General features: G+C 35.0%; 2 protein-coding genes across 2 annotated transcripts; both read left to right on the top strand.

The window, feature by feature from the left end:
- The first annotated feature begins 42,694 nt into the window (after nucleotides 1-42,694).
- Nucleotides 42,695-59,030, top strand: LOC143585909 (protein HOTHEAD-like). Its single transcript, XM_077067583.1, has 6 exons — nucleotides 42,695-43,294; nucleotides 43,794-44,175; nucleotides 56,270-56,580; nucleotides 56,883-57,268; nucleotides 57,452-58,020; nucleotides 58,635-59,030. The coding sequence occupies exons 1-6, from the start codon at nucleotides 43,210-43,212 to the stop codon at nucleotides 58,693-58,695; spliced, it is 1,794 nt and encodes a 597-aa protein (XP_076923698.1). The 5' UTR covers nucleotides 42,695-43,209; the 3' UTR covers nucleotides 58,696-59,030.
- Nucleotides 59,031-63,354: 4,324 nt separating this feature from the next.
- LOC143585912 (NDR1/HIN1-like protein 13) lies at nucleotides 63,355-64,177 on the top strand. The gene has a single exon (XM_077067587.1). The coding sequence runs from the start codon at nucleotides 63,355-63,357 to the stop codon at nucleotides 64,072-64,074; it is 720 nt and encodes a 239-aa protein (XP_076923702.1). The 3' UTR covers nucleotides 64,075-64,177.
- Nucleotides 64,178-72,089: the final 7,912 nt, after the last annotated feature.

The raw sequence follows: 72,089 nt of genomic DNA on the forward strand, positions 1-72,089 counted from the left end.
AATAAACTTTTCTATCTAAAATAACTTAGTCTAACACATACAAATTTTATGAATTATGATGTATACATAAAAAAATGTATAATGGTTTTTATTAATCATAACAATTATCTTTTGGTCGCTGCCGATCCCAACTAACGAATTGGCTCCTGACGGTTCCAAATTTTAACGTATTTATTCCCAACGGTCCGCGAAATCATAATGCCGTTAGGTACGGTCGTCGGAAAAACGTTTTTGGCTGGAAAACTCGCCGAAAACTCAACATTTTCGTCCCAAACATCTTTGTAACTTTGTATTGAACCTTTAGGAAACTTCTTTTAGGAAAAGCCCAAATCATTGAGGTCGCCGGAACCCTATAACCATCGTCATAATCGGTTGGTGGTGCTCAAGTGATGGTGTTTGGTTGGTGGTGCGTCAATTGGTGGTGGTGGCGGTGTTCAGTTGTTGTTTTCCGGAAAAAAAATTGTGACTTTTCCGGCCAAAAACGTTTTTTCCGGCAACCTGCAACTAACGGTGTTAGGATTCTGTTACTTTCAGACCGTTGGGAACAAATACTTTAAAAGTTGAGACCGCAAGCAGCCAATTCGTTAGTTAGAACCGGCCGCGACCAAAAGGTGATAGTTGGTATTAATAAAAACAATATACAAAAAAAGCTATTACTTTTTTTTCATTATTTTATTTTTACTAATGTTTACCTACATATGTGTAGGAACTAGGTAACCTACACATGACATGCATAACCAACACATGTTTAGGATCTACAAATAAATAAGTTTTGTTTGTGTTTTTTTTTTCTTGTAATGTTAAAATAGATGAATAAACATTGTATTTTAATTATTTTTTATATTTTAAACTTTTTTAAAATTGGGAAAACAAATAACTATTCTTCCTTCAATCTATTCTAGCACAACTTATATCTGATCCTATGTTGATCTTATAATGCCGATCATATGACCTCTCGATGAGCAATATGCCCAAGAAAATTCTACCTCGACCTGGATAAGTTTTTGAGACCGATATGGTAAAATCACATGACATGGATTTTGATATAATAAAACAAAAAAGTTCAAAGAGATTGTTTCCTTGTTAAAGTTATTGCTTATTCCAATTACATAAATTGGATATGGCTCAATAGTAGAGCACTTACTTCACTAATGAGAGGTAGGGGGTTCAAACCTCACTATCACCAATTTATATGGGAAATATGCGGGATGACCCTTGCTTGCCAAGGTTCAATTCCTGATCTCACCCGGTTTTCTCCTCATTGTCGTGCCGTTTGGCGGGCTTGAGGGTCGGGCCGAGGAATCCCTCAACAGGTGGACCGCTGGGGGATCCGTCTGTCCGGACTCGTGGCCAGTTAGCGCTACCTTTAACCAATGAGAGACGCGTACAAAGTATCTGACATTACTTAGTTGGTCGTTCCATAAAAAAATTGCCTATTCCAATTAAATAAAAAGATTATGTGTGACATATTAAATGCAACATTTAGACAGAGAGAAAAAAAAAGTCAAATATGACATAAGAAGGAAATATATATTCGCTCAGAATATATATTAAAACAAAAAACAAAAACAAACATAGCTCATCACTTTTTATGGCTTTTTGACCATCACCACTAACGAAACACAAAAATAACTGAAAACAACCACTAAGGAAACACAAAAATAACCGAAAACATTTAAAAACATGTCTAGTCAACTACCACACTCATTCTTCAAAATCTCTAAAAAAACTCTTCCCAAAAACACTCAAAAATATCTCAACATCATCACCGTATATTTTACATTAATTTTAATTACCAATATTTAATTTAAAATCTAAAATATTTACTGTTCACAATTTATAAAGTATTTTTTTATTTTATAGTATTATTACTTAAGTGTGTGTATATATGTGTGTGTTTGGATCAAATAAAAATGAAATTAATGTGCTAATTGTGAGAATCAAGTAGAGTAATTATGTAATTACATCTATGATGTAATTACATAATTACTCTACTTGTGTATATATTTACTCTACTTGACTCTCACGTTTAGCACGTTAATTTCATTTGTACGTTAACTTTTCCCTATAGGGTTTGGATCAAATACAAATGAAATTTAGCGCTAAACGTGAGAGTCAAGTAGAGTAATTATATATACAAGTATAGTAATTACTGTAATTACATAATTACTCTACTTGTATATATAATTACTGTACTTGACTCTCACGTTTAGCACGTTAACTTCATTTATATGTTAACATTCCCCTATACATACATACATACATACATAAATTGTTTTGTAAATAAGAAATTGATTTTGATTAACCTAAATATCAGGATCATAACCGTTTATACGCAAATTACCAAATTTAAATGACGAATCAAAAAGACAATCATACCCTTCTCGCTTAAAATACACGGGATCTTCTCAACCGTTTTCAACTGAATGATAAGTGTAGATCGACGCTTGCTGTTGTCGCATACGGTTTTGTACGATAAGGATTAGCGTATTCCATCTTTTCTATATATATATATGGGATTGATCATGCGAGAAGTGATTTTAAAACAAGAAATGCGAGAAATTGATCTTGACCATTGATCATTCTAATCTATGGCATATAAAATAATTGATAATTTTGTAATAAATAACAACTAATTAATACATGTTTTTAATAGAAAAGGGCGTTTGTGACTTTTGTGCATTAAACTAGTTAATTCAATAAACGGTTTCCCCTTTTTATTGCCAAATCATAATTATCAAATTCTGGTCACCATTAAACACAATAAATATGATATCAATATATTCAAATAATTTAGTATAATGTATTTATGTAATATACCTATATGACACGGTACACAATTAAATAATTGTGATGGTTGATTTTAAATTTTAGGCACAATAAAAACTATTAAGTTTAAGAAATAGAGATACGTGACAAAGATTATACAAAAAAATTATTTGAACTAGTAGGATGATATATTATTCGGGCATATATTTTTAATTTATTTAAATGTAATAGTTTTAATAAAATAAAATTTTTTATTTAATCGGTGTAGTTTGATACAATGTTGTGTACGTATATTTAATATGTTTCTTCAAATACATATAAACTGTGTAGGTTGTTAAATTTTTGTGTAGCTGTATGCCAACCTGGTTATCCAAATGCATATAATCTGTGTAGGTACTTAAAAGTTAGTATATGTATATGCTAATCTCATTCTCCAAGTACATATAAAATGTGTAGGCTGTTAAAAACTTATATAGATATATGCTGGTTGTGTAATGAGATGTTTTTAATCGTTCTCCAAGCATGTTGGTTGTGTATGAGTATGATTGTGTAGGGATACACTGATTGTGTAGGGAGATGTAATTTAATAATCAACAAAATGTACATTTCCCAAATACATATAAACTTTGTAGGTTGTTAAAACTTTGCATAGGTATATATGTCAATCCGGTTATCTAGATGCATATAACCTGTGTAGGCACTTACAGTTTGTGTATGTATATCTAAAATTTCATTCTCCAAGTATATATAAATTGTGTAGGCTGTTAAAAAATTATATAGATGTATGTTGGTTTGTGTAGTGATATGTTTTTAATTGTTTTGTAAGCATTTTGGTTGTGTATGAGTATGATTGTGTAGGGACACACTGGTTCTGTGGGCACATGTAATTTAAAAATCCACCTTCCTAAATACATATAAAACGTGTAGGCTGTTAAAATTTTATGTAAGTACATGTAAATCCGGTTATCTAGATGCCTTTGTAGTCACTTATAGTTTGTGTAGGTATATCAAAATTTTATTCTACAAGTATATATAAACTGTGTAGGCTGTTTAAAATTTTATATATAGATGTTGGTTGTGTAGTGATATGTTTTTAACCCAAAATGACCATCATAATATTTTTTAATCGATTGTGGAGTAAACATGTCAAAATCAATGAATAAAAAATAAGTGAAAAACAAGTAAAATTTAAACATGAAAGCAAGTAACAAGAAGAGGATAAAACGAACGTTTATTTCACATTATGGTGTTTTAATATATTACTAGATTTGTTTAAAAATGTTAGCAATTATGTTATGTTAATATAATTAAAAATAAATAATAAAAGTTAATTATTAAAAATCATTTGATTGTAACTTAAGTTGAATTGAATGACTTTAATAACCAAAAATAAATTTTGTCATTTTACTATTGCACCCTTGTAATTAAATAATTAAAAATAAATAAGAAATAATATAATTGGTTAAAACCTCTTCTCGCACTTCTCAAATTAAGAATCACTTCTGAAATGAACCTAATCATATATATATATATATATATATATATATATATATATATATATAGTAGGGATATTGGTTTTTAATACTCTAAACTTTCCTTCATTGGTAGATAACACTCCCAACTTTCGATTTGTCATCCACCACTCCCAACTTTCACCCTATTTTCTTGTACCACTCCCCGTCTAAATGAACACTAACCTCGTTAATGTTTTGGACTAAAAATGTCATTCAAATTAGTTGAGGGGGTAAAATAGAAATTTTATTTTTAACACACAACCTCCATTTTCGGTGACCTCGTTTTTCCGGCGACCTCTTTTTTCCAGCGAATTTGAGTTTTCCGACTATCTCGTCTTTCAGAAAATGGAAATGGTTCAGAGGTGTAAAAGGTGATGGAGATCATGAAGATTGTGCACCGGTGGAGATATGATGGAGATGGTGCTCGCCGGAAACCTGCAACTCGGTTTTTCGGCACGCAGGCGATCCCGGAAGATGGCTGGGTGAGACACTAGTGGTGGCGGGGGGCGGGGGTTGCGGTTTTGGGGCGGTGGGCGGTGAAATGATGGATATGGTGTTCGCCGAAAACCTGCAACTCGTCGGAAAAATCAAATTCATATGTGAAGCTCAGTGAAATTATGGATGTGGTGTTCTGAAAGACGAGATAGCTGGAAAACTCAAATTCTCCGGAAAAAATGAGGTCGCAGGAAAAACGAGGTCACCGGAAATGAAGGTTGTGTGTTAAAAACAAAATTTCTGTTTTACCCCCCTCAACTAATTTGAATGACGTTTTTAGTCCAAAACATTAACGAGGTTAGTGTTCATTTAGATGGGAAGTAGTACAGAAAATATGGTGAAAGTTGGGAGTGGTGGGTGACAAATCAAAAATTGGAAGTGTTATCTACCAATGAGTGAAAGTTGAGAGTATTAAAAATAAATATCCCTTTATAGTATCTACATATTTTGAACTAAAAATTACTTTTTTTACATGCAAATAAAACCCAACCCACGCATGGCTCACCCCATTTGCTTTTTCCTGCGCAACACGTTCTTGAGGAAGAATTTCTTCTCCATAAACTTCTAAAAAACTTTTCACTCAAATGGTGAATTTCTTCTCAATAAGACTTAAAGGTACATTTTAAATGAGTTTTTTTTTCTTTTATCAAAAGAGAGCTATGGAGAAAAGTATTTATTAAAATTGGTGTTAGTTTTAAAGTATTTACCAAAAAAGTGTTTATTAAATAACTTGTTTTTTCTCACTTTTTTTGAACGTCCAACAAACATAGAATGTCTAGGTACTTCGTATGAGGTGATCTAATGGCAAAAGACCATCGCCAGCTGGCCCAACCCAGTCGTACGGAGTCTTTAAGCACCTCCAAATTATCTTCAACTTTAGAAAAACCCACCTGTCTGAAGGCCCACTAGTGGTAAACCCTGGCGCCCTCAGGATCAAACTAGAGATCACGAAGATCATAGTCTTCCTTCATTGAGCCACCTATCCCCCCCCCCCCAAACCAAAAGTGTTGTATGTGGGATTAAACTTGGTGCTCCATTGATAAACCCAAACTTCCTATCAATACACCACATTGAAAATGGCGTCTCACTCTTAATCTAAATTGGATGACTTATATTTTTAATAAAAGAAACTTGCTTTTTTATTTTTTGAAATATGCTTAGTTTTTTATTAATATATATATATATATATATATATATATATATATATACATACATATATGTATTGGATCATTTCAGAAGTTTTTTTACAGCGAGAAGTGACGGTGTAACTCCATTAATCCCTAATTTCACTCCCTTTCTTATGTGTAGGTGCTTAGTGTAGGTGCATATGTATGCGTGTAGGTACGTATGTTTGCATATGTGTACGTATGTTTGTATATGTGTACGTATGTTTGTATGTGTGTAGGTACATAGGTTTGAATGTGGCTCGGTACATTTATATGTTTGTAGGTAGGTTTGAATGTGTAATTAAGACATAAATACAACCAACCTACATATATGTATGTAGCATCATATGAAAGAGAGTGAAACTAGGGATTAATGGAGTTATACCTTCACTTCTCACACTTCTCGCTGTAATATCACTTCTCGCAAGATCCATCCCCATATATATATATATATATATATATATATATATATATATATGCTTTCAATTTAATACTAAATACAATTATGTATAAGTGTTTATTAATTTTGCGTCTCACAATGTGATATCTATACTACTAAATGATAGATATTTAAGAGAGGAAACTAGGATGTTGAAAAATAAGAGTTGTATGTGTGTTCTTGCACATGTTACAACCTATATTACATAGGAGATGTTGAAACCGAATCATAGATTGAATCTTTTGAACTAATTTGAAGAGTAAAATGTTATTTTCGTCCTTGTGGTTTGACAAATAATGCGAATTTAGTTTAAAAAGTTTATTTTTTTCAAATGGACCCTCCATGTATCCCAATTCTTGCCAATTACATCCAACTCACTAATCTCGTTAAATTTAATCTTCAAGTTAGGGGTAAATATGTCTTTTCACTATTTTTTTACTATAATACTTTTTAGTGAACTGCGGTTTTCGTCCATATGGTTTGTCCAAATCTGCGGTTTTAGTCATGTAGTTTCAAATTTGCAATTTTCATATCTATATATGGTTTCATTTCACTTGCAATTAAACCCGAATTCACTAATCTCGTTAAGTCTGGTCGTTAAACCCATCAGCGTACCTTTCACGTAAGGGGCAACTTTGTCCTTTTTTCCCCAAATACACCCCAACCTCTCACGTGGGGGGGGGGGGGGGCTTGCGAATTAGGATTGAGGTTTATTTTGGGAGAAAAATGACAAATATGGTCGTCACGTGAGGGGCACGCAGATGAGTTAACGACCAAACTTCACGAGGTTAATAAATTCGGGTTTAAATGCAAGTGAATTGAAACTACAAGGACGAAAATCGCAAATTTGATAGGGATGAAAATTGCAAACTTGAAACTATTGAACTAAAACCGCACATTTGGACAAACCATAGTTCACTGAAATAAGTATTATAATAAAGAAAAAGTGAAAATACATGTCTACCCCTGAGTTAACGATTAAATTTAATAGGGTTAGTGATTTGGATGTAATTGGCAAGAATTGAAAAACGTGGAGGGTCCATTTATAAAAAAAAAAACTTTTTGGACTAAATTCACATTATTTGCTAAACCACAAGGACGAAAATGGCACGATTTGGATGTATAGGCTTATACAGACCGTATAAGCTACGAATTATTGACAAGTGTACGGAGGGGACAAAAAACAATTTTTTGAAGCCTATACGAGGCACTACAAACAATGACCGACAACGTCCGACACAAACTGACACGACTCCGGTGGATACGACCTATATAGCCGTATACGAGTCGTATAGGGAAAAAATGGTGTGTGAGAATCTAAATGGTGTATATGTCTCTCTCTATATACCTCTGATGCCTGACCGATTCATATCATTTAGGTTTAAAATCTCATACTTGACTTGATCGGTGGCTTGCGATCACCACTCTTACACCGCTAAAACAGGTACATAATTACTTCAAACAACTAGATTTTAGGTGTTCGTTCATCCGAAGTCCCCTACTACCAGATCTTATTCATGATTCTTTCACCCTAAATTAAAAAAATTAGTCTAATCTTGGAGATCGTTTGTAGGTGCTACATTCGTTTCTAATCTCGGAGGTTCCCGTTATTGGTGGTTTTCCGACTAATTAGGGCTCTGATGACTGCCTTATTGTTAAGGAAGATGTGTTTAGAAGCAGCAATCGGTACACCTAATCCCTTCTTAATATTCTATTGTAGGTTGGGTGTATTCTTCCGGTAGTATTGCTAAATCAATCATACATACATATATATATATATATATATATCATTTATATTGAAATGCAAGCATTTGTTTTGAACTTATTAGTGCAATGCACCAGTTTAGGGCCACTCATTTATATATATATATATATATATATATATATATATATATATATATATATATATATATATATATATATATATCATTTATATTGAAATGCAAGCATTTGTTTTGAACTTATTGGTGCAATGTACCAGTTTAAGGCCACTCATTTTGTCATTGCCAGTTTGCTAATTATATTTCTTGCGAAATTAACCATATATACAATAACAACTGATTTAATTTGTTTATATAATTAATAGGGTAACAATTCAACATCACCATTTGCTCTTCATTAGGGGCATTTTGGTAGTGGGTAAAAAGTCTGCAAAAAATATCGTTTGGCAATAGATGTGTTTTGGTCAATTTTTAGCTAGGTATTTTCTATTACAAGGGTCCCATTTAATATTGATACATTATTAATTTCTACATCAGAAGCAATGTCAACCTGCATATAAAACCTAAAAAATTCGATACATGTCACGGTTTGAAAAATTGTAAAATAAAGTGCATAATTGAAATTTTGAGAATTATATGGTAACAATAATGATATTTTGAAGATTTATGCATTTAATTGGTTGTTTCAGGTCGAATTAATAACTTGGGTATCACACCCTCATTTTAGGCCTAGGCGTGTGACCACAAGTTGGTACCTGTTTTGTAAATACATCAGAGTTGCGGTTTAGTTTTAGCGGAAGTCTTTAATAAAATATTATTATATTGAAAACTTATTAAACTCTCGGGTTAAAATACCCGTTTGATATTTCAAATACATTTCTTTGAAAAGAACATAATTCTTTATAATACATTGAAATAAAATATCTGAGCTACTAGATAGCATCTAATGACTATAACTCCAATATTATATTCCTTCTTGCTTGTATGTTCTAACCTTTCTTGTTTTTGTAAAATGGGTTGTAAAATACATCAGCACACAGCTGGTGAATGACGCTGACTCTAAAAATATATTTTCAATATAAAATGTTTGGGGCGTATTCACCTTTTTCTGTTTATAATCAGTTTCTGATACTGATTCCTGTTTTCTGATTCTGCTTCTTGTTTTGTTACCTCGGACCTATAGTACAAGAATAACCTTTTGTATAAATAACTAGATCATCGATCTAGCTTCATACCTTTAGTCCATTTTGTTTAGCTTTAACCTTGATAAAAACATTTGTTCATATAAAACATTTGGACCTTTAGTCCCTTTCTTTATTTACCAATTATACGCTACGTTTCTTTTTCAAGAAGAATTGTTTATACCGAGTTTCTTATTCAAGAAGAAACATTAATTTCTTAACTATAATCTCTTGTATAATTATTATATTTCTTAGTCATAAATGTCACACCCCAATCTACGGCGGAAATGCAGGGGTGCGAACTGATTGTCACAGCTCTCAAGGTACTATCATGCAATATTTAAATGACAATATCTATTAATTGAACTCAATTATCAAATAAATCAAATTACAAACAAGTACATAATTTATACAACAATACAAATTTTATACTTCTTGATTAAAATATTCTTCTAACTAAAGTCTTCACTAAGTCTTCACCAACCTTCATATGCGTATAAAATAGAATTTTGTCAACAACACATGTTGAGTGAGCAACACACCAGTTTAGTTGTACATATAGTATATATAATAAAATACGTAGCTGCAACAAGTCATATGAGAATAACAAACTAACCAAATAAGCAAGTATAACTGAGATGTCGAGAAGCACAAAGGCTAACGACTGGCGTATGATCATACTAGACTGAGATTATGTTGGACATCTCCGAATGCGAAAGCATACAAAGCAAAACAAGTAAGGTATAAGCTGTTAACGCATAAGACAAAGTTGCAGTTTTGAGTATAAGTATGTATAAGAAATATTATTTACGCATATGTCCCCAAAACATTGAAAGCGGTAAATTAGGGGAATGTGGTACTCACCTCAAAGACGAACAAAAATGATTAAGCTAATGAGAAGGCGGGAAAAATCACACGCGAATGTTAAAGCCTAAAAGAAACGAGATTAACGGAAACGCTTAAGTAAAGTACAAGATTTATTACGACGACTAGATAAACAATGTTAAGTTAATATTATAATAATATAATATTATATTAGATTTATAAAATAAAATAATTAATTAAATTAACAAAACACATCTTGAAAAATAGTACTTTTATTCTTATAAATATAAATATATAGATAGTACTTGATTTTTATATATAAATATTAGATTTTAAGTTTATATATATATATATATATATATATATATATATATATATATACATACATGATTATGTACGTATATACACGAACGAAAACGTGGGTTAAACGAGTATTATAAAGTCGGTTTTCATAAATATGGTTTTATGTAGATATTATTATTAATAATATAATTATTAATGATTTAAAAAGAATTAAATAAAAAAATTATCTAAAAACACGGGGTGCAGGGGGTCGAACCTGCGACCTGCCCACGTAACACTTGTGTCTAACCTGCTGGGCTAACCAACATCTTGCATCAAAACTAGTTTCGAATTTTAATATACACGAGCAGAAAGACAACCAATTGACATAAACCCTAGCCAAATCAATTTGGTTAAATCCCGAAATAATTAAACAAACCATGATAGGGCTTTTGCTAAGCATCAAATCGTGATTCTAATTGTGCATTCAATTACCTTGTATGACGAACGGAGGTAGGGTAAACGAGGGTAACAGTGGCCGGCGATGATGAAGAGAAGAACGAGATATAAACCAGTATGTTAATCAAATTAAATAAGGGGCACACGTCGGCTACAATGTAAGGAATGAATCATGTAAATTAATTGCATTATAACAAACGATTTCGTGTTCAACAAGTTAATACGAGTGTCGGTTTGAATAAAAAAGGAAATATGGATCATTAACCATATAATTATCTCGTTTAGGGTGTCGGTTAGGCCGCTATAGAAATATCTAAACGATTTCTTAGATCATAACTTGATTATAAAAGGATTTTGTTAGCTAAATTTGATGATTATTAGCTTCGGGTACAAGAAAATGTAAACGAATACGAGTATGGGTAAACGGGTGGATATGGGTAAATGGATTATGATAAGAACTTTGCACTTTAGCCCTTGGATTAAGAAGGTGTAAACAGTTTTTGCAAAAGTTTAGTTTTAAGGTTAAAAATTGTAATATTAAGAAAGTTATATTTTATAATAATCATAATATATTAATAATTAATCTCCCCGATAAACGAAACATTTAGATAAATAATCCGAACATCGAAACAAGTCGGGTATTTAATAAAAATATAAAGTCCGGAAAACCCGTGTTGTTACAGTCTCCCCTACTTTAGGGAATTTCGTCCCGAAATTAAGGAATACCATAACAACAACCTTAACTAAAAATACATCAGATTTAAAATTAAAATCATTATACAGAACTTTGGATAGTTGAAGTAACGCTCCAAATGGAAATCCGATAGGGGCACTTATATATTGGATGTACCAGCGGCGTATCCACCATGTCCTTTTTATCTTTACATTTGTACCGTTATCTCAATTACTTCCAGTTCTTATTATGTCACACAACTTTTCGGATCATGATTTCCATGCGAGGACTTTGGTAATTATGTATGCATCCATAATTACTTTGATCGTCGGATGGTCCACATGACTCGTCCCATTGTGTGGGTTACAAAACGTTTAAGTAAAACATGATTTTTGAGGGAACAAAATTTTAAAGAAGTTTTAAATTAGAAAATATAAATATCAATGTATAAAATGATTCTAGAAGTTGTAGTGGAATAAGACATCTCAAAAATAGAAATATTAGAAAAAGTCATCTCTTATGAAGGTAAGTAATAAGATAAGAGTAAATTTTAATAAACAATCTATTCAAACAAAAGAGACTTTATTTATAAGATAAAAGATAAATAGTTCAAATGGCCATAAGAGGCATAAAATATGCAATTAAGAAAAAGACAAAAGAAATTAAGATAGGTAAAGGGCGCGACAAAGGTCTTCAATATCGTTGAGTAGCTTAATTGACGTGACTTGAGGCACCATGAGAAGTTGCAGGAGTAGGAGCAGTTAAGGTAGATTGATTTGGCATTGCCTGGAAAACTGGAGATTGAACGGTTTGTAAGATAGTTGTTTGGTGGAAATATGTTTGGTAAACTTGAGCTTGCGGTTGCGGGGATTGGTAGTGTTGGTTTAAGTAAAGGTTGACCTTGATTGATGGGAGGAGTTTGAGGGACATGAGGTTGATGAGTTTCCACAATGGTAGCAAGCACGGGTATTAGGAACATAGGGTTGAGCATGAGAGGTAGGTTGTTGAGGAACATCTTGTGCAGTAGGTGGGACATGGCAGGTGTTAGCAAGATGGCCATAACGATTACAGTGGGTGCAGCAACGGCATAGGGATTCAACCGAGTGATGTTAGTTACAAATGGAGCATGACGGAAAAAGGACCAAGGTAAGGTTTCTTGTTTGAGGAGACTTGCGGGTGGGTAGGATTTGTTGCAGCAAGGTTCTTACGTTTCTTGTTTGTGAGGATGAGTGGATGTAGATGGTTTGTAGTCACCAGCAGAGGAATTAGTGGGAAAAGTTGAATCGGTTGCATTGATGTTTTGAATTTGCGTCACTATCCTAGGGATCGCATCAGTTATCTCTTTGGCGATACAGGCAGCCATACGGTGATCATGAGAATCAAATGATTGATGTCGAGGATAACGTTGGTTTCTTGAATGAGATATTCTGTAGGGACCAAAAATGAGGATTTATAAAATGAAGGATAAATTGAGGAAATCATAAGAATAGTAAAATGTTTAATTATGTGAAAATAATAATGTTGTCTTAATAAGTGAGGAATTGCATCATGAGGATTAAAAGTAAAAGTTTATAAGATGAGGGGGCATATAGCGTAAATAGTTGTTAAGTGATGTAGTCAATAAGATTAATGTATGATGACTACACGAGGAGTTAAGTCAATTTAAAATTTAGATTTTTATTAAGTTTACAATAAACTAACGAAATATAAATTGTGGGTGTTGGCCTCCCATGAGCTTTCCATGGCAATTTGAATGGCCCAACGAACTAACGAAAAACAACTGAGTTGGACAGCCCATGAGCGTTACATGGCAATTTGATTGTCCCAACTAATTAACGAATTAACAATGCAGTGAAGTTTGTCGGCCCAGTGAGCGTTACACGGCGTTTTAATCGACCAAACTAAATAACGAACTATCGAAATAAATATGGGTAGTCGGAGTATCTTGTGAACCACCACGTTTGATTACTCCAACAAAAATACGAAAACAAGTTGAGAAATGGATAGTAGGAGTGCCCATGGGTTCCATGAATTTTTCACCCAACTAACCATTTATATAACAGAACACAATAATTGGGAAAACCAAGTTTAACCACGAACCACCGTGAATTCGGTTTAAGTTAACCTAAGGTGTTGGTCATATGGCATTTATGGGTCTCGCTAGGGTCTATAGGGTTGAGTATTTTGGTCAGGTTATCAACCAGGTAAGGAATAGCGTCTTACCTTTGGTTCTTGGAACCGTTTTGCCAGTGCCCAACTCACAGTTTCTGATCCCTTTTCATTTATCATAGGGACATGCCATATAACCTAGTCTTAAGGTGTACGAGTGAAAACAATATGTGGGAATTCTTAAGGAATTTCCCGAAAATAAAAGCAATCTACTTTTTGAAAAGTTTTCTTTAAATGTTGAGGCATAGCCTCGGATTTTGTGTGTGTGAATAACAGTACAATAGATAATAAATAATGATATCTAAGAAAGCTGTAAACAATTTAATTTGAACACATAAAGGTAAATAGATAGGCACGTATAAGGCTCCTAAACATTTGTTTAAGGCAATTTCTAACGACCTATCTTAAATCTTCGGCTCTGATACCAATCTGTCACACCCTAACCTACGGCGGAAATGCCGGGGCGCGAACTGATTGTCACAGCTCTCAAGGTACTATCATGCAATATTTAAATGACAATATCTATTAATTGAATTCAATTATCAAATAAATCAAATTACAAATAAGTACATAATTTATACAACAATACAAATTTTACACTTCTTGATTAAAATATTCTTCTAACTAAAGTCTTCACTAAGTCTTCACCAACCTGCATATGCGTATAAAATAGAATTTTGTCAACAACACATATTGTGTGAGCAACACACCAGTTTAGTTGTACATATAATATATATAATAAAATACGTAGCTGCAACAAGTCATATGAGAATAACAAATTAACCAAATAAGCAAGTATAACTGAGATGTCGAGAAGCTAAGGACTGGCGTATGATCATACTAGACTGAGATTATGTTGGACCTCTCCGAATGCGAAAGCATACAAAGAAAATAAGCACATAAACAAGTAAGGTATAAGTTGTTAACACATAAGACAAAGTTGCAGTTTTGAGTATAAGTATGTATAAGAAATATTATTTACGCATATGTCCCCAAAACATTGAAAACGGTAAAATAGGGGAATGTGGTACAAACCTCAAAGACGAACAAAAGTGATTAAGCTAATGAGAAGGCGGGAAAAATCACACGCGAATGTTAAAGCCTAAAAGAAACGAGATTAACGGAAAAACTTAAGTAAAGTACAAGATTTATTACGACGACTAGATAAACAATGTTAAGTTAATATTATAATAATATAATATTATATTAGATTTATAAAATAAAATAATTAATTAAATTAACAAAACACATCTTGAAAAATATTACTTTTATTCTTATAAATATAAATATATAGATAGTTTACTTGATTTTTATATATAAATATTATATTTTAAGTTAATATATATTTATATATGTATATATATATACACATACATGATTATGTACGTAGATACACGAACGAAAACGTGGGTTAAACGAGTATTATAAAGTCGGTTTTCATAAAAATGGTTTTACGTAGATATTATTATTAATAATATAATTATTAATGATTTTAAAAAGAATTAAATAAAAAAATTATCTAAAAACACGGGGTGCAGGGGGTCGAACCTGCGATCTGCCCCCCATAACACTTGTGTCTAACCTGCTGGGTTAACCAGTATCTTGCATCAAAACCAGTTTCGAATTTTAATATACACGAGCAGAAAGACAACCAATTGACATAAACCCTAGCCAAATCAATTTGGTTAAATCCCGAAATAATTAAACAAACCATGATAGGGCTTTTGCTAAGCATCAAATCGCGATTCTAATTGTGCATTCAATTACCTTGTATGCCGAACGGAGGTAGGGTAATCGAGGGTAACAGTGGCCGGCGATGATGAAGAGAAGAACGAGATATAAACCAGTATGTTAATCAAATTAAATAAGGGGAAAACGTCGGCTACAATGTAAGGAATGAATCATGTAAATTAATTGCATTATAACAAACGATTTCGTGTTCAACAAGTTAATACGAGTGTTGGTTTGAATAAAAAAGGAAATACGGATCATTAACCATATAATTAGCTCGTTTAGGGTGTCGTTTAGGCCGCTATAGAAATATGTAAACAATTTCCTAGATCATAACTTGATTATAAAAGGATTTTGTTAGCTACATTTGATGATTACTAGCTTCGGGTACAAGAAAATGTAAACGAATACGGGTATGGGTAAACGGGTGGATATAGGTAAATGGATTATGATAAGAACTTTGCACTTTAGCCGTGGATTAAGAAGGTGTAAACAGTTTTTGCAAAAGTTTAGTTTTAAGGTTAAAAATTGTAATATTAAGAAAGTTATATTTTATAATAATCATAATATATTAATAATTAATCTCCCCGATAAACGAAACATTTAGATAAATAATCCGAACATCAAAACAAGTCGGGTATTTAATAAAAATATAAAGTCCGAAAAACCCGTGTTGTTACAATAAAGAAATACTATTTTAACTATAACCTTTGGTTAAGAAAAGTTATATTATTCTTAATCGTAATCAAGGTTTGGGCTATACCCCCGACTATGGTCTAAGCCATTTATAATGATAAAATAATAACTTAGGCAGAACCCCTACCTCGCACGGGTATTCGGAGTAAGATATTCATAAGTTTATACGGGCATCACTTCTACTCTATATCACGTATCGCGACGCTGTTGAAAGAAGAGCCCACCGCGTATCGCAATGGGACTCAATTTAAAGTATAAAAGGGGAGGGCTACGGCTCATTCTCACACACCCACATCCACACTCTCTCTAACTACTTTCTCTCTCTCTCTCTCTCTAACCCACCATTATGAAATCTTGCCACGTGTCGCCACGTGGCCTGACACGTCTTTCACGTGTCGCCACGTGGTCTGCCACGTGTCCTGCCCCTACAGCCACGTGTCACCTGGGTGTGACACGTGTCTCTAAGTCATCACGGGTCATCGCGATACCCGATGGCCGTGTTCTTGGACTCATCGTGTATCGCGATGGGTCCCTGAATATTATTTTTCATTTTTGGTCCTTTGTTTTATTAGCTTGTCATATCTGGGTCTAACTGTTGTTGTCCAAAAATACTAAGGCGGCTCGAGGCGATGCGAGCGTGCGAAGTGCGCCATCAAAGCGCCACATTGCGCCCAACGCCCTTCGCCGTCGCCATCGCCATTGTCCTCGCCCGAGCCCGAGGGCGTGCGCGTGCGCGTCGGGTGCTACTCACCCTCCGCTAGGACCACTTGGTGCATGATATCCATAAAAGAATATTACTATGGAAAATTCTTTCTTATAAAGAACTTCCATTTCTTTACCACTTTCCATGTGGGATGGGATTTATATTCCTTATTTATACCCAAATAAAGTGCTTCCACCTTCTTACATCCTTCCATTTGGGATGGAGTCTCCTTATTTCTTTCTTATGGAAATACTTAACTTAGAAAATATTTTTATTTTCTTATTTTTCTTATATTTCCTTATTTAATATTTTCTCATGACTTGTCTTGATATTATTTTTGATCCCTCAACTTTCCTAGGTTGTCAAATTTGGATCGAAATTTTGGGGATGTTACATCCTCCCCACCTTGAAATGAATCTCGTCCTCGAGATTCGTTGTCTTAAGAGTGAATGGTTCTTACTTTTCAATTGTTTATTAATTTCTATCTAATCTGGTTCTTGTTGTTATAATCTGTATGCAGGATGACTATGGTGTTTATTTTGTTGCTAACTTACATCCTTGAATGATGTAAACAGTCAATAGTTCAGAATATCATTTAGTAAATATAAATTGATAAACAACACAGTGATCAGTTGTGTTTAACTATTTACCTTACCGTTAATATTCTAAACATTTACCGATGTTAACTACATTGTTGTTTGGACTCAGTCTGTCGAATCTATTCCACTGAGTTGTTGTTTTAGATTCAGTCTATCGAATCCATTCTATCCTTGATCTTGATAAATGATGTTCTTTATATTCTAACAGTACTCTTTTACTTTGGCTTAATTTCATTTGCTATACTTAGCGATTGTATTTCTTGAATATCTTCGAGCTCTTTTTCTTTGATTTTTTGATCAACCTTACTAGGTAGGTCCATCAGTTGTATTTCGTAAATGTCATGTGGTAAATCATGAATTCCTTTCAATAATATATTGTCCTTGTCTATTTAGATATTTTCTAACGTTTGATATATCATCCTCCTAGATAATAGGTTTAGGCGTTTTTCATTCTAAGTTTTGAATAAAAACTTTTCGGTGTTCGGATCTCTTATTGTCTTTTCGAGGTAATGAATATAAGAATTTTTGTGTATTAACACGATCTGTATGATAATATTTCATTTATAACTTAGGGAATTAAATACCCTTTGATTACAAAACTTCTCGTTTAAGAACGAGTTACAATTAATATACAAAAGTTAGCTAATCTATCTTGACATTTCTTTGATATGATCTTGTCATTCACTAGTCTTTGACTAGCTTTTCTTTTCGGGCATTCAGTATTAAAGTGACTCGTTTCTCCACATATAAAACATACTCCTAGCTTCTTACGACATTCATCTATTGTGTGTCCTGCTCTATTGCAGTATGCACAATTGTTTGTACTTTCTAGTCGACACTTTCTAGTATGTTTTCTTTCACAAGTCTTACATGCTGTCTTGGAAGTACTTTCTTCTTTTCCTAACTTCTCGGAATCTTTTGGTTTCTTAATTTCTTTGTTATTCTTCTTTTCTTCTTCTTGATTCCTTATCATACTGTTGATTAAGTATTCGACCAATTCCATAGCCGAATCAACTGTTTCTGGCATATTGGATCGTACCATGTCTCGTATTTCTCTTGGTAGTCCATATATGTAACGAGTTACTTTGTTAAATTCCGGAGTTACTAAATGTGGAACCAGTCGGCAGTATTCTAGGAATTTAGTGTTATATTCCCTAAGATTTGTGCCAACAACCTTGCGATTCCGTAACTCAGTTTGAATCCGATCCATTTCATGAGTTAAGCAAAATTTCTTTAATATAAGACCTTTGAATGTTTCCCAACTTAAGTTATACATTGTTTCTCGACCATTGGTTTGAATCAGGGTGTTCCACCATTCAAGAGCTTCTCCCTTGAACATTTGTGAGGAATACTGGATAGATTCCTCACCGGTGCATTTGCTTATGGTGACGATTGATTCTTGCTCTTCTAGCCATCTCATAGCTGCTATACTATCCGAGTCTCCATGAAATTCTTTAGGATCGTAAACTTTAAAGTTCTTAAAGTTACATCCTTTTTGGATCTTTCGTTTCTTGTTCCTTGAATTATTAACAGATGTGGAACTATCATGAGGTTCTTCCTTTCTTGAATGAACGGACTTACTTCGACTTCTCTTGTTAGATTTTGGTTGACTTTGACTTGTAGAAATGTCCTTGATTGCATCAAGAACTGGATTCATTTCTTAATGATCTTTTGAATTCTATCTATATATTGGGCGGGAATTTTATTATCATTATCTTTATTATTAATGTTTTCTTCGTTTCCCGATTTCTTGGGAGGACTGTTGTGAGATTTTGCACTTTCTTCTCTTGACATACTACAATAAAAATTTTAAAAGATAAGTCCAATATTTGAAGAATTAAAAACATATCTCTTATTCATCTTATTATAGTTACAAGAGTGCATTTTATTTGTTACAATTATACTCTCTACAATCACTAAGGTTTTAATTCTTCAAGTGAATGACTAATTTCTTGATCTTTCTATCTTTCTTGATATTTTCGCTAGCCTCATTTTCTTTTTCTTCCACTTCCATTTCTTTCATTGTTTTTTTTATTTTGAGTGCAAGAGAAGTAAGAATCTTGAGTTGTCGGAAAATTAAAGTATTCTTGTTCGTGTGGATATTCTTCCAGATAAGTCATTACTTCTTTTTCCCTTGACATCATTGGTTTCTTGGATCTACTTGATCCTGCTCCATATGTGTTTTGATTTGGAATTATCTGAGCTAGCGGAATGTCAGAATCATATGAATTTGAATCTTCCTCCATTTTTGTTTGGCATGTACTTTCATCGCTAGATATAGGAATTGGGAGAAAAGACGTTCCCATAAATCCTTTTCCTTTACCAGATCGAGGCTGACATGATCCTTGACTAGATTAAGAATCGGACATCTACGTGAGGTTAATTTTTAGGGATAGGTAGACGCTCCTATCTTATTTGTGTTCTTATATCTTATTCGTATATATTTTGATAATTTCTTGGTACTTTTCAATTAAGTATCTAGTCTATTTAAATCAATGTTTGTATAATAAGTTTTTAAAACTTATCCTTAATCAAAGCCTAGGTATAATTAAATACCTAATTCGTTAAGATTGATGGCTCTGATAACAACCTGTCACACCCCCATCTTAGGCCTAGGCGTGTAACCACAAGTTGTACATGTTTTGTAAATACATCAGAGTTGCGGTTTAGTTTTAGCGGAAGTCTTTAATAAAATATTATTATATTGAAAACTTATTAAACACTCGGGTTAAAACCCGTTTGATATTTCAAATACATTTCTTTGAAAAGAACATAATTCTTTATAATACATTGAAATAAAATATCTGAGCCACCAGATAGCATCTAATGACTATAACTCCAATCTTCTATTCCTTCTTGCTTGTATGTTTTAACCTTTCTTGTTTTTCTGTAAAATGGGTTGGAAAATACGTAAGCACACAACTGGTGAATGACGCTGACTCTAAAAATATCTTTTCAATACCTTTGTGAAACCAACAATTATACCTTTGTGACTACTCATTAGGCACCCAACTAAATTGGGATCAAATTACCCTAAGTACTTTGTACAATTAATTATATACACAATATCATTTCTTTGAACAGTCCCGTAGACCTTCAGAGGCAGGTTGATGATATGCATGGCCTCGAGGAAATGCCGAGTCACCATGTATGAATGGATCCAGACACATGTATACTCTTATCAGAGTGTCCGTTTCTTATTATTGTCACACAAAGTTGTAAGGATTCGTAAATCCTATGCAAATATTCTGACTCAATATAAAAGGTTTGGGGCGTATTCACCTATCCGTTTATAATCAGTTTCTGATACTGATTCCTATTTTCTGATTCTGCTTCTTGTTTTGTTACCTCGGACCTATAGTACGAGAATAACCTTTTGTATAGATAACTAGATCATCGATCTAGCTTCAGAACTTTAGTCCATTTTGTATAGCTTTAACCTTGATGAAAACATTTGTTCATATAAAACATTTCGACCTTTAGTCTCTTTCTTTATTTACCAATTATATGCTACGTTTCTTTTTCAAGAAGAAACGTTTATACTGAGTTTCTTCTTCAAGAAGAAACATTAATTTCTTAACTATAATCTCTTGTATAATTATTATATTTCTTAGTCATAAAGAAATACTATTTTAACTATAACCTTTGCTTAAGAAAAGTTATATTATTCTTAATCGTAATCAAGGTTTGGGCTATACCCCCGACTATGGTCTAAGCCATTTATAATGAAAAAATAATAACTTAGGCAGAACCCCTACCTCGCACGGGTATTCGGATTTAGATATTCCTAAGTTTATACGGACAACAATTCTACTCTATATCACGTATTAAGCATAAACCGTATGAACTTCGGAGCTTGGCACGTACTACGAGACTGGCACGAAAATCAAGGCGACATCCGGGGTTGCCGGGTCATGCACGTACTTCGGGGAAACATCGGGTTTTGGCATGGATTACGAGGTAATATTTGTCGGGCCTGTGGCACGCAAAATGGTGTTCGTCACTTAAAAAGAGGTAGAGAGAGGGAGAAAGTAGTTAGAGAGAGAGTGGATGTGGGTGTGTGAGAATGAGCCGTAGCCCTCCCCTTTTATACTTGAAATTGAGTCCCATCGCGATACGCGTGGGCTCTTCTTTCAACAGCGTCGCGTATCGCGACGCCCACCATTCTGAGATCTCGCCACGTGTCGCCACGTGGCCTGACACGTGTCCTGCTTTGCTTCCACGCGTCACCTGGGTGTCACACGTGTCTCTAAGTCATCACGGGCCAACGCGATACGCGATGGCCGTGTTCTTGGACTCATCGCGTATCGCGATGGGTCCCTGAATATTATTTTCATTTTTGGTCCTTTGTCTTTAGTAGCTTGTCATATCTGGGTCTAACTGTTGTTGTCCAAAAATACTAAGGCGGCTCTCAAAGCGGCTCGCGACGATGCTAACGTGCGAAGTACAAAATGCGTCATCAAAGCGACACATTGCGCCCAACGCCCTTCTCCGTCGCCGTCGCCTTCGCCTTCGCCATCGCCAACGTCCTCGTCCTCACCAGAGCCCGTGCGCGTCGGGTGCTACGCACCCTCCTCTAGGACCACTTGGTGCATGATATCCATAAAAAAATATTACTATGGAAAATCTCTTCCTTATAAAGAGCTTCCATTTTTTTACCACTTTCCATGTGGGATGAGATTTATATTCCTTATTTATACCCAAGTAAAGTGTTTCCACTTTCTTACATCCTTCCATGTGGGATGGAGTTTCCTTATTTCTTTCTTATGGAAATACTTAACTTAAGAAATATTTTTATATCCTTATTTTTCTTATATTTCCTTATTTAATATTTTCTAATGATTTGTCTTGATATTATTTTTCATCCCTCAACATTCCTAAGTTGTCAAATTTGGATCGAAATTTTGGGTATGTTACATTGGGACTTGTGTAATGTGTCATTTTAGAATTTATTTTCGGTCACAATACTGGAATTACATGTCTACGGTTAGAAATGTATGATTTAGACCGTTTTAGCTTGCAGTCAGTCATGTCCCTCTTCACTAACCAATTTCCTGCTGTTTCCGTGTTGATTTTACTTGCTAATGTTTGATTTTTTTTATTCGAATACTACTGGAGCAAATAAGGTGCTCAAGAAAAAGAAGCAAACGAGCTGCATCTTTGGTTGCTGGAATTGAGTGGCGAAGTGATGAATCTCCTTTAAGTAACGATTTGTTTATATTTAGTGATTTTTCTAAGTGTTATAAATTGTGTTTTGCTTGCATCAGCTTCTTCGACATTTGAAGTATATGCATACAAGTCTCTCAAACGAAGTGATCAAATCTGATGGTGAGATGGACGTCTAAGATGTTATTTATTTCATTTGTCAACAGGGCAATGCCAATGTTATTTATTTTTATTTCGGTTGTTATACGTTTCAAGTTTGTATATCCGTAGTAAATAGATAAAAATATTCATGCCTTTCATGAAGATCGTTTGTGGATCATATTTCTTGAAATCAAGATGATGCCTACATGAACATCCGTGGACCTCAACTTAGGATCATTCTAAAGTTTCAAAAGTCTTGAAAAGTTCATGTTTTTGTAATTTTTGTAATGATGTCGGTAATTGTGGATCTTTCAAGGCTAATTCGAGCCTCTAGGGTTTATGATTGTTTAATTAGAGATGTAAACAACAACCGCTCTTCGATCTTCAATTTTGTGAGCTAACATGTTTATTTTTTTTATAAATTGTAGGATCGATGTAAACATAATTGAACTTAAACAAACATAATTGAATAAAGGTAAATGGACATCAATTAACACATATGAACAAACGTAAACGAACATAGACAAACATAAATGAATATAAATAAACACACTTAAACGAACACAAATGAACAAATATAAAACATTAAGTAGATTCATTTAATGTTTCATCCAGAAAATGAACATAAACAAACACATAGTCAAACATAAATAGATCTAAATAGGTTTAAGTATATTTCAAGCTTCCCTATAATAAATTAAATTAAAATCCAAAAAATATACTCAAAATATTAGAAATGACATGTTAAAAACCTTGTAATAATACTTAAAAGAATAAATTACATTCCGTTGTGAAAGATAGTTGGTATGCCTTGTATTTTCTTTGCCCATTCTGACTAGGGTCATCTATGAGAATTCCATAAAATTTTAGGTTTTGGGATGAGTAAAAAGAGATCTAAAATCACGTTTTTAATTGTGTGATATATAATTTGACAATTTTACCAATTGTGTTAAATTTTCATAGCCTAATATGGGCCGAAGTAAGAAAAAAATAATAGTAATAATAAACAAGTTATTACAATGGCCCTTGTAAGAAGTTTATATCTATTAATCAAAATAAAACATCACTAATAAGAATTGAACCCATGACCTTTGGTTCCACACTTTTAAAACTCCTTTCATTGCAAAAAAAAGAAAGAAAGAAAAAAAAGTCATCTGTAGTGTGTTTTGTTATACAACAAAATTATTATAATTTTTTTACATTTATAGGCTTGGGCCCGTCGCTTCGCTTTGGGTTAGCTCTGATTTTGACTCGTGACTCGTGACCCGTGACGTGCTATATCCCTTGAATGTTTTTTCTCTGGTCGATTAAAAACACTTCTAATCCTATAAGGGGTACTGCAATCCCCATTTTCAAGACTTGAACCCTTAACCTCCCTGAGGAGGAAACTCTTATGTCTTTGACCATCACTTCAACCTGCATGGCCTGAGAAAAGAATTGTGACCCAGTATAACCCAATATGTTATACCTACTCAAACTTACATACTTTTGGTTTACTTGTGTATAAGGCTATGTAATTGCTTAGCCAAGTCCAACGATTCATGAATAGTAATGTTATGACCCAAGATCTATAAATATCTTTTTTTTTAAAGATTAAAAAACATTTAAGTAGATGCTTCATTTAATATTTTATTCATAAATGAACACAAACAAATATAGACAAACATTAATAAACATAAATGGATCAAATAGGCCCAAGTATATAGATTCCAAATGAATGAATATAATAAACTTTCTTGTAATAAATTAAATTATAAGAATTAATTCCAACTAATTGCAAAATAATTGAAACAAAAACTTATAAGAACACACATGACATGTGGGCTAAAAACTAGTTAATTTAATAAACCAAAACTTTTTATTTTCAAATAAGTTTTATTTAGTTAAAATTGTAGATTGTCCAATTAGATTATAAGTGAGAAAAAGAAGTTAGTGAATGAACACCTTTTTAGTAATTACTTTTAAAGCAACACCAATTTGGTAAATAGTTTTCACCACAATACTTATTTGAGAAAAACTCCATTTTAAATTGTTCTAACGAGTTTTTGTATTTTGTTAATCCATATAGTTAATATTCATTCAATAGGTTTAGCAAATTGTACTGGTTCAGTTAAGATTGAAGCGTTAAAATCAATATGGATGACTGATATCATGTATCACGAAGACTTATATGGTTATTGAGGTAGTTCCAAACACTGTTTAAAAAAACGCAACCTGTGGTGGCTTTGATTGAGGCTTTATGCATAAGACCATGTGTTGTTGTAGTGGAAGAATGGGGGGAGCAGCTGAAGTCCCGAATCTGGATCACTACAACTATGATATTAACCCGAACACGATGTTAGTGCAGAATCCTAACACAGTGGTGATTCAAGTATGAGATACGAAATAATGTAAATATGATGAACACGATAATACTCCAAATGCACACGATTATATTAATAAACCGTCTGGTATATGAGATTACACAGAACGTATTGCTCTTTAGAATATGGCTATGAAAGTGTTTATTGTGAACAACCAACTAACTAGCCACCAAAACCCTATACAACATGTTCTATATATAGGGTATCCATTACAGTAGCCCAACTATAGCCCAAGGCCCACCGAGATCCTTATACCGAGATCCATAAGGATCTCGGTTCATACATAGCCCAATATGAAAACCCAATAAACATATAACTAAGTACAAACCACCAAATATGGACCCAACAATCTCCCCCTTGGTTTGTAGCTTCATTCTTGTTTATTTTCTCTTCAAACTAACCGAAATCCATTGGGATTTCGGTATTACACCAATGTAATTCTTCAAATCGTCTTTGTTTACATCACTTTAGTCTTGATCATGTCGTGGCCCTTTGATATGCGTCAATCTAACCAATTTATGACCCAACAATCTTGCCCTTAGACTGATGCTTTCAAGATCTTCAGAATCTTTACTTGAACATAATCAACAACTTTAGTGATCAGCAACTTTAGCATCTGCATCCAATAATCTATCATCTCCCCCTTTTTGACAGCATCACCCAATTTGAATCTCAGATATTTCATATGCTTCCGTTGCAAGAAATCAGTCTTGAAAGAACAATCAACTTTGATAGAAAGATCAACCAAAATATTTTTAAAACAATTAAATAAAACAAAATAAGACATACATATTTTTGAAATTTTTATTTTTTAATTGTTTTTTTATTTTCTTGAAAAGACTTGAAATGAGATCATACCAGCTAAACCAACTATAACACAATAACCGATATCAGATTTCATGAGCTGAAAACTTCAAAACAATTTCTTAACACATTTGTTTCGACAGGAGTAATCAAGAAGTAAAAATAAATGAAATAAAACAAAACCAAAAACAACAAATAAAACAAATTTAATCACCCCGTCTTCTTGTAATTTAGCAAAAATTTGGGATCAAATTTCAGTTTTTGATAAAAACGCCGTCTTTTATGAAAAGATCCGAACATGGAATCATATTGTTTAAGGTGCTGCCACAAGGATTCATGTTCAACGTTATTATGACATAAAGAGACAGGTTGATAGCAGGTATAACGAACTTAGCATGATTTTCATTGCATCGGTGACATGAATTAGGTTCAGTTCGGCATAAAGCTTAGATGGACATCACTCATGGACCTGTGATGCCTCTTATCTCTTCTCAAGGCGTATTTGGCTTTCCCCAGATCACCCCAATTTGACTCCAACCCCCTAGTGCTTGATCAAAAGATTTTATAGGTAGTAAAGAAGCAATAATTTAAGCTTTAAGGTTGAACGTTGGACTTACAAGCCATCCGGACTTACATGTCTTTCATTCGAGATATGACAGGACTTACTTTTGTGCCCCTATCTCTGTAGTTCTAGTTTGACTCTTTAAGCTTTTGAAATACGAAATATATATTTTTTTATATATTTGCTTCACAATAATCTTTTTTTTTATTTTTATTATATATTTTTCCCTTTTTTTATTATATTTTTTTTTACTTCAGCAAGAACTTAGAAACATAATATTTTTGGTGATCAAGACACTAACGGGCTCGTGTATGACTGGGCAATTGCTTTTCTGCCAATCATTCAAAGAGATATATATGGAGACATGCACATTTCTTCAAAATGACTCTCCATAGTAAGTTTAACATATTTAGTTTATATCCTTCAACTTTTACGCATCATGGAAAGCTACCATACAAATCAATAACTGTTCTAGAGCCTTTTAAGCTTAATTACTTCACCCGTTAGGCACACAAAAACAATTTACCTATCATTTTCCAAAGGTTGGATTAATTTTCATTTGAAAACATATTGAAGCTTCTAAAAAGCTGTTAACTGAATAATGATATCACTTCCCAGAAGACACAGAAGACACACATGTTAAGAACTCAGTCACCCCTGTCACTCTTCAGTTTTCAGGTAAATGGCTATCCTGTATGACCACTAGTGGTTAACAGGACCAAAACACATATGAAAATACGTGTCCCTCCAACTAGGAATTACCGACATAATTTTAAGTGAAATAATTCAAAACACAAAAACACATCACAATCGCCCCGGATGCTTTCAGTCTTTAGATAAATAGCTATCCTGTGAATCTACAAGTAGATCACCTGTATATGTTCTTCAAACTTGAGCAACCGACATAATTTTAAGCAAAAGTGAAGTTTGAAAGACATAGACAAAACTTTTATATATTAAAATTTTTATTTTTATTTATTATTAATTTTTTTAAACACACACACTCTTTTTGAATTTTTTAAATTTTGTCCCCCTAAATTTGTGCAAAAATTTTGACAGAATGGAAAACTTTTATGTACCAATTTAACCTAAAAAAAACTCAATCGTCGAAACGTAATATTTAATAAAAACTTTTATGAAGTGTGATAGTCAGCAAACCGATGTACTATCATTTCTCATGCTTGTTCAAGTCATTTTCTCATTTTTGGGAAACAAAATATACTATACTTGAAAAACTATGCGTGGACATATTTTTGTATTTTTTTTATAAAAATTTAAAATTTTAAAATCTTTTTGACTAATTAATCTTTCATACCAAGTGATACGGTTACCTTTTATCTTCAAGACATCATCTTTCCATTTGTGAGAATCTCCCCTAGGAATAAGCTTATTTTGATATTCTGCATCCTTGCGAGTTGAATGTTTGGAACAAACCTTTTAATATGCAATACATTCCCTGATTGTTCCTACACACTTAGAGAGCAGATTAAAAACGTTCTATCACCCTAAAATCCCGTCCAGGAAACAAATAATCCATTTTATAGTTAAAAGATTTAAAAACAATGGATATTTGTCCTGTCATGTGCCTGGAACAACCCATTTAATAAACAATGAATTTGTGGTTGTTCCTACACGCATAGCGGGATCAGTTGGACATAGGAACCTAACTCATAAATGTCTTGGGGTTCCCTTGAGCATCAACATATGTGACATCTTGCCAACTCATATCTTTCCCATCTTTAACAGAATCATTTGTTAATACAGATTCTGTTTGCTGAGTTTTAAGTTTCCAAGTCTGTCTTGGCTTAGTGAAATTGGAAATAGCAGACTTTGGAGTGGAGCAATTCGAATTCAAATTTTTAGAACAATCAACACTTTTTGATTTCTGAAAATTTATTTTTCTTTTAACAGGTTCTAAATCATTTGAATGCAAACCTGTCATATTAACTTTGAATCCTTGAGTATCTGTGACCCGTTGTACAGATACACGTGGTTTTCTAAAATAAGCCATTTTGTTTAACCACTGGATTCGATAGAAACCTATTACCTTTCACCTGAAGAACTTGTCTATTAACAGCACGGTAGTGACACTCCTTTGCTAAATGCCCGCCTTTCCCGCAGACGAAACACGCCTTCATCCTTCTTCTAATGTCAACGGAAGCACTTGCCTCATGTTGGAATTCCTTCTTAGGTAAGGTTTTTCCATTCTTCTTGCCCCTTGGTGCAGCCTTCTGATTTTGCTTGTAATAGGGAACATATAGACGATGAACACAATTTCTGGCTATATGTCCTGGCGTGCCACAGTGGTAACATGTTTGCCTCTTAATATAAATATCACCCACTGATTTATCAGCACATGGAGATCCGGAGGATCTATGAGGACGAGATTGTCCTTGTTGTGCTGATTTCTTATGTGCCTTCCCTTTGTTGCCACAACTCTGTGTATTATTAGTACAATTTTGTGTTTTGGTGTCGTTTGAGTTTGATGACACGTTAGAATGAGATTCACTTTCACTAGCCTGAACCCCTTTACTATCAGAAGCAACATCATTTACTCTATCAGAAGCAACATTATTTACTATATTTGCACATGAAGTAGAAGCATCAAAATTGTTCACACAATTAAAAACAGGCTTGATTTCCTCTAGGGATCCTGATCCAACAATTTCAGATTGAACATGTTTACCATACTTCATTTCTTTTACCTTTTCTTCCTGCTCTTTGGTAAGAGGAAGACTAGTATAGTTGTCATTGTATGGTGGGGGTACTTGACTATATCCTATACCCTCACTTTCGTTTTCTTTCCACCATAATTGATTTTCAATCATTGAATTGACTACTTTACTGGAACCCTCGAATTTTTTAAAATATAGTTCAGCCCTTTCAAATTTACTAGTTAGATTCGGAATTTCTAACTTGGAGGCTTCCAGTTTAGCAGTTAACTCGGCAATTTCTTGTGTGGCATCTAATGACAGCTTTTTATACTAAAATCAGACTTAAGTTTTTTAATATCCTTGTTCTGAGCTTCTATTTTGTCTAGAAAACCCTTTTCATTCTTCTTAAGTTTAAAATTCTCTGATTTTATTCTTTCCATATCTTTACTTAGACTATCATTATGAAGCTTATGCATTTCTATTTTCTCACCACAATTTAAAGAACATGGTTGAAACCTTAGCTCAGATGAATTTGCTACTTGTGAGGGAGCAGACTGATTAAGAGTAACTCCAAACATTGAGATGAGTTGAGGAGAATCTATTGAGTAGTTAAAAGGAATTGATTTGATTTTCCCTCTAAATTTTTCGAGAAAATATGATAGCCAAAATTTTCAAGAAAGATGTCCGACTCAAAAGAAGCGTCTAGGAAAAATTTCGTTCAAGACAAAATTTTTCGATTTTTCCCGCCAAAAAATCACCGAAAATCACCCCGAAAAAAAACGTTTTCGTCAAAATTTTCCAAAATGAATTTTTACTTATAAGGAGTATTTCTGGAAAAATTTCGTTCAAGAAATTTTTTTTTTACCGAGAACTCTTGAGTGTTGACTGAAAGCTAGTTTGACCGAAAACCAAGGTTTACCGAGAACCAGGTACTGTTGACCGGAGTTGACCGAGAATAGTAAGTCTGACCAAGAACAAATAGCTGACCGAAATCACTTGATAACCGATAACTCTGGCCGAAAACTCTTAAAACTTGGCAAAGAACACTTGGCAGAAAACTCTTAAAAGTTGGCCGAAATCACTTGACCGAAAACCCTTTACAATTGAATTTTGATAACAAACTTCCAAAATTAAAGGGATTTTATTTGTTTCCAAAATCAAAACCCAAACTCTCACCAAAAATAGCTTCTTCCTCTTCTCCGGTTACAGTTTCGCCGGAAAATACAAACAAACCACCAATAAATCAAGATCTTGAATATGTTAATATCACAATAACGAGCCTGAATTCGTAAAAGGCTCTGATACCAATTGTAAGTCTAGAATCTGGATCACTACAACTATGACATCAACCCGAACACGATGTTAGTGCGGAATCCTAATACAGTGGTGATTCAAGAACGAGATACTAAATAATGTAAATATGATGAACACGATAACACTCCAAATGCGCACGATTATATTAATAAACCGTCTGGTACATGAGATTACACAGAACGTATTGCTCTCTAGAATATGGCTATGAAAGTGTTTATTGTGAACAGCCAACTAACTAGCCACCAAAACCCTATACAACATGTTCTATATATAGGGTATCCATCACAGTAGCCCAACTATAGCCCAAGGCCATGGATCTCGGTACAGCAGCGTGTCACGTGACGCACAGTCAGTCAGTAAGAAGACGAATTGTATTTTAGGAGTGTCGTGGTGTGAGAGGGATTAAAGGGAAGATGTGTCACAATTTTAATGGTTATCTGAATAAAAAAATAATAAAATTTAGGTGGGCCCACGAAAACCAACCTAGAAATATTTCTCGCCAAACTCTCTTCTTGTTCACTTCTCAAGAGGAGTGTGTGTGTGTTGGGGGGGAGGTGTTCCCATAAAAACCATATTGAATTTCCAACACCCTTCTCTCTCTCTCTCTCTCTCTCTCTCTCTCTCTCTTCCACTTGGCTACTCTCTCCTCCAACTAGGACATAATATGGTTAAGCACTGCTCTTAGGACTTCCATGTTTATATTAAACATTTCTAACCGCTTTATATATATAGTCAACCCCTTAAGTTAATATTCATTCAACACTCGTAACAAATTGTACACTAAATTAACGTACAAAGCTCCACAGTTTGAACATTTCGTTAAATGACCATTTAACAACACCATGGTTAACAAGTAAACGATCCATTTAACATTTTTTTAACATCTATACGATCTGTTAATAAAACCCTTAGGCAATGTGTAGTGGGGCGATGAAACACGGCGATGGGGGTGATTTTTTTAGGAACACCGCTCTTTTGCTACAAAGGGGCGAAATGTGTGTGTGTGTGGGGGGGGGGGATATTTGTCGCTCTTCATGCCTTTTATTATTATTTTAATGGTATGTTTGTGTGATATATATATATATATATATATATATATATATATATATATATATATATATAGGGAGAGGATCATGAGATGATATTGTTCATAAAAAAAATTGTCGATTTAATGCGTATGTGCATTAATGTGTATTGCATATATAAAATAATGTTTTATTGCATATAATACAACACAAATACATTATCTAATACACACTATAGAATATATGCAAATACGACACTAATAATTGTATGCAAAACACATTATTGCATATATGTAATACAACTCTAATGCACATATGCACTATATCGATTTTTTTTTAGTTTTTGTATATAATATAACACTATTGCAAATATACAATACAAACAATTATATATATGCTATTCAACACTATTTCAAACACCAAAATGCACACTATTGCACATATGCATTAAAAAAAAGTTGATGTATTACATATATGCATTACAACGTTAATTTTTTAATTATTTATTTATTTTTTTTCATTTTTATATTTTGTTGTGATGAAGAATAACAACATATAAGAAGGATAAAAGAATACAAATTTTATTTTAATTAAATTAAAAATACTTTATTATTAGTTTTCTAGTTCTCTCCATAAAATGGAGTTCTCTCATGATCCTCTTCCTATATATATATATATATATATATATATTGACTACAACACCATTACATTCTTAAAACAAAAAAACCCTCATTTGCTGGCTATGTGCCACATGGCACAAAACGTCCTATTTTGTAGTTCATACACTGTACATATCCTAAGTTATATGGTTGTATACACTATATATATGCCCATATATGATGCCTAGCTTTCAATTAAATTCCAAGAGATTTTTTCGTGTTAAACTTATTGCTTATTCGATTTAAATCAAAGGAGTAGGTGCGAACATTGAATGTAACATTTAAACTCAAATAGCATGTCACAACGTCAACTTATACGTTTATGGTAAGGTCAGCCTAACCTATATCATGGATTAAATGTCTAAAGTCCAAAACTGAAAAACGGCCAAATGTGACTACAATATTATATACATCCTCACAAAAATTTGATGTAGTAATACATTTCTTTATTTACAACTTTCATTAGGATATAGTTTGAAGTGTGAGAAGGAAAAGGAGAATAAAAGATTAAGGTTATAAATATTATTTAATAAACTGAATAAATACGAAACTTAGAGTATTTCAAATGAGTATATCTCATAATAAATAAAGGTTGAAGATTGTTTTGGGCGAAGTTTCTTAAAATTATAATCTTCACTATTGTAAAATTCCATTATGTTACTATAGGAATCTTAAAGTGATTTTTTCTTGTGACGAGTAATTAAAAAAACCTTCTCCTCTAGATATGACATGTAGACCCTCCATCAATATCATATGAGAGCTTCGCAATGAACAAAACTATGTTCAAAACAAAACTATGATGAATGAGATATTGATGTTCAATTATGTTTGTTTGAATCTCACAAAGGCATGAAAATTAATGAGTGCAATGAATGAGGCTTGTCCCACATAGAAGGTGGGAGGAAACTTAGAGCGATACATGAGTGGGGGCATTTTTATGGTAGTTTCTTTAGACAAATAAACAAGCGGGCACCCTCAATGGTGTGAAATACTTTACACCCTCGCACGTTAGCATGTAGCATGAACTATGGATACAATATGATCTTTTAATAGTTCACCTTGCACTTTACAACTGACCTATATGTTAGTGTTGAGGTTTGAGTTACAACAGAACTCTAGCGCGAGTTACTGTTGAACTTTACCATTGTGGTTCGAGTTAGTACATAAGATATATGATATTGGTGATCTCGGTGGTCTACTATGACAAGTTCACTGCTATTTGTTGTTGTATACTAGGAGATGTGATCTCCATGGCCTAATATGACAGTTTCACTGCCTTTTGTAGTTGTATCATAAGAGAAAGACGCGTGCTTAAAAAACACGAGAAATATGCTTTAAAAGAACCCCGCCCACACAAGCATCAGTATCTCTTTGTGTTGGATTAATTTCTATTCCGGGTCATAAGTCATTGAACCGGGCCCAAGAGATTTTAACAAGCTGGTCAAAGTCTAAGGGGTATTATGAAACTTTCTTTCATTTCCTTGGTGGCTAAGTTGACTTTGTTCTCCAAGTTGAGTGGTTAACACATAACTATGCTTTATGATCAAGTTGGGTGACTAGAATAAATACATATACAAAGTGTAAAAAAGGAATATGCAACAAACTTGGAGGTAGATGCTGGTTTTTTATTTGATTGGTGTAATTATGTACCAAGAAAAGTGGGGATTTTCGCTTGGAGAGCGGAAATGGAAAGGATACCAACGTTTTTTCCTTGGCGAAATGAAACGTGATATCGGCATCAATTGTTTGTCCAATATGTGAGGAAGAAATTGAGTAGGCTGAACACTTGTTGGTGTGTCATAGCTCGGTGGTGCAAGGTACCTCCTATTTTTGCTTTCTCAATCCGAGACTTGTTGGAGCTATATAGGTTTTCTTGTATGCCTACACAAAAAGTGAAGGTGTTCCACGCGGTTTGCCTTACTGCAATGTGGCGTATTTGGAAGGCGAGGAATTCGCTGGTGTTGAAAGAAAACCAGTACATTTACATAGTACGATTGGTGAGATAAAAACTTTAAGCTTTTTAAGGGTGCAAAGTAGATCTAAATGGTTGGGTCTAACATGGTATAAGTGATGTAGCTTTAATTTAAATTTGTTGTAAGGGTGGATTTGAGTGGTTGTGATTCGGGTTGTTTTTCGTTGCTAGCATCTTGCTTGTAACTTTCTTGTTTTTTTCTTCGAATGAATTTGTTGGTCGTTCAAAAAAAGAAAAAAAAGATAGCACAACAATTACCAGTTTACCACCATCACAACCAAAACCATTATAATCAGTTTTGAGCTATTTTTATCTAGTTATAATATAAGTCACTTATTTTTAAATTATTTGTGAATTATCGTCTAACATTTTTTGACTTCATCAATCTTATCTTTATATTTTCTTATTTCAATTGTAACTTGTATTGCAATGTCCTTACAAGCTGTATTTGTTTTCATTTGTATTGGGATTTGTACAAAATTACGAACGTTATCCCTACAATATGGCCTGTCATGCATGTTTTTATAAATTGATTGACAAGTCACATCGGTAATCCGAAATATATGTTGAAATGTTGAATCATAAAGTAAGACATTTTAATTTAGCAAGGATACATAAAACGGGACCATTATAAAAGCCGATACTATAAGAGGTGATAGATGTACCAACCAAATATGGACACCGTGTAAAAACTTAAAACTGACCCTCAACTAGCTTCCAATTATTAGGTCATGGGAGGGAGGACAGGAAGGGTAATAGGGTATAGTACTAACCCAAACACTCCAAAAGTTATTAGCGTTAAGTTATCTTTTTAGTATGTATTGACAACCAACACGTGTTTATTCGCTTTGTATATGGTACTTTGGGATTCCTCGCGCTTGAGGCCGCAAAACTACTTAACCGAGTTCAACATGTTAAGCACGACAAAATTATGACTCCAAGATTAACCAATATAGCATATAAAAGACTTGGTTTTGAAATCCAAAAGGTGCTAGCGGCGTAGTTTATTGCTCGATCGCTTGCCTTCTATTTCAATATAGATTTAAATAGTTTAATGAAAAATTAAAAATAGTTTAATGAAAAATTAAAAATAGTTTGCTTTATTCTTTATAAAAAAAACTCGTATTCTAATATATTGTAAGGTAAGATATAAACATTAGTTATTCAAACAAGCTAATGGATAATAAAGCTAATGGATAATAAGAAGGTTGTGGATACAAGTGACCCTAGCCATTTTTGGGATGTTAACCTGGCCATGTTCGTGTTTTGACGATCAAACTTGATACAAACATAAAAATTTGAAATTTGAAGCAAAGTTAAACACAACAAACAATTGGCAATTGCACTAGACATATAAACTTGAACACGACATGATTTTTTTTCCGTTGACCTTAACATTGACCGTTAAGCCCGAAATTTTGTTTTAACTAATTAACTCTCAAATTACATTTAGAACTAAAATTACAAGTGCATATACAATAGTTACCGAATCTTTTACTTGAATTAAAAATCAACAATGAAATTTAAAATATCTAGCGTAAAGAACTTGAATCGAGACCAATGAACATCTCTTGTTTACTCACGCTTGGAGTTTTTATAGGTCATCTGCGACTTAAAGGCGAACTAGTAAACATGGCATTTTAAATAGATAAAAATAAAAAGAATCTATACGCAAGCTTTTAGAGGATGATTATGGTTGTTCACGAGACTCGAACCCCTTTCAAATCGTCAGCTTGTTTGATGCTACTGAGAATGAGTAAAAAAAAGTATATGTGCCTTTAGAAAAATATATAAAAAATAAAAATATCTATGTGATATGGCATAATACATAGTACATTTTCTGCCTCAACCTTAAAGTTTTAAAGCAGTTTTTTTAGCATAGGTTGAGGGGTGACCCGCGTTATCACTCAACTTTCTTGACAAAATACATTTTTAATGCAATTTTTTGTTACATTGTTTTATGTATAGGCTATCTCGATCTGAACCAATTCATTTAGCCTGTGTTACTTCTAAAACGTTTCTTCTATATCCCTACTGATTCTTTGCAACATAAAAATGGCAGAATTGGTGGCAAAAGTGTCAAGTTGGTTGTCATATGAATATTGATTGCGAATCACAAATTTACAGTGAATATTTAATATGTGATTCATTTCTCACCACCCAAAATTCACACCTTTGCATTTACATTTATCATTCGTGGGGTGCCCATTGTTGGGTCACTGTATATCCTTCACACACTTGTAACAAAAACACATACTTGAATCTTGGCCATGTGCTTTCAATCAATCTATTTTGTAAGGTAAATCATAGTTGTACTTGTATGAAGTAGAAAGTTATACTAGATGTATTCGGATTCCATATAGGAAATTTTGGAAACTGGATCGTTGTTTAAATAATACAAACTTTGTAACGAGTCTAATTTCTTTTTCACTTGTACACAAAAAAAGGACCAGAAGTTGAAAAGTAAATCCCACATTTTTATTAGTACTTGAAATTTACATGTTTTAACGTGTCTGTATCATCTTTAGTGAATTCATTAGCAAAACTGACAAAAATGATTTTAAATGAAGAACAACTTACCTTGGTTAGTGGGTTGTGGTTTAACTAACTATAGGCTCGCATCCATAGCGAAAGAAAAATGATTTTATTTACAAAACACACCTTGTTCTATAGATAGATGGATAACAACACCCACAAAAGGGGGGAGAGAGAGAGAGAGAGAGAGAGAGAGAGAGAGAGGGGGGGGGGGGGGGGTTGTAAATTAGGAGTAACATGTACAACAGAGGGTAGATGCATGATAGTACTAGCATCAACCTTAAATTTATTGAATAAGATATGTTTAAGATTTAAACTGAAATTACTTTGAAAGACAAACCATTATCCAACTCACAGATACCATAGGTGTTTAATTAACCCATTTAGTTCAACTTCATACAACCAACTTGAATAAGTTAGAACTTAGAAACTAAATACTACAAATAATTATAAATTAAAATGTAAATATATAAAAGTAACTGCATGCATATTAAGGAATTTATTTATATAGAAAATGATTAAAATAAAAAGACATAGTTTTGTAGGAAGAGTATGAATAACATAAAATTTAAAGTTAGGAAACTATTTAGCCTAAATCATAGATTCTAGGAAACTATTTGGTATTTTAAAAACTACCAATCTCAACCACTAGATCATAGATCCAAGGGCTTAGATTTATTCTTACACTTCTTAGAAAACTATTTCTTTTTATTATAACCAACCCATATATATATACAACTTCATCTAAGATTTGCATTACTATGTTGTATTTATGCTATGTGTGTTATAATCACTTTGTTTGGCTTTCTTTATGGATTGGTACAACTCTTTTTTAAAACCCGTTGTTTTGTTTTATTATATATCAAGGTAAGGTTTACAAAGTACAATAAAAATGAAAAATGTAAGAAGAAATCTAATTCATTAATATTAAGTTTGGATGGTGGAGATTAATTTAAAAATAAAAATTGATGAAAAAAACATGAAGGTAATAACTCATTTATGATGACTCTCTCTCCACATGCAAGACACATGTCAATTCTTCTATCATTTTAAAACGTTTAAAACTTTTTCATACGACACCTTTTTTAGAAAATTTCTTACCAAAATAACAAGCGTTTTTTTTATTTTTAATATGAATATCATATTGTTACATATAAAAAAATTAGTGGGTTTTTAATATTGTGTTATTTGGTTGTCCATTGTGTTTTTTAATTGAGTTTTTCTATGCATTGTGTTATAGATTTTGGTCACTGTGTTTTCAATTGGTACTCATATTAAAGATAAAATTTAATACAAAGATTACGTCATTGTGCCTTTTTGTTCGTCGTTGTGTTCAACATTTGTCTTTCTACTTATCATTGTGTTTTAGTCATTGTGCTCAACATTCACTTAATTTGAGAAAAATAGTATTATGTCATAGTGTATTAAGTTCAAGTCATTGTATAATATGTAGTTTCCATTGTGTTTTACATTTCAGGTCATTGCATTATATGTATTTACCATTGTGTCTTACGTTTTTGGCCATTTGTTAGATGTATTTATTATTGTGTTTTACGTTTCATGTTAGTGTGTAATATGTATTCATCATTGTGTTTTATGTATTTGATAATTTCTTGGTATTTTTCATTATATTTACATATTATTATTACACAACGGTGTTATTAGTATTTAAAATAACACAATGATGAGTTGAAAGGCACAATGACGAAAAAACCACAATGACAAACATAAAGACACGATGACGAAAAAAGACACAATGGTAAGCAAAAAGACACAATTATATATTTTATTTTTCCAATTTTTATATAACAAAATCATACTCATATTAAAAATAAAAAAAAAGTTTGTTACTATGGTGAACTTTTTTTTACAAAATATATCATATGAAAATGTTATAGACGTTTTAAAATGATATGAGAATTAGCATGTGGTGTTTATATAGGATAAGCTTATGGACCTTAAGGCCCGTAACCCATTCTCCTAATCCATCTTTTATTTTCCAAGACGAAACATAATTAAATAATAACACACAATTAAATAAATAAAACTCTTTTATTTATTATTCGAAAAGTAGGATGTTACATGTATTGTCTTAACTAGGTTCACATTGGCTTCAGAGTTGGGCTTTCCCGGGGAAACCATACCACCAGTTGTCACCTGACAGTCATTGTGCACCACACAAGTGAAACTCTCTAGCATAACACGCGATGAGACTAAAACCTAGGTGGGCTCGGAATCCAATATATCCACCCAAAGTGTCACTGATGTGCTAAAAGTAGTTATAAAATTATTAACTAAATTAACCTAATCTTGACACTAAGTAATACTCTAGACTATCTAAAACTACTAACCGACAAGTGAATCGACCGACTCTAGTAAAGCTAAGCAAGTCCGGCTATCGAACCCACGTAATTCTTTAAATAACGTAAATTAACTAATTAGACTCCACAAACCGACACGACTTTTATTTTTATATTCATTTAAGGGGATTTTAAATTACTAATATTAAACTAATAAATTAACCTAATTTAGAAAAAAAAACAAGTAAGTAAAACAAAAGACAACTTAATTCGACTGACTCAGATGATGATGAAAAACCACCTAGGCTAGAATCCCCCTAAGTTGCACTTATCAATTAATCGGAAAATTCTTGTTATGGAACTGAGATCATAAAAGTCACTTAAAAGAAAACTCGAACATGACTCCTGACCCTTCTCAAGAAGACACATAATGACTTTCTAATGAGTTTTTAAGCATACCGGTTATAAATATTACAATTCCTTTCGGTTACTAAATAATTATGAACGGGTACCTTTATAATGAAATCCTACCTTACAGCGTGGAAATCAAATGTAGTTTAATAAATTCAATTGACTCGATAGACAATGTTAATCAATCAAACCTAGATGGACTCCTTATTAAGAACTAAATCTAGCAACCTTAATCAACAAATAACTTATCAGGTAGTCTATCACCTTACAGTTTTCTACATTAGCGGCATTCTTTTATTTGTTTGATTAATAATATTATTACTATGATCTTATTTCAAATCAACCATAAACTAGTCAAAAACATACAGTAGATGACCCAACAAAATCCTATTCTATGAAACAATCACATAGGATAATGTGGAACAACGAAACTCATCAACCAAAACCAAGCACACATATGCATCAATTAAATAAAACCAAACTCTTTACCGAATCATAATACCATAAAGAAAAGTAAATCCCAATCAAAATCAAACATTAAACAAAGGTTCATCGATAGCCTAGGCAGTCTCTGACGTTTAGCCTAGCATCAGAAAATCAAACAAAATAATCATAAAGAAAAACATGGTGAAAAACAGTAGAAACAAAAGATTAAAGGTGATAAAACCCATAGTCTTCGATCTTGATCAAGCAGCACTTCACCAAATGATTGATTGTCTTCAAAACCGCCAAAATACGCAATCCTAAGCTCCAAGAAACTCCAAAATCGGCTGGTAGTCGAAGGTTATCCTTAGGTTTACGGTTATGGGTGTTTATATAGTGCAATGGGCCTTAAACCTCCTCAAAATCGTGAACATTATGGAAATCTGGCCTCTAGGTGCTATGCGACCAGGTATGGCCTTCCTGGCCGCGCATCGTGGCTTGCTCAAGGGTTGGCCATTGGCCAGTCCGACCGGCTATCTCTCCTGTTCTTCCGGTTCAATCATGATTTGTCCGGGTTCCTCGTTTTAGCTCATTTTAAATCGTTTTTCGCCCTTTTTAACCACGTTCAACTCCCGGAACCTATATAACACAAATATGTTAGTAGTATACAAATTCTAATTAAAAAAACTAATAAAATATTATATGAAATATACAAGGGAAATACACATATTTATTATTGTATCAAGTATCCCCACACTTAATTTTTTTCGTCCCTGAAAAAGTTTAATACAATGGAATCTAAATCGGAAAATACAGTCTCAAAAACATATAGGTTATATTAAAGCTCAGAAAAACGCAAAAATCGCGATCAGTGATATTGTTTTCCACTTAAACCCATGCCTTGATCTTTATCGAAACAAGTAAGATCCAACACTTTCATTATTTATATAATCTAGTGATTCCCACATTTAAGACCCGCTTATTTTCAGTTTTTTGCCTGACAAGGCACCTCAACTTGACTTAAACCTCAAAATTAGCAAATTTAAAATTTTGTTGCTCTTTTTGTATGAAGAGTTAAAACGATCAAGAGTATTGTTGGTCCACCTAAATTTAAGCATCAAAATCTAACAAAGCATCCATTAGATATAATTAAGTTATAATTGTTCAACTAACTAGCAAGTGTTCCCCACTGCATGACATACCCCCCATTATCAAGCAATACCTCATGCCCATTACTATTAGTGAGCATACACAGATTTATCTGTAGGAATTACATATGACGTGTACCTTGTGGTCCATTTATTAATGGTAATAAGAAGTGAGTAAGGGGACCCCATATGGCTAACAACGTGGATGATTAAATTAGTATTATATTTGTACTTTTAGTACGAGATGATCAAGTTTAATGACTTATGTTTGGAAGAAAACTACGGGTTTGCTCTGTTTTAGCTTTTTTAATATTCACCAATCCACTTAGGAAATGTGTATACCCAGATGATAAGCCTCATACATACCCATGGTCTCTGGACTAGAGGCATCCGGTCAATACAAGACTTAAGGTTATAAAACCATAAGCCTATGAAGTGTTAAACACTAAAGCTATAAGTGCAAGATTTAGTTTATATTACCATACTCTAACGTTAAACCTACCCAAGAATCATATAATAACGTATTCAAATTTAAAATTGAAAATATTTTCACATTCAGACCATAAGTTGAGGCTTGAGTATGGCCCGACCTTTCATCGTATATTTTCCACAGACTAAACATGTTTCCCACTAAAAATTATATCCATTTGTTACCCATTTATCAAACTGCCATTTCATTTTTAAGACTGAGCCAACCGACACATCCCAAGTTAAGTGTGTTTTCTTTTATATTGTCTCATATTATTAGTTGTTTCAAAAACCATTTTCCGATAATTATCATCATTTCCCATTTGAATGAAAAAATTTATATTCAAGGGACATTTTTTTAAAACTTTTTTAACTTTTTTTTAATTTTTTTATTTGAAGTAAAAAATTAAACTATTTTACACATTACACACGAGGTACCACATCTCACATGTTAGACATTACCCCCTCCTTGTCTACGTCTCTCAGTGCATACTCGTATACTATGGGTGGTTGTATAGAAGATCCATATTAAGTTGAATATTTTTGGGCACTAATTTGGTCTCCTGGTTGTCGAAACGTCAAGCCACCGTCTTGAGGTCAAGTACTAAGGCAGAATATCGTGGGGTTGCAAACACGGTCGGCAAAACGAATTGGCTTAAAAATCTTCTTCGTGAATTATGTATTCCTACTAGCTAAGCCACAAATGTTTATTGTGATAATCTATCATTGATCTATTTGAGAACCTGGTACAACATCAAAAGTACCAAGCACATTGAAATACATTCATTTTGTCCAAGACAAGGTACGGGTTGGAGATATTCAAGTCCACGTTCCGGCGAACTTCCAGTACACAAATATCTTCACAACAGGGTTACCATGCTCCCTCATTTTCGTCCAAGATTCACCGTTTTGGAGAATGTGACAAATAAAATGAGAACTCTTCCAAATTTTTCATCAAGGAGATTTTTTATATAAGACTATGTGTTGTGGGGCTTCAACGGGGGCTTCAGTCACACCATTCATGAATACCATTACACCTTCTAGCAATCAGGGGCTTCCACGGGGAGCTTCATCCCACTCGTGGTCGCTGATGTAGTTTGGAGGGGAATGTTTGGTTATTTATGGCTCGCGAGCAAGGACTTTATCCACAACATGGTCAAGTGAGCGAGCATGAGCTTTATCCGAAGCCTAGTCAGCGTTTAGTCAGTATGATGTGATGTAATATTAAAGGATGTCTTAATCCAGGACCAACGAAACCCCCAAAACATGGTCTAAGTCGGATGATTCTATTTTGTTTTGCATGTAAACTAAAAAAAATGGTCAACATCATTAAACATTACATAGTCAAATTTACCTCTAAAAACCTAAAGCATTTAGCACTTTGCTTAAAATCCAATGGGCATGATTTAATCCATACCAAACTCATCTGTAAACATTGATCATATGTGTAGGAGGAAGATGGAGCGGTCAATATTAATTGTTCTCCCCAACCTCATTTATTGCTATGCATCTCTTTCTTTATCTCCCTCACATTATTGACGCCATTATTCCTCTTTTTTTACAGAAATATTCTTGCAACATAGCATTAGTTTAGTAGCTTCTCGAACTTTTTACTAAATAAATAAATTTTTTTAATGTTTAATATATTAATTTACAGTTGTCTATGCTTGTATATGTCCACTATTCAAGAGTAATATATAAGAGGGTATGAGTATGTGATGATGCATGATTTAATTGCAAGAAGGAAGGTAGCTAGCTAGCAGGGTGTTTTGCACATACAACAAGACCAACCACAGTTGGCCACACTATTCAAGTTCAGATTTGAAGCTGTTCACTCTCTCGATGAAAATCAACAACTACAAGAACCTCCCTCTCTTTCTTTTTCTCTTTTCTTCTTCACTTGCCACCCTCATCATCCCCTCTCAAGGTTCTTCTTTCTTCTCTCTCTATACATACAAACTTAATGTTATATATATGTGTGTATACAATTATATTTGTGGTTTTGTGGTTTAGTGCACCTTAGTTTTGGGTGTAGTGGATGTAACACGAGAGATACTAACTCCACTAATTAAGCCATAATTAGAGAATCTTCTTTCTCAAGTATCCATCAACTTTTTTTTGGGTACTTAATTGGAGAACTCTAATGTCATGTTTGCTGGGGTGGAGTAATATGAAAATGCTCTAACTCAAATACCTAAAACGAATTAAGTTGTAATTTGTTTGTAGACTACCAACATTAACTATTTGTAAGCTTGTGACAATCCCGAAAATTTTAGGATATTTAGAAAGAAAAGAAGAAAGCAAAGATTCATGGGTTTTTACTTGAATTTAATTTTAGTATTTTTGGGTTTATTCAAAAGGCAATACTTGGTCACAAAATTGGCACCTTTGGGAAAAATACTTAAGGATCACTTGCGCATATGCAGGTGATTACAAAGCCTGGCAAACTCAATACCCTTTCATCCAACAGGCAAGCTTGTTCTCGTCACCATCACCACCATCATCGTTAACAAACGGTAGAAAAAAGGCGTATGACTACATTGTTGTAGGGGGTGGTACAGCAGGGTGTCCATTGGCAGCCACACTGTCCCAAAAATACAAGGTGTTGTTACTTGAAAGGGGTGGTGTTCCTTTTACAAATAGAAATGTTTCTTATTTGTCAAATTTCCATCTTACCCTTGCGGACACTTCCGATACTTCCGCTTCACAATACTTTGTGTCTAATGATGGAGTCTTCAATGCAAGAGCTAGGGTTTTGGGTGGTGGTACTTCCATCAATGTAGGCTTTTACGCTCGAGCGAGTGCAAGGTACAACTCTCTTATCTTTCTTTGTCTTCGTTCATGATTTATTATATTAATTAAAGCGCGTTTTGAGATTGCTTATTTATAAATAAACCTATCGGTATTAAGTGAACTAGCAAAACTAATGAAAAACCAATCATTCTTGAAAGGTCATGTCTTCAAAATAGCGAATATACACCCTAATATAAAGTGACTGCATTATTACAATTGATTAATGAATAGCGCGACCACCAACACACCCACCCGAGGACAAAAATATGCACAAGTCATGGTTACTAACTACTGAAATTGAAGTTATGAGGTTCTTTATCATAAACATTCTTTAGAAGGTTTTAAATGCATGAATAGATTGAAGTTATAATCATATGAAATTTTGGTCTAAAGTCATTTTCCTAACCCAAAAGAAAATCAATCAATAAAGACGGGCCATCCACTTTCCTTAATTATGTTGAGTTGAGTAGGGAATATGATTTTGAGACATAAAAGTGATCCGATGTTAGATGTGCACCGTTGATTCACATAAATAATGACAAAGATCGTTGGATATTAATGTTAGTTAGATGTCAATTTCTTAACACAATGTTATTGAGTTAGGTATCCAATTTCATTACACGAAGTTTGCGGTTTAAAAACAAGTTCAAACGTAAATTTGATTTTGAGCAGATTCTAAAATAATATTTTTAAGTATAAAATAATTAACTTAAAATTAATTTAAACAATCGTTCTTGACGCTATACCACATAGGCAAGTAATGCACGTTACAACACACGCTTCCAAGGTCGGTTTTGACATATTGACCTTGTTTTGTTCTACTGGATAATACATGAGAGTATGATTTAAATCTTTAAAGTAGTCAAAATGTAGGGGTTAAATACCTAACACTATATGCTTTATTTTCATTATGCTGAAACACTAGACATAAAAACAATGGTCTAGGCCCATTTTATAAAGTCTAAAATGTATATGTTAAAGTTCATGATAACGAGAGTTGATCAAACACAGACCGCGAAATTAATTCATTATTATTATTATTATTATTATTATTATTATTACATTTAGTTACATACATTACATTTATGTTACAGCCATAAATGCTTCGTAATATAACAACCCCCTCCCCCCACCCCAACCACACCACACACACACATACATACACAAGACCCACACACACGCCATTTATTGCATCGAGGGGTTGGTGGGTAGGTAATCAAAGGTTAAATGAAACATTAAGACTCACATGTGAGACAACGATCATACATTCATTTTGGACCAATTGTATGCATACAATTAAATGTCATAAATAATAATAATAATAATAATAATAATAATAATAATAATAATATAACATTTTGCTTCATTCATAAGTTGTTTCTTTTATTATTTTATAATGGACTATTGGTTTTGATTGGTCCCAAGTATTTCATTTTTGCCGGCGCTGGTCCCAACTATCACTTTAACTGCCAACGGTCCCAACTTTCACACATGTGTCTGCCACCAGTCCACGACTAACCGAATACTAACTCCGTTATGTTTTAGATGACGTGTCCATCCTACGTGTTAAAAAACCTTGACGTGGCTGCCTGCGCGTATATTAACAACAAAAAACCCTTCTCCTCCTTGAATATATAATAATATCAGCAGATGACAATTTAATACAAATCTTAAATCGATATCTCCAATCGATCGAGAACCCAATCGATCAAGAACAACCCCAAATTAAAACCCTAATTCAATCATTGAATCGATTTCACTCCTAAGCCCTAATCCTAATCACACTCTACTCGCAATGAGTTCATCATCGTCTTGTACATCTGCTAGTAAGAGAAACCCTAAAATTGTTAAAATTGATTTACAGGGCAATGTCTACTGCCACCACGATTTAATTGCAGTTTCTAGGATTGCTGGTCATAGAAGTTCTCGAAATGGGGATGAATTCTACGGCTGCCGTTTATGGCCAGTAAGTACATTGTCTAGTTTACTGTTTTCAAGTTAAATTTATTACATGAATTCCTTCTTCTTTTGTGGCTAGAATCAAGACTGCAAATTGTTCATGTGGAGAAAAGATTTTGATGTCTTCTTAAAGGAATACAGTTCAAAAAGAGATCAAGAGATAAAAGAGATGCAAATAGAAAATTTAAAGCTAAAGAACATGATGTTGGAAGAAGAGAACAAGAATTTGAAGCTTCAACTCTCATTGAAAAGGTCCAATTGGAAGAGTAATGTTGTTTTAGGTTTAGCAATTGTTGTCATAGCACTATGGTGGAATGTAAGATGTTTTCTTGGGACCCCTTGGCTCTCAATTTCATGTAATTTGTATTAATGTTAATGGATGTTGTTGTTCTCCATATATAGACTTGATTTGTAATGGATGTTGTTGCTATCAAGTACATATAATCTATAACAATGTGTTGGTAACCAAAATCAAGAAAATGTAACACTTTATGCAACCAAATCAAGAACTGATTGTTAGCATGTTATGTAACATTACTGCACAAAATGGTCAAAATTAACTTCACAATATGACCAAAATGACCAAAATTGCATATCAGACTAAACCTGACTTCAAAATTACCATAATGCCCATAACATTTAGCACCTAGAAACTAAAAAGAAAATCTACCATTTAATAAATAGAAACTGAAAAGAAAATCTACCAAAGCAAGCAAACACTGGTTTGTGTGTTTTGTGAGCACATAAAACCCACCATGAGTGCTCATGTCTGCATAACAGATTGTGCATAAAGTCAACTGCATGACCAAAATTGCATATCAGACTATAATATGACCAAAATAACAATATGACCAATACTACAATATGACCAAACTGACCAAAATGACCAAAATATGACCAATACCACAATATGACCAAACTGACCACAATATGACCAAAATGACCAAAATGCCCAAAATAACAATATCACAATATGACCACAATATGACCAAAATGACCAAAATGCCCATAACAGATTGTGCATAATAACAAGTCTGCAACATTAACATTAACATTAACCAGTCTGCAACATTACTTAAACATAAGTTTTTGACATAGCTAACCATTAAAATACTTAAACATTCCAAAATACATTACTTAAACATTAAGAAGTTTGCAACATAATCCTTGTCATATATTAACCATAAACCATCAAGTAGCTTTCCCCTTGCCTTTGGCCTTTGTGTTTCCCCCGTGGCCTTTTAGAACTTGTTGATTGTTGTGTGGTTGACTTGACTCGTTTGTCATCCTCCGTGGCCTCTTAGAACCTGTTGACTGCTGTGTTGGTTGACTTTCTAGTGTGCTTGAGTTGACCTTGTTGACCTTCCCCTTGCAACAGTTTCTGATGTGGCTTGATTCTTAGATGTCTTAGGCTTTGTACAAGTTCTAATGTTATGACCACTTTCTTTGCAGTTGCTGCAACTCATTTCTCCTCCATGTTTTGTCAATTTACATGGGTTCTTAGGATCTTCATGGGGATATTTCTTTCTTTTTATCTTTGGTCTTCCAGGTTGACTTTTGATGGGAGGAGGGTCCAAAGGATAATCAACTTTTGGCCAATACCTTTCACTAGGCAAGGGTGGAATAGTGTATGAATATGATCTTAAATATGTATCCTTAAGATAACAATCACTAACAAACTGTTCATGGGCTTAAGCCCATGATCCCTAAATATAAATACCATTAATCACCATTTAATCCTCATTCTCACATATTCCATACACCACCAAAACACACACAACACCATCTTATAACCCGAACCAAGATCCGAAGGCGAAAACCCGAGCTTGTTGGTGCTGGAACGTCGTGACGGACCAAAACAACATCAAGGCTTAACCGGGTTCGTAGTTCGACTCGTTCAAGGTACGTTTATAGTTAGAAATCGTTCGTATAGGTTCGGTTTGATTTGGGAAATCATAGATCTGTGTTAGTTTGTTATAAACGAACCTAAAACAACAAATATTACTGGAATTGATTAGCATTTGATAGGTTAATTGTTAACCTAAAAGAACCCGTAACCTATATGCCTAAATCGCATCCCTTAAACATCGATGTTAGGCCGATTTGATGGTTGGGGTTTGTAGGCGCTGGTCAGACGATTACGTGGATACCTAAATCGAGTTATTTGGTTAAGAAACGAAGATGATTAAGGACGAACAGTAGCTGCAGCCGACAACTTCGCCTGCAAGCTAAGTTCGCCTGATGAACTTCGCCTGCAAGCTAAGTTCGCCTGATGACAACTTCGCCTAAAAGCTAAGTTCGCCTGATGACAACTTCGCCTAAAAGCTAAGTTCGCTTAAGGGTTAACTTCGCCTAAAGCTAAGTTCGCCTAAGGGTTAACTTCGCCTAAAGCTAAGTTCGCCTAAGGTTTAACTTCGCCTAAAGCTAAGTTCGCCTAAGTTTTAACTTCGCCTAAAGCTAAGTTCGCCTAAGGTTTAACTTCGCATAAAGTCGAGTTCGATTAGAAAATAAATTATAAACGATAAGTAAAAGTAAGCTAATACTAGGCCGCCATATTAGATCAGGCGAGTATTGATACGTGTAACTTATACAGTCAGCCGAGCTCAGTTAAAGAAGGGATTTACAACTATCGGAGGAAGAGGCAGAGTTCAGGTGAGTTTCTAGCCCCATTTCCTTGTTATGTTTTCTGGGCTGTGTGCATACTCGATGTGAAGTGTGAATACTCTTACCTTAAGTGGTAAGTGTATGCTATAGATGTTATACGAGGTAGCTATTATATAATACTTGTTGGTGCGTGAAAGATCTTCGGATATTGCACGCATCCCCAAGGACAGTGATTGCCAAGTGGTTATTAGTGTGTATGTATGCTATGATGTGACTTGCTTATTATGTAAATGATATGAAGCATGTTGTAGATAAGTAGAGGTAGAGCGTGTTAGAAGTGGCAAGGGTGTAGTAAGAGTGATAGTGGTATGACGATAGTACGTGGTAGGGTAAGCCTATACGTGACTACGTCATTAAAGTGGCAAAGTGGCAAAGTGGCATAACGTTAAACGTTATTAAAGTGGCAAAGTGGCAAAGTGGCATAACGTTATACGTTATTAAAGTGGAAAAGTGGTAAGGTGGTAGGTGTAAATAAGAGGCTAAGTGGTAAGGTAAACAGGTTAGATAGTGGACTACGTGTCTTCGGATACGTATATGATGCATGTAGTGGTTATATGATAAGTTGCTTGATTAACTAGAACTCACTCAGCGTAGCTGACTTTTAGTATGCACGCAGGTGAGTAGGAGGAGGCATCTCGCTTGAGGAGACACGTGGCACTGAATAAGAGGCTGGCATCGGAAGACTCAAGATGTTTAAGTTTAATGTTTCGTTTATTTTGAAAGGCAAAATGATGTTTTAAGACAAGACGTGTTTTGATATGAAATGTTTTAAGAAAGTTTTTATATTCCGCGAAAGTTTTAATGAACTCTGATTTGTAAGAACTGTGTTTATGAGTAAATCCGACGAGAAAGTAGGGCTACCGGGTTCGGGGCCTTACAAGTTGGTATCAGAGCATAAGTTCGAGAGATTTAAGCATCCTACATGCTTAGACTCGAACAGAGAATGAGATTTAAAATGAGAAAGAAAGAAGATGTCAGTTCAAGATAGACATGTGTCACTCAAGCAAGCTCAGTAAAGGTAAAGTGTATGGTAAATGGTGTATGTTGATGTTGGCTTATTTGCTAAATGAAAAAAAAAGTGCAGGTTAGGGATAAGATTAATTGATCTTAACTGATTAACTGTTTAAGAGTATAAACAAGCACAAGTGAAATCATGAAGGAAAGTATGTAGAACCTGAGGAGTAACGCAAATAGTTAATTACACTTGATCAACGTCATTAACTACTTACTTTACAAATCATGTGCTAAATAATTCCTAGAGTGATGACGTTTGTGTTTTCCCTTTTAGAATACTAATGGCTGGAGCTAGAGAAATTGTTGGAACTGGAGGTCGCACTGGACGTCGTGGCAGGCCTCGTCCTGTCCGGCAACCCTCGGTAGAAGAAGCTTCCAACACCGAAGATGAAGGAAGCGCAGCTGGAAGAGACCAGAACAACAACAAAGAGGTTCAACTTAGCCCTGCAGTTCAAGCAGCCATTGTTCAAGCTGTAGTTGCTGCTGTGAAGAACCTGAATCCCGAAAGATCTGCTGAAAGCCGTGAACGAACTGCTGAAGGGGCGGGTGGTGATGGTAGGAAGGATGGGGAAGGAGAAAGAGAGGCTTCGAGTGAGGATAAGTCTGTGGAGGTCGGTGACAGGAAAAGAGGCCAAGATGGGTGCAACTATAAGTCCTTCAAAGGATGCGACCCGCCAAAGCTGACTGGGTTGGGAGACGCAATCGCTACTCTCCAGTGGATAACCACAATGGACAAGAAAATCCGAATTAGCGAATGCCGTCCCGACCAAGCAGTGGGTTATGCCACTCAGTCATTTGAAGATGAGGCCACGTACTGGTGGGAAACTGTGGAACAAAGGAAGACCCGAGAGGAGATTAAGGCCATGAGATGGGATGACCTTAAGGAGTTAGTGATGAAAAGGTTCTATGCTGATGCTGAGGTTGAGAGGGCCGAGATGAAATTTCTGAATCTGAAGGCGGACAAGATGACACATCGTGAGTACACCACTGAATTCAACCGCATGTCTAGGCTGGTTCCTGACATGGTGAACACCGAGGCGAAACGGATCAAGTGCTACGTTAGAGGACTTCCCCAGAAGGTCCGCATGTTAGTCAGGGCCAACAAACCTGTTACCTTTGAGTCTGCGGTCGAGTTGGCGGAGATGGTCTATGTTGATCTGGCGGCGGATGATGTGGAAGTGGAAGATGAGGAAGAAGGGAAAGGAACTAAAAGAGCTAGGGATGTCGTGGAGCGTGCAGGGAGAAAAACACAGAAGATGGCAGGAAGGGAAGCATGTAAGGTGTGCGGGAAGATGCACTTGGGGGAATGCAAGGCTGGTCCAAATCAGTGCTACCGATGTGGGAGGAAGGGGCACATCTCCCGTGAATGCACCGAGGACCAGAAGTGTTACAAGTGTGGTAAGTCAGGTCACATAGCTAGGGAGTGTGGAGAAGCCGTGGCAGTGGGGGAAGGAAGAGGAGACGCGTGAAAGGATGGTCTATTAGCTGCTGAGGAGGTTGCCGGAGAATAAGTGGCATGTCACAGTTGTTTTATGTTTAGTAGTTGAAGAGTGTTTTATGTTACAGTTGAACCTATGTTTGTTTAGCAAGCTTGAATGATTTCCTTTTATGTTATGAAGTACTTGTGACTTCTTGTGATTTTGTATGAACGACCTATGAATTTATCTTGAATGCATGTTGGTTATGATAAATAGTTGTGTGATGGTAAAGCGTCGCCTTAGGAGTTAGCGTTATTATATAAAACAAGGTTCCTCGGGAAGGCGATACGAGACTTGGTACATCGAGGGCTTCATGGACAAGCTACCGTAATAGCTAAAACACATGATCACTGCTCGATGACTACAAGTCAGGAGTAAGAGGGATAACCCAGAAAGCAAAGGCGATTCAATAAAGTGTGTAAATATAAGAAGTTTTCCTTTTATAGGGAATAAGTTAGGTTTCGGGGACGAAACCTCTTTAAGGAGGGAAGACTTGTAACATCCCGAAATTTCCAGAATAATATTAATTGTATTACTTAATAATAGAGGGAAAGTTTACCCGGGTTATCGGGAAATAAATAAATAGAGTAGGAGTTGGTATGGGTCGGGCTAGTGTTGGGTAATGGATATGGGTTATGGACTTGGGTTATGAAAGAAGGAAGGAGAGTCCATGGGCTTAAGCCCATGATCCCTAAATATAAATACTATTAATCACCATTTAATCCTCATTCTCACATATTCCATACACCACCAAAACACACACAACACCATCTTATAACCCGAACCAAGATCCGAAGGCGAAAACCCGAGCTTGTTGGTGCTGGAACGTCGTGACGGACCAAAACAACATCAAGGCTTAACCGGGTTCGTAGTTCGACTCGTTCAAGGTACGTTTATAGTTAGAAATCGTTCGTATAGGTTCGGTTTGATTTGGGAAATCATAGATCTGTGTTAGTTTGTTATAAACGAACCTAAAACAACAAATATTACTGGAATTGATTAGCATTTGATAGGTTAATTGTTAACCTAAAAGAACCCGTAACCTATATGCCTAAATCGCACCCCTTAAACATCGATGTTAGGCCGATTTGATGGTTGGGGTTTGTAGGCGCTGGTCAGACGATTACGTGGATACCTAAATCGAGTTATTTGGTTAAGAAACGAAGATGATTAAGGACGAACAGTAGCTGCGGCCGACAACTTCGCCTGCAAGCTAAGTTCGCCTGATGAAGTTCGCCTGCAAGCTAAGTTCGCCTGATGACAACTTCGCCTAAAAGCTAAGTTCGCCTGATGACAACTTCGCCTAAAAGCTAAGTTCGCCTAAGGGTTAACTTCGCCTAAAGCTAAGTTCGCCTAAGGGTTAACTTTGCCTAAAGCTAAGTTCGCCTAAGGTTTAACTTCGCCTAAAGCTAAGTTCGCCTAAGGTTTAACTTCGCCTAAAGTCGAGTTCGATTAGAAAATAAATTATAAACGATAAGTAAAAGTAAGCTAATACTAGGCCGCCAGATTAGATCAGGCGAGTATTGATACGTGTAACTTATACAGTCAGCCGAACTCAGTTAAAAAAGGGATTTACAACTATCGGAGGAAGAGGCAGAGTTCAGGTGAGTTTCTAGCCCCATTTCCTTGTTATGTTTTCGGGGCTGTGTGCATACTCGATGTGAAGTGTGAATACACTTACCTTAAGTGGTAAGTGTATGCTATAGATGTTATACGAGGTAGCTATTATATAATACTTGTTGGTGCGTGAACGATTTTCGGATATTGCACGCATCGCCAAGGACAGTGATTGCCAAGTGGTTATTAGTGTGTATGTATGCTATGATGTGACTTGCTTATTATGTAAATGATATGAAGCATGTTGTAGATAAGTAGAGGTAGAGCGTGTTAGAAGTGGCAAGGGTGTAGTAAGAGTGATAGTGGCATGATGATAGTACATGGTAGGGTAAGCCTATACGTGACTACGTCATTAAAGTGGCAAAGTGGCAAAGTGGCATAACGTTAAACGTTATTAAAGTGGCAAAGTGGCAAAGTGGCATAACGTTATACGTTATTAAAGTGGCAAAGTGGTAAGGTGGTAGGTGTAAATAAGAGGCTAAGTGGTAAGGTAAGCAGGTTAGATAGTTGACTACTTGTCTTCGGATACGTATATGATGCATGTAGTGGTTGTATGATAAGTTGCTTGATTAACTAGAACTGACTCAGCGTAGCTGACTTTTAGTATGCACGCAGGTGAGTAGGAGGAGGCATCTCGCTTGAGGAGACACGTGGCACTGAATAAGAGGCTGGCATCGGAAGACTCAAGATGTTTAAGTTTAATGTTTCGTTTATTTTGAAAGGCAAAATGTTGTTTTAAGACAAGACGTGTTTTGATATGAAATGTTTTAAGAAAGTTTTTATATTCCGCGAAAGTTTTAATGAACTCTGATTTGTAAGAACTGTGTTTATGAGTAAATCCGACGCGAAAGTAGGGCTACCGGGTTCGGGGCCTTACATCTGCCAATAATATGTCTTTAACTCTTTACCTTTAAACTTCTTTTTCCAATTTGCAAAGATGTGCCTTGCACAGTTTCTATGCTCTGCATTTTTCCAAATCAAATACTCACTAATCCCTGTCATATAAATATAGAGAAACTTTAGACATCTAGAACTTACAACTTATAACTTAGATATTAACAAAGTAAGGTCATACCTTTTGTTGGTCAGAGATAAGTGTCCAGTCCTTTCCACCATCTTGGACATCTAGGCATTTTCTTAGTTCTTCCATGAACCATTCCCAACTATCATTAGACTCACCTTCAACAACAGCCCATGCCACAGGGTACATTTGATCATTTGCATCTCTCCGAATTGCAACCAACAACATACCACCTAAAAAGGTCTTCAAAAAACAACCATCCAAACACAAAATCTTCCTACAACCTTCCAAAAACCCCCTCTTCACCCCATCAAAACACACAAATAATCTAAAAAATGTCTCCAAGTTTGAACCTGGGTCCTGGGTATTAAACCCTGGTGGAGCAGTTACCAAATTAAAGGTTGAAGTTGGATTTATTTGTTTCAAAGCTGCCAAGTAGGACCCAATTTTACTGTAGTGCTCCCTCATTGAGAAGTGAAGCATCTTAAATGCACAATGCTTGGCATTGTAAGCCAACCATTTACGTATAAGAACCTTATATTTCTCTTTAACTGCATCCTGGAATCTTCTTTACCTTTCCATAGAGGTTTAGCTTTGAATAAAGACAATAAGTCTTTAGCTATAAACTTAGCAGTCAATTGTCTATTCTTTACCATGTTTCTCTGACAGTTGTGCTTACTATTAACAGTCTTAACCATATAGCAACTCTTTCCCTTGTGAAATGAACAATATAGACTAAATGGACACCCTTCCACACATTTGACACCTACACGTCCCCCTCTACTATTGTTACTTGTAGCAATGTAAACATTTCTACCATTTGTGACAGCATAATTTGAAACTGCTTCTTTGAAAGCTTCCCTAGTGGGGAACTTTATCCCAACAACCCATTTAAACTTAGACCAATTAGTTTCTTCACTTACAACTGGAACATTTTTTTTTGTTTCTTCCCTCTTATGTCATCATCTTCACTCTCTCCAGATGTGTCACTATAAGCATCAGAATCTTCAGCACTACTAGATGCTTCTTTAATTGCATCAGCGGATTGTTTTAGACACTCTTCAAGTAACTTCTTTTTTGTTTCAAGATCTTTCTCATTCACCTCTTGTAACTTAGCAACTGAACCTATCCACTCATCATCATCTTTCTCAGATCCATCATCATCCAAATCATCAAATTTATAAGAGTCATCATCAGAATCATCATCTTCTGAACTCTCTAAATCTGACCTACCACTCTCTATTTCATCTTTATTTGTGTCAATTGGTGGTGGTTTAAGTGTGGTGTCTTTAACCTTAACTGGAGATCCAAGTGATAAACTAGTAACCTTAGCTGGTGATTTAAGTGTTGAAGTTGGTGGAACTTGTTTTCTAGCTGTGAGCTTGGAGTACCTCTTAACCTTTGAACTAGGGCTCAAGCAAACTTCTGGTTGGCTAATGGGCTGGGCTTCATATATATTTTGTTGGGCTGGAGAGAAAACGGGCTGGGCTGGAGACTTAATGGGCTGGTCATCAGAGATAATGTGCTGGGCAGGAGAGTTAATTGGCTGGGCTTGAGGGTGACTGGTATCGGTTGTGGTTTTCCTTAACTTATCAGTTTGAACATATAAAACCAAACCTTGTGCAGACCTGGAACTAGAACTAATCAAAGACAACATCTCAAATACTTCTTTATCACTAACTAATAGCTTTAAACGACCATCACCAGGAATCTTGCAATACAACCAAAGACCATCTTTCGATTTGTATGAACCAAAATCCTTTGCATAATCCAATAACTCAAAGTATGAAAGTTTGTCAACATCTAACATTAATAAAGTTTTTTTTCCACCAACATACCTTAAAATCGGTGGTGCAACTTCAAATGCCCCATTAGTGTGGAAGGAAATACGTACTTGATTATCCATTGTTAAAATTAGGGCTTCTAACCTGTTCGATCGATTGAAGATGATGATTCAAATGCCCCACAACAGATTTTGTAACCTGTTCGATCGATTGGGTTCTCGATCGATTGGAGATATCGATTTGGGGATTTGTATTAAATTGTCATCTGCTGATATTATTATATCTCAAGGAGGAGAAGGGTTTTTTGTTATTAATATACACGCAGGCAGCCACGTCAAGGTTTTTTAACACGTAGGATGGACACGTCATCTAAAACATAACGGAGTTAGTACTCGGTTAGTCGTGGACTGGTGGCAGACACATGTGTGAAAGTTGGGACCGTTGGCAGTTAAAGTGATAGTTGGGACCAGCGCCGGCAAAAATGAAATACTTGGGACCAATAAAAACCAATAGTCCTTTTATAATTTAATACTGTTTTTCTAATTATTTTGTAATTTTTTGATTTTTGGAAGTTATGTTGAAAGAGTGGGATGGGATGCAAAACTAGTCAATGAGTCATACCCATGGGTTGAGAAGCAAATTGTTAACGTACCCATGTTCGAACCGTGGCAAAGAGCAGTTCATGATGGTCTATTGGATGTTGGGGTTTCACCGGATAACGGGTTCACATATGACCATGTGTATGGTACCAAGGTTGGTGGGACCATATTTGATAAGTATGGTCGTCGACACACAGCTGCTGAGCTACTATCCTCTGCAAATCCTCAAAACATTGACGTTTTGATTCACGCAAGAGCTCAGAAGATCATGTTTGATACAACTGGTACGATGCACATAAATCAATTTTAATGGTAGGGACACGTTCATTACAAAATCAATTTTAAGCAGAGAATTGTTAAAATCGTACAAACATTTGTACATTTTACAATAAATGTGACGTATAAGGTGCTTATGTTCCTACCAACATCACTCTTTTTTAACACCTAACTGTCTTATATTGCAAACAAATGTATTATACGGTTCTCTAGTTGTTATTGTTTATGTATTGAACGTATTATTAGAAAGAACAATATTGTTTCGCTTATAACAAATAACGTCGTCATTGCTATTTCTTATAAACTAAAGGTAAGAAACCAAGGGCAGTTGGAGTTGTTTTTAAAGACGAAAACGGGGTTCAACACGAGGCATTTATATCTAGAAGGCAAGGAAGTGAAGTTATCGTGACGTGTGGAGCAATTGGAAGTCCACAACTACTATTGCTTAGTGGCATCGGGCCAAAATCCGATCTTGAGAAACTAAACATTTCGGTGGTGCACGACAACAAACTTGTTGGGAAAGACATGTCCGACAATCCTATGAATGCAATTTATGTTCCTTTTAATAAACCAGTGAAACAGTCACTTATCGAAACTGTTGGGATAACAAAATTGGGTGTGTACATTGAAGCTAGTAGCGGTTATGGTCAGTCTAAAGACAGTATTACATGTCATCATGGTATCACTTCTGCTGAGGTTAGTATACTACTACTGTTAGTATACTACTACTACTACTACTGATAATAATAATAATAATAATAATAATAATAATAATAATAATAATAATAATAATAATAATAATAATAATTATTATTATAATAAATAGTTATGTTTGATTATGTAATTATATTTCTAAAATATGTGTTTTTCATGTGACAGATTGGGCAACTTTCTACAATTCCTCCAAAACAAAGAACACACGAAGCGATCGAATCATACAAAAGAAACAAGAAAGACATCCCATACGAAGCATTTCACGGAGGTTTCATCTTGTCAAAAATCGCCTACCCAAAGTCGAAGGGGGAGCTCAAACTGATCAACACCAACGCCGACGACAACCCATCCGTCATGTTTAACTATTTTAGCCACCCGGAAGATATACAAGGGTGCGTTAACGGTATTCGGATGATGGAGAAACTGGTGAGGTCTAAACCTTTTTTGGATTTCACACAATGTGACAGCAAAACCGTTGATAAGTTGTTGAACATGAGTGTGACTGCCAACGTTAATTTGATACCTAGACACACAAACGACACAAAATCGCTTGAGCAGTTTTGTCGAGACACCGTGATCACTATCTGGCATTATCATGGTGGGTGCCATGTGGGTCAGGTGGTGAACAAAGATTATGAGGTTATGGGTGTGCATAGGCTTCGGGTTATTGATGGCTCGACTTTGGATGAGTCACCTGGCACCAATCCTCAAGCCACGGTTATGATGATGGGAAGGTATTGTATAACTTATGAATATTGCATTTAGTTAATTTTAGCAGCATAAAAGGTCAAGCTTATTGATTAGTTCATCTTAACAATTGGGCTAAACGACTTGAATTTGGCTCGTTTCGAGTTCTATATCAGCTCGAACTTGACTTGATAGATGTTCAGGCTTGAGTTCCATTTAACAATATTTACTATATATGTAAGTTACGTCTACAAAAATAGAAAAAAGAATACATTGATCAACTATAAAAATAGGTGTAATAAAGCTCGCATGTCTAACAAAACTCAGGCTCTTTTGTTAAACGAACTTACTTTTTATGAGCTGGACTCATTTATGATTTATTGGTGAACTGTTTTTTATATATTAGTTAGTTTATCTAAATAGTATATATAATTAGTTTTATTGTGTAGTGTATATTTTTATATTAAATAAAAGATATTATGTTTATATAAATGATAGGCTCATTTAGGGCCGTTGCTTCTAAGCCTAACAAAGTTTGGGCTCGTTATCAATGAGCGTTTTTTAGGCTTAGCTCGTATAAGTCTGACTTGGTTTAAGATTTTAGCAAATCAATCTCGAGTAATGCATGTATAACATATTATTATGCGGTGCATTAATGCAGGTACATGGGAGTGAAGATTTTAAGAGAAAGGCTCAGCAAAACGAAAGGATCACAGAGATGAAGTCGAGAACAGTGTGATGGTCTTGGTGATGATTTTGTGTTCTTTTTTGTGTAAAAGGTTTGAGGTAGAAATTAGTATTCTTTGGAAGCAGCAGATTGTCAAGAAGCATTTGGTTTGAAGATATTTCAATCCACATGTTTAATACCATATATTTATGATGATGAGTTCGAATTCATCCTGCTTGCGCCTTGTATTCGAATTAACGAGCAAATATGTACATCCAACCGTTAAAGGAGTGGGAACTCTTAAAGAGTTACTATTCCTGTTGTATTTTATGTGCTTCGTTTGGACTATGTAAGTTTGTAGGGTTTCATTTAATTTAAAAGTTTTATTTGTTTGTGTGGAAATGCTGGCTAGTTTTTTATGCATAATTAGACGGTGATCTTTAATTGATTGTACTATTAAACTATTTATAATGCACTAGATTGTACTCCTTTTGGAGTTTGCATGCTATGATCTTTAATTGATTTGATAAAGAAAGTTGTTTGACGTTAACGAAAATCTGATTAGTTTTGAGCATGTAAAAGAAAGAATCACACTTGGGTTTAAGTTTGTGAATTACTCGCTAAATCTAATAACTATAAATTCAAGTTCACATAGACATGAATGATTTATTAGGTTTATCACAATAATCACCAATTCAAGAACACCAACAATCGTCTGTCACATGTAAATGCTGCAAGTAAACCTCCACACGAATCACGATGACTAACAATTAATGGATTCAACAAACCAAAACACAAGTCATATATCAATTATAATTACCTACCAAATGTTAATGGTGCAAGAAAAACCTTCACTATTAGATTACTCGATAATGAGATGTAGTATATTAATGCAATTAAAAAACACAAGTGCAATGTATCTAAGGATTACAAGAACTTAAGTCTCAAATAGATGGAACACGAGATCAGTTATAGAAACTTACAAACTTTACACTCGAGAACACAAGTAGATTAACACTCCATCGTGAAATTTTGGTTTGTATCATTGATGGAGAATGGCAACTCCACTCTCATGGAGAAATCCCCCCCCCCCCCCCCAAGGGTGAAACAATCTCAAAATGGTCTAGGAATTTGTTTTTTTATTCGAAAAGTAGAATTAAACACTCCACTAAAACTAGTCAAAAAGAAGTTCCCACAATTTTAGCTCGCGAGTTTGACCAAGCGGCATCTAGGACGTCAAAAGTGGTGAACGTCGACAACAAAAACAACGATGTATGATATAGGCCAAAAATCACCATGCTAGTACGCCATTTGGCGTCTTTGATGTCAGAACTAGTGTCTAGGACGCCAACCTCTGATTTGTTCTCTTTTTTACCTTCATTTTGATCTCAATGCACGCCTAGGTTTCCCATCATCAATCCGCATACATCCTAATGCTTCAAAACGTGCCTTTAATGCCCTTAGTCCTAAAATCAAGAGCTAATTTGCTTGAACTTATCACAAGGCTTGATTGCTCATGTGCTTGAACTAATCATATTGCTTAATTGTGATTACTTGAATTGCAATAATCTTCCTCAATAACGAAGAACATAGTACAACATGGGTCAATTCACTCTATCAAAAGTTAGCGCGACTCAGTCAAACTATCCCTCAATTCACGAAATTCAAATCACTATTTCACTGACCGCTTATTCTTAAGTTAAATAAATAATATGATGATTGATTATGCAATTCTTGAATATGATTCTTGAATTGATTATATAGTTATTGATTACAAATTATTATTGAATAATGGCTACGTACGTGATTTCTTAATTTATTATATGATCAGTAGTGGTGTTGGTGGTCTAAGCAAAGCCATGACAAACCCTTAGACCCATCAAGTGAATGGCAAACTAGAATCACGAAGCATCCCGCCTGTATGTAGTTCACCAAAAGGATTCATAATTAATCCGATAAGCAAGAATTTGTTTTTAAAAGTGATAAAAGGTTAGCTCCTATTAAATCCTCAATCGAAACCAATTATACATGTTGTACACTGGAAGCGTGTTACATATTTCTATAAGCACTTGGGGCTAAATCTGGACACCCATGGAAAGACAACCTATTCGTTTTAAGCCATGTTTAACGTTGTTAGAGAGCGGCTTGTAGAGTTAAGTTTTCTTTCTATCAACTTTATATAATGGGCTACTTCTGTAAGTTATCATAAGTAGAAGGGTTGTAATTTGTAATGTCTAGAGCACCTGTAGCATTTATGGAAGTCCACTCTTTTAGCCAATAAAAAAACAATAGATTCTTATTTTTAATGGAAGTGTCGGTAACTGTAAGACCATGTGTAGTCGTAAAGCTCCACATATAGGGGTTATGTGTCACGTGGCGCACAGTCAGAGTTATGGTTTTGTATAAAAACAGGCTGTAGTCATAACTCTCCACATCCAGGGGTTATGCGCCACGTGGCGCCCAGTCACGTTTACACTTTTTTGCACCCACCACCGGATCCAATTATTCCGACCACCACGAAACCCACCGGATCCAACTATTCCGGCCACCATGAAACCCACCACCACCATGGTGTCACTAGATTCTCCGATTTGACGCCGTCGGAGTTCCGGCCACCATGAAACCCACCACCACCATTTTTCCGGCGATCCTGTTACCACCCACCACCACCACCACCACCATTTTTCTCCTTCTTCTCCGATCTGTAACTCACCCACCACCACCATTTTTTCTCCTTCTCCGATCTGTAACTCACCCACCATTTTTTCCGGCAATCCCGTTACCACCCACCACCATTTTTTCCGGCGATCCCGTTAACAACAAGACCCACCCACCCCAACGGTATTTTTTTTGGATGTGTGTGCCATTCTAGCGTTGTATCTAAAACGCACCAAAAAAAAATTTCAACATAACGGGGGGGGGGTGTACCCCCGCGTTTTCACCCAAAACGCAGCCACAACGTGACCATTACACATGGTCGAAGATCCTCTTTGCCACTATAACTAAATATTAAAATATTTCAATTTATATTAAGAGCAAATATTATATTTCTAGTGACCTGTATTTTTATTGTTTAACTGGATATGATCACATGGTTGATTGTGTACTATGTGACTATGTGAGTTTGAATAAACACAGCTAAATATAAAGAGATTTATACTCAAGCTTGAGTTTTATGTTCATGTTGTTAAGCCATAAGTTTAACATATGTTTGAAAGCTTATAAAATTGTAAAACCCGAGTATCATTTAAGCTATTAGTTTAGTTCCAGCCAGCTAGGACAAGCTTTGTTATAAACATGTGTGAAACTATGAGGTGCATCCATCGACCCTCCTTGCCGATTTATGTTCATAAAGAGATATTAATGTCAAAGGCTCAAAGTAATTGTTTATTATTTAGTATCCAAAATCCTTCTCACTAAAATAGTTTAATTGTTGCAATGATTGTAAACAAATTGTATAATGATCTCCAGTTGAATTCGATATAAAGTAAAGCAAACCTAATTTTTTTATATAATATAAACTTCTAACATCGATTTTAACTTTTAAGTTTAAATAAAGATCTGTTATAATCAATTAATACTTTATTTCGATTAACAAGATTTTAGATATTATAATATTACTTGTGTACAAAATAATCAACAAAATAAATAGAGCTTACTAGTAGAACACAGCATCAACTCCATGGCAGATAAAATCTTTCCTGCCGCCAAGCCAACCACCGTCAACCCCACCAGAGGGGGCCTAACGTATTTGGTGGCCTCAAGCGAACTAAAATAATTGGGGCCTTTTCTATAATAGCCATGTTATAAACCCTTCTTTTTTATCCACACTTGGAACATAACTATAAACTTCAAAGTTTATACAAACTCACTATTATATTTAAATTACTAAATCACGGAATCAAATTAAATCAAAGTTTTTTTAAAACTTAAACCGAAATGATTTATGTCCAAATTAAGTCAGTAAATCAAAACAAATGAGAAAATAACAAATTGCAACTAAAAGATTAGGTTCATAATAATAAATTTAGTACCTTATTGAGGCCAACACATTTGCAAATTCTCTATTATAAACTGTCCTTCCGTTTAAAATAGGGATGAGCTCGGGACCGGTACGGGTTTCGAAAATACCAATTCCAAAATTTGCAAATTCTTGGTACCGGTACTGAAATATTCGGTTCGGTTCCGGGATAGTACCGGTATCGAATGTAAAAATTTGGGAAATACCGGTACCGTACCGATCCCGAAACTCAAAACTTTGCTACCGATTCGGTACCCGTACCGGTACCGATTGCTCATCCCTGGTTTAAAACCACAAAATGAAAGTATGAACCCAGTACCCACCAACCCACAACTCCACAAGCCTTAAAGCAATGACGATTGAAACACAAAAATTGATAAACCCAACTGAAACTCTAAACTAATTAAAACCCAGCTTCCAATTGAAACTCAAAATTGATTAAAACTCAAAACTGATAAAACCAAACTGAATCGATTGAACTTCAAAATTAATTAATTGAATCACTAAAAGAATGAAGAAGGCTGAAGAGAATCGTAACCGATTGTGGTATGTTGAATGTACAAATAAAACTCCCGATTGAAGAAAGGAAAGTGAGGCCACTAATTGAATCGTTTAACTTTGTGTTCCCGTTCCAGGCCCAAGACCCAAATATGAACATGATAAGCCCAAATGTATATAAAGCTTACTTAAAAAATGGAGGCCTTATATTTTGTGAGGACTCAAGCCCTTGCTTGGCCCGTTAACACTATTGGGCCTGCCCTGAACCCCACCACCACCACCACCGCCACCAAACCTCAAATCTACAATGCCGCTCGTCCGGTCTACCGTCCGCATCCCCACCGCCACCGCCATAGCTGCTACTGCTACTGCTACTGCTGTCTCTGGATCATTTTCATCATCATGCTCTTACTCATCATCTCCGCCATCGCCACCGCCATTATATATCTCCTATACCGGCCACACCCTCCTTCATTCTCCGTCTCCAACCTCCAAATCTCTCAAACCAATCTCACCACCAGACTCAACTTGACCGTAGTTGCACGTAACTCGAATAAAAAGACGACATTTTACTACGATCAAGTTTCGGCGTTGATAAGTTCAAATGGAGTTGGTATTGGTGATGGTTTGATTCCGGCGTTTGTGTGTGGGAAGAAGAGTACTGCGACGTTGAAGACGATTGTTCGAGGGGAGAATGTGGATTTGAAGGAGAAGAAGAGTTTGCATGTGAAGTTTGAGATGAATGCCAAGGTGAAGGTGAAGATTGGAGGTTATGAGAGTAAGAAAGCTCATGTTAGGGTTGTTTGTGATGGAGTTAAGGCGGTTGATACGAGTGGGGAATTGGGGGCGGCCATGACTAAAAAATCAAAGTGCAAGGTGGATTTACGCATCAAGATTTGGAAATGGACGGTTTAGATTTTATGATTTAGCTTTGGTGTTTGGAAGAGAAATCTGATTAGTATTACTTTTAATTGTTTTTAAGTATATTTTCAGTGAAATTTGATCTTAGTTACAAATTCGTTATTAAATATTTTTCGGATCTAATTGGAACAATTGAGAAGTATGAAGACTTTGGCGATTCGTGACAGGCAGAGGAGCGGGCAAGAAGAGTAAGTAGAGTGATCGCGACAACAGAAACTAGCAATAGTGTTTAGTCACCTTTCAATGGCTCTCTTAATGATGTGCAAGGAATTGCCCTATTGAGTAATGGGAAGCGGGCTACTCCGAAAATGCCCCGCCCCTAGGTTTATTTAAAGACTAAAAGTTGTCTAAACTGGATCAATATCATTTAACTACTAATAATTTAGGGTCCTCATGGTTGTAAAAAAGAATTATGTTATTTAGGATATAGTTTTTGTAGCGTGAGAGTTATCGTTCTAAAAAAATGGTAATAATAGTCAATTTTAGTGTTTAAATTTCGATATTTACAAATGAGCTAATTATTTATTTATATATTCAAAACAATGGCGAAGATTCATAATTTTCCGTCATGAGTGGCTAAATATGGGTAACAACTTGAACTAGTAGATTGAAACTATGCCAAGGCGTCAAGCTAGAATAGCTCAAATTAAAACAGACCGGGTCAAAATAATTATATTAAAACGTCAGTTTTGAGACCGGCCATCTGGAAAATGGGTTGGGCTGGGTCGAACGGGTCATGGGTCGAAACAAGCCACGGGTCAAAACAAGTTTGGGTCAGAACGGGTCAACTAAAAAAAAGGTTGTATTGGTTTGGGTCGGAATATGTTAGGTCGGAACGGGTTTCGGCTTTTCATTTTTTCTTTTTTTTTAACGAGGATAACGACGGAAACAGGAAACATTTAAGTTTTTTATTTATATTTTGAGTTATGATTTTTTTTATTATTATAAAACCCCTAAAAAAAATAATATAAAAAATCATAACTCAAAATATAAATCATAAACAAAAAAAAGTAAAAATACTATAATGTTTCCTCCGTTGTCCCCGCCGCATAAAAAAAACCTAGAAATCGAACCGAAACCGAAAAATCAATGAAAATGAAACGAAAAGCCAAAACTAACCAATCAAAATCGAAAAAATCAATCAAAACGAAACTAAAAGAATTTAAACTGAATAAAAACGAAACTGAAAAAACGAACAAAAATGAGTCCGAAAACGACCAAAAAGAAACAAAAGAAACCAAAACCCAACCCGTCCCGTGTGAAAACTCTTGTTTGCTTGAAACCTAAACCGAACCCGTTCCAATCGGAAACCTGTTTCGTGATGAAACCTGTCTTGTACGAAATTCCGTTTTGATCTGAAACCTGCTAAATTTCCTTATGACACTTACCCCCATCGACCTATTTCTTTGAACTTGTCGACCCATTTTGACCCAAAAATAACAAGATGGAATTTCAAATGACTCGTTTTGACTCATTTAGTTAAAATCTCTGACCCAAACCAACCTATTTAACTTTTAAAACAATTAAAATTAACACATTTGAAAGGCTTTAGGTCAAGGTTACCAACCCTAACTTCTAGTAAATAAATTTTAAAAGGTTTCAACTACAAACTTTTGCTTGTTCTAGAGTAGTTGACGCATTTTAAACAAATCATCTACTTTGTAACACTTTGTATATAATAGTGTTGTGTTAAGCTTATATTTTTCTAATAGTTTTGTTATTAGTTCGAATTTGTAAGTGTGGGCAAAACTCTATTGATAACAAGGCCTTAGTTTGACTTAAAATACACACACGGTAACAGTGTTCAAATTAAAAGTTAATGTTATATAAGTTGCTACGCGTTTTTTATACATGTTTGTTACGAGTTTTAAGTGAAGATTAGCTACTAGTTCTAGTTAACGATTTATATGACTCAAACTAGACTAGTTGTCTTATGTCTAGATTCTTGGATGCCTATTATTATTATTATTATTATTATTATTAAGTATAAAAGACAACTTTGATGCCGCAAAGACCTATTGGGTAGCTTTGCGGCACTTTATTGGTACGCGTCGTTTTGTTTTTTTTTTCTTTTTTCTGTTAATTCTGATACCGTAGCCAACGTAAGGAAAACCGACCAAATGTCAATTTGTTTTTGTTTTAGTTCTGGTATCGTAAGGAACGTGACAGGATCCGACCAAATTCGTGTCGACTCGCCGTGTTTTGTTTAAATTCCGGTATCGTAACGAACATAACGAAAACCGTCCAAAATCTGGGACTGACAACGTAATGAACGTGCTGCGCCTGGGTTTTACCAACCTGCCCGGCGCAACGCGTCGGTAATACCACTAGTTTATCCTAATGTTAAATGTTGGAACCTAGATGAATTTTCAAGTTATTGATTACTTGAAGGCATTGGCGGACCTACCTTGGTGGTAGGGGTGTCGGCCGATCCCTGTGAGAATTTTTTTAGTTATATATACGTGATAAAATCACGACCGACTCCTGTGAAATTTTGACACCGACCCCCTGTGGATTTGAGAATGACCACGAACAGAGAGAACTTGAGATGAAATGAAAAGAGTAAACCAACCATATTTTCCGGTAGCCGACGCAAGAAGGTATTCTCATGTTGGAGTTAAAGAAGAAAATAAAGAAGATGACATAATTTAACTTTTTAAGGATGTAATGGGCATATTAACTTTCTTTCACGACCCATATTTTACCAACATTTCAAGGTAAACACAGAGTCAACAAAATATTTATTTGTACACATTTATTTATTTCCGAGTTTACTTATAAATACCTAATATATTTTAAAAGTCGACACGTTTTATCCCCAAAATTACTTTCCCATTTATTTAGTATATTATTAACTTTTTAGCTTTTAATAAGTTTTTGTTTTGTTTTTATATTTTATATTTGTTTAATATATGAATATCAAACGAGTTTATGTTATGACTAGATACTAAAAAATAAAAGCTCGTAGAAAACAACTATAAATATATTGTATTTTAACTTTGGAAAACTAATGACGTATCATGTATTTTTTTGGTTATATGGTATGTTGTTTGATTATCTTTTTTTTAAAAGACCGGCTTAAACGACCAAACTGGATCGAAAAAGAAATTATATATCGATTTGACCCGACTCGTTCAATAGAAACGAACCGAAGAAAAATTTATATAGTGATAAGTAACCGAGTAACGACACAAAAATTTTCCGACCCTGCAAGAAAATTTTCTGGGTCCACCACTGCTTGAAAAATGGTTGATCAATTTGATAAGTGCCAATATAAATGTTATTATTAATCTGAATATGTTACAAGTGTTTATCCCTCCTCTCTTATAGAAGAAGAAGGGATTTTGATTACATGGAGTATAATATCCCAATTCTAAGTGAAGATTTAATTTCCTCCTGTCCCTTTGCTTCCCCGTTGAATACTCATTTTTCCTCCATGTATCCATTTATCTTCTATTTAGTCCAGGAGGCAATGACGGGTGGTCCATGGGACAACCCTTAAGTGGTTTAAGAACAATAATTATCATGTGTTTAATGGGTTCATCTTGTTGAATTAGTTGACTATGGTTACTCATATAATTGCAGGTATGAGAAGATAGAGGATGTAATTACAAGAACGTGGGCGAAAACGGTGAAGAAAACGTCCTTGGAATGAGAAAATTATGACGAAAACAAGAAGGCCTTGTTAAAGGCCACCGTAGCTTACGGTGAAGCCACCGTAAGCTACGGTGGGATCTGAAGAAAATGACACCATATGGCAGTTTAAAGACACCGTAGGCTTTTTGGAAGCCACCGTAAGCTACGGTGGCACCGTAGCTTACGGTGGGCGCGACGATGGAATCGTAACTGCCCTTATTTACTTGTATTTTGGACGGCTTTTGATATTATTATCATATCTTTTCATCCTAGAGAAACCTAGAGGCGATTTTGGAGTACAAGAACATTATTTTGATTGTGGTAATCATTAGAGACTCGTATTTGATTCATATGCAAACTTTAATTGAAGAAATGATGAACCGAATCATGCTCGGCTAAATCTCTTTGTGTTTTCCCTCGGATTGTAATGTTTATTATGTTTGTTTGGATGAATGTTTAGATAATATTTGATCTTATTGATTTCATTATTATGGTGTTTATATATTGGTTGATAGATTGTTAGTTTATCGATTTTGTGTTCTAAACCATCAGTTCTTGGTGCTTTAAGTAATCGAGATTTATCGGGAGGGATTTAGGGTTAGATAAACTAATTGGTTTTTGAGTGATTACCTTGCGTTGTATAATCCAAGTACTTGATCTTCAATTATCGCAATCGTTTACATAAATACGAACTTAATCTATTGTTCATCTCAGTTAAACATTAACCGTAACATTCATGGAAACTGAAACCGAGGGAAGACATATTTTCGCATATTGATTAAAACTCGTTTATTGCTTTAGTTCTTTTTGTTATTCAAATCAAACAACCGAATCATTGAATTTACTTTTCGCACTTAGTTTAATATAGTTTAATTATAAAGCTAATTAGTAACACATTTTCCACAAACTCCCTGTGTTCGATACCCACTTACCGCTATCTAATTAGTTGTATTCGGTTTATTTTTGAGGGAGTCTTCGAATTCACGTCAAATTTTTGCGCCGTTGCCGGGGAGGATTGCACAACGTGTGTTAGCTTTAGTAGTTTTGTTTGTTATTTTCGGGTTTACGCTGGTTGTGTTAGTGTGCAGGTACCTACAGGTGTATGCATACTAGAAGCTCGAACATGTCATCACCGCTAGTTATTTATCTTGAGATTGACAGAACACTTCGGAGAAACCGAGTCCTACTTAGGGAGAACAAGCTTCTTGGTCCTCCAACTGCATTAAACAACATGGATTCACCAGTTCCCACTTCGGGTCAAACTATCCCGACTACACCTCCACCAAATCCACCTCCACCAATCACTACTAATATATCTACAGCATCAAGTGAACTCCAACCACCACCCACAACCGAACCCATAGCTGCTCAATTCACCAATGCAACATCATCCACATTGCCACCTATTACCAACCTTTTTCCTACATTTGGTGTATCATCATCTCAACAACATCAACAATCACCCTTTCAACAATCACAATCAAGCTACCAATATCAACCCCAACCTTTTATGCAACATTCAAGAACACAAGGTGACGGATACGGATATGGGTTTGACAGTGAATTCGAGGGGTATGAAGTAGAAGGTTACTACATAGGAGGTGATGGAAGCAAAAGGGTAAATCCGGGAAATTTTGGTTATGGTCAATGGCATCAACCGGAACCGTTGCAAGAGCTTAATCGACAACAACCACCGCCGGTTGTCCAACAACAAGCTCAACCACCAGTTCAACAACAAGCTCAACAACAACCACCGGTTATTGTTAATCAAGTTCAACCGCCACAGATTATTCAACAACCGCAAGGGCAACCTCAAGATCAACAATTCCAACCGCAAATGCCCCAACCACAGTTTCAACAACAATTTGCGTAGCCAAGGCCCGTTTATAGGCAAATGGGTCAACCAAGAGTACCAATGGGGGTACTAAGAAGGCATACAAGAAAGATGGTAAGGGGGATTGAAGCATATTTGCGACTGATGATTACTAATAATCCGTCTCCGGTGGTTATTCCTCACAATCAACAAGGGACGACATTCGAGGTGAGAAAAAATTCACTTCAAAGTCTAGCAACGGAGGAACCTTACTTTCACTTAGAAGCATATGACTCTATTTGCAACACGATTGGAGGTCAAGGTTTTACATCGGATGAAGTTAAGTTGGTCTTGTTTCAGTTTTCGTTGTAAGACAGGGCAAAGAGATGGTTCTACACTTTGCCTTCCGCATCCATCTATACTTGGGCCAAGATGAAACAAAGATTCTTTGAAGAATTCTACACGGCCCAAAAGACCAATGATGCATGAAGGAGTTTAAGAACCATCCAACAACAATCGGAGGAAATGTTTCATGAAGAATTTGAGAGGTTTAACATGATGATTAAAAATTGTCATCATCATTGTATTGCTTTTTGGGAATTGTTGAATGCGTTTCATGAGGGTTTGAGTATGGAAGATGAACGGGATTTGCGGTCGATCACTAATGGTACATTTGGTACCAATTATGAACAAGATGATTGGCCGTATTTGGAACAAATGGCGGTTACATCGAAGAGAAAATCTCAAACGAGACGAAGAGCAAGACCGACGATTGGTAGACCGCAAGTGCAAGCTGTGGAAGAAGGAAATGTACAAACCTCTAATCAGGTAATTGATGTTTGTACAAATTGTAATGAGTTGGGTCATGCTTCGGAGGTGTGTGTGGTAGGTCAAGCACCGGTGGAAGAGGTGAATGCACTTCAAGGGAGAGGTGGTAGGAATTACAACATGAATTCAAATACCTACCACCTCGGGTTAAGGAATCACCCAAATTTTCAATATGGAAATCCGGCCACTCAATCTAACCCGAATTTTCAAGGAAACTATGCTCCTCGCCAACAATATAATAATCAAGGTAATTTTCATGGCGGGAATAATCAAGGGTTTCAAGGTCAAGGGGTTGGTGGTCAAAGTGGGTCAACGGGTCAAAGTTCATCAAGTGGAAATGAAGTCATGGACATGTTGAAGATGATGAAACAAGACATGCAATGGAGAAATCAACTCGATGAAGCTCGAATGTAAAAGGATGAAGTCCGAGACAAAGCCATCCAATCATTGACCACTCAAATGGGTTAACTTGCAACCGATGTGGCGAATTTGAAGAAAACAGGTCGAGTTTAAAGAAGGGAAACAGCGTGCATATCAATGCGGTAAGTCTTTTACCTAACTTTGAAATTTCTAGTGTTCAAAGTGATCCAACACCACAGTTTGTTGAGAGGGTGGTGGAAGATATTAGTGATGAGATTGAAAATGTGGGTAATTATGAAACAGTTTTTCAAAATAACTCTGAATTACAACTGAATGAAACATCTTTTTGTGAAAATTGTTCTTGTGATAAATGTTTAAATGACAAATTAATCAAAATAAGGGATGAGAGGGTTGATAATAATATTATCCCGAGTAAACTTCAAGACCCAGGAGTGCCCCTTTTATCAATCCAAATTGGTGAATTTAAAACTGATCGGGCACTGCTAGATCTTGGAGCTTGTGTTAGTGTCATGCCCAGTAGTTTATATGAACAATATGAGTTTGGTCCGTTACTGAAAGTAAACACCACCGTGGTATTAGCGGATCAAACCCATACACTTCCCCGAGGCATGATATATAATGTGATGGTACATGTGGAGGATTTATGTTACCCAGTTGACTTTTTAGTGCTTGATTATGCTAAAAATGTAACTAACACGCAACCCGCAGTCATATTGGGTAGACCCTTCCTTGCCACTTCACTTGCAGTGATTGATTGTGCTAAAAGGGACATTGGGAATTAAATTTGGGAATCGTGATAAACGTTTATTATTATTTGAAAATACTACTGACACTCTTGTTGACAACGAAAGCCTGAATGCAGATTTATTTAACAAGTGTGTATCCTTGAGCAAGGATCACACAAAAGTGGAGTGTTTTATGATTGACAGGTTAGTTGAGAAGAAAGAAGTTAAGCATCAACAGAGTGAGAAGGTGGCAGAAAAAGGAGGCCGACTAAGGAAGACAAAAGTGAGATATCCACCTAACCTAAATGATCCAGGGTGGAGGATGAGGATGCTCGGGCCTGACCCTGGTTTGCCGGAAGACTGGCAACAATTGCTTTAAAAGGAGCGTGCTTATAACTAGAAAGCTGCACGGGAGTGGGCCAGTCACCCACCTTGAATGTTATAAAAGTTTCAAAAAGGTGGTAATTGTATATTTTGCATATTTTAATTTTTATTTTGCATTATAATTTCTAGTTTGTTAGTTATTAGTGGTAATTTAAGCTACCATCTTAGCAAAAACCAAGTGTGGGGAAATTCTTATCGATTTCTCTTCGACACTGTGTTGGGAACAACCCGGGTTTTTCATG

The sequence above is a fragment of the Bidens hawaiensis genome, unplaced genomic scaffold, assembly GCF_021521415.1.
Source record: "Bidens hawaiensis isolate Kalapana, Puna unplaced genomic scaffold, B.hawaiensis_p1.1 tig00034226_1, whole genome shotgun sequence".
NCBI classification, from domain to species: Eukaryota; Viridiplantae; Streptophyta; class Magnoliopsida; order Asterales; family Asteraceae; genus Bidens; species Bidens hawaiensis.

Coding starts and splice junctions, on each gene's coding strand:
- LOC143585909 (XM_077067583.1), top strand. CDS start 43,210: ATGAAAATCAACAACTACAAGAACCTCCCTCTCTTTCTTTTTCTCTTT. Junction 56,581..56,882: donor GATCATGTTTGATACAACTG/GTACGATGCACA, acceptor TATAAACTAAAG/GTAAGAAACCAAGGGCAGTT. Junction 58,021..58,634: donor ACGGTTATGATGATGGGAAG/GTATTGTATAAC, acceptor GCATTAATGCAG/GTACATGGGAGTGAAGATTT.
- LOC143585912 (XM_077067587.1), top strand. CDS start 63,355: ATGGAGGCCTTATATTTTGTGAGGACTCAAGCCCTTGCTTGGCCCGTT.